Below are 72,089 nucleotides of genomic sequence, written 5' to 3' on the forward strand. Positions count from 1 at the left end.
AGTATCAGCAGTTGTTTGAAGAGAAAAGTAGTCAGTTTGAGTAAAAACTTGTACCTCTCTAGATGAAATGTCTGAATTGATGTTGATTGTTGTCATTTGAAATGATTGAATTACAACTTGAAAAACTTGATTTAGAAAATGAAACTAGAAATTTAAATCATTTTAGATTTTTGGAAAAAAATTTCTAAGTATTTAAAAAATGAAACTAGAACGATCTAAATTAGATCGTTTTAGAATCTTAAAAAATTTTCTAAGTGATGAAGAAGAAAGAAGAAAGAAAAAAATGAAATGTTCTAAAAGGAATCGTTTTGAGGAATTGTAAAAAAGAGTTAGAACGATCTAAATTTAGATCGTTTTAACAATTTTGGGTGAAAAATTTCTAAATATGAAAACTTTGAAAATTTGGGCAAAGTAACACAATGATTTGGAAGTTTTTGAGCAAAACCAATCTCAAGGAGATCAGTTACCCAAGGAAGTGTGTGATTCCCAATCACAACAACTTCAGAATCACGATCCACACACCACACAATTCACACAAAATTACACAAGCTAGAACGATCTAAATTAGATCGTTTTAACTTCAAAATGGCCTAAAAACTAGAACGATCTAAAAGAGATCGTTTTAGTTCCTCCAACAGAGATCGTTTTGGTATACCTGCACATACAAACATAACAGACACAATAGTCGGTTTTTGATACAAAATTGATCAATTCTCACTCAATTTTGAGAATTAGGATTTGATCCAAACATCAAAATGCTCAGAAAATGATCGCGCACAACCCTAAAAACAATTCCATATCTCAAATCAACTTAAGTGTGAAAATCAAATTTTGATCAAATTTTCTAAAGATTTGATTTTTAATCAAAACTTTGAATTTGATTTTGAAACTTAACAGGATGTTTTGAAATATGATTTGGAATGTATTTGTGAACAAAAACTTGAAAATTGAACAGAAATTGAATGTCAGTTGTTGAAGAACAGAAATGGCGGCAAAAATTTCTTTGAACACGAAGAAGAAGAAATTGAATAAAAAATTCAACGAATCTGTATTGAATTTGTTCTGGATCGTCAACAGATTGTTGTTCTGCTCTGATACCACATGTAATATAGCAGAAATCGTTCGTGTTCGGGTGCGGAAGTAAGGTGTATAACAATGGTGGAAGTGTGTGTGTTAGTGTGTGTATTGAGAGAGACGACCTGAGTGTGTGGAAAGCTTGGGAAATATTTTTATCAAAATGTGACTAAAGGTTACAAAGGTTAAGGCTTGAGGGGTATTTATACTCTAAGTAAATACATAAGCTCTCCCTCAACCTTATATTACATATACAAAATAACAAAGATAAGGAAATACAACTAAGCACTATTTTGAATTTCTAACATAAGTATATTGTGTTATCTAAATTTCAATAAATATATTTTGGTAAGTATAATTTAAAAAAAAATATTGTAATGTGTCTCTTACTCTACTTTCATATACGGTTTATACACCATTGGGAATGTTGGCTTCCTTAACGGAGAAAAAGTAACACCGTTATCGCAGGGCCAAAAAGTGTCAAGTTTAGGGGTCTTTTTTAGTAATTTTTCACTTTAAGGACGAAAAGTGCAAAACATAACAAGTTCAGGGACGAAAAATATAATTTTCTTGGAATAAAATAATGTATGTGCAATGTATGTAATTGAGCTTAGCTATGTGTTTTAGTGTGTGTTAATGGAGTTCGTGTGTGTGTAAGTGTTTGCAATATGCCAAGAGAGAAAGTGTGTGAGTTGAAAGATTGGATTGCATGAAATGTGTTAAGGTTACAATATTAAGCTATGGAGGGGGCTTTATATACTTCTATACAATTTACACTAGTCCCCCTTCCATACTTATGAGAAATACAAACAAACACAAAGTATTATAAACATACAAATCAACTACTAGAAGTTATATTTCTAACAATCTCCCCCTTAGTAGTGATTTGTCAAAATGTATCCGAGAGTCAACAGTCTTTATGCTCGAGTATTTGGTCTGTTTTCGTTTGGATGCCAGAACCAGTTGTCACCTTCAGGTTTATCTTCGGGGACCACCATGTTTGCTTCATAGTCTCTAGGAGGAATGTTATGTGGTCCCAAAACATTACTAGGTTCATACTTGATCCAGCATCCTCCCCTTTTTCTATCAACATACTTGGACTTCTTAACATTCTTTTCTTCCCTTATCATTTTAATACTCTCTCTGAAACCCAGTCTCTTATCAATCTTGCTAATTACCTTATCAAGTAGAGCTTTCTTTTGATCAGACTCTTCATCTTCAGACAAGCATAACAGCACATTCTTACAAAAATCCAGGGTTCCATCAGAGTAAGAAACAAGGTCGCACATTTTAACAAAGATCTTTTTCTTTCCGCTGTTAAGAAATATTACTCCAAGTGTTGGTTTCTTGATAACATGACCAATATTCAGCCTTTCTATATCTTCTGTGTAAAGACTTTGATCTGGATACGGAACATTAATCTTCCTCTTAACCAACTCAAACCCAATCTAAAAATCTTCCAATGATGCATGTTGAATAACGTTGGACATGTATCTCTTCACGGCATCAAAGGCAATAAGATCTTCACGATACCTTTGAATAGCATTCACATAGTGGTTGTAGAGGAAAATTATGTCATCAACCGGCAAAAGTTTGAAGTGAGCTTCATTGAATCTATATATCAAGCCGTTTTCTCTCTTGACATGAAAACAAGGTATAGAGATGTGAGTCTTTCTAATCAAGATCACTCTGATCAGCACCACAATCCTGAACTTTCTCTGATCTTCAAGGATATTTGGATTGTAGCTATCAGCAAGTTTAAGGAGAGATCTGTATTCTTCAACTTGTTTTGGATTCTTAAACTTGTGCATAGCGGCAAATTCTGGTCTTCCTACTTTGACAACCTTAGTAGCTCCGCAGAAGATCGAAAATGCTCTTTCCTCCAAAAATCTTGACTTGATTGCAGCTTGTTTTGGCTTAATGCAAAGTGCAACCATTCTTGCTTGATCTCTGAGAAAGTACCCCCTATTCACAAAGTTCCATTGTTCTTCAATTAGTTCTGCAGGGAAGTAGTCTGGAAATGGTTCTTCTTCAGATATGATAGCTTCTCTTAAAACTTGTTTAAAGGTTAACTTCTTAAGATCTTGAGAGACAGCTTCAGGAGTTTTTCTTAGCTCATCAAACCCTTCAAAATCATTGAAAGAATATTGCTTCGGAGTTGACACAGATGGAATTGTTGACTCTTCAGTTGCATTTCTGCCTGAAGGACCAATTGTAAAATAGTCAAGATCATCGAATTTTTCAAACACTGGTTCATCAGTAGATCTTTGAGTCTCTACAAATTTCGGAACACTCAACACAATGTTGTCTTTGATTGCTTCTGCGTCTGCCTCTCCTTCAGCAAATTCAATTAAAGCCTCATCTACTATATCTTCATCAAGAATCTCTTCTTCCTCTTCTCCTTCAATCTCTCCCATTCCAAACACGTCTTCTAATCTTTTCCTTATTTCAACCCTATACTCAGCATTCTCAACTTCTTCAATATTCAAACCAAGTTATGTCCACATTTCATTAGATTTAGCTCTACATTTAGCTAATCTTTCCAATTCAGCCCGATCTTCAATTCCTTCTTCTTGTCCACCTTCATTCCTTCCCCCCATCTCTACATCAACACTGGTTTCTTCAACTCTCGCCGAAGTATCATCAACATTAGCTTGACCATCTCCTTAGGTTTCCCCCTCGGGGTGATCATCTGAATCAGGATCATCCCGTCTCGTAGAAACCGAGGCCGGTCGGCAAGACTCTAGAGCAATTAATCTTAGTTCGAAAGCAGCAAGTTTGGCATCATATTCAGCCTTCTGAGTTTGTACTTGATCTTTCAAAGCTTGGACTTGTCGTGCATGCTTAAATTCTCTATCCCTCAACTCCAAAGCATTCAATACTCCCCTATCAATCATGTTAATGCAATCACCTTCAGACCTCAAGATTTGTAATAAATGATTGCATGTGTTGTCTTTTTTTTGTTGGTTAGAAGTTGATGAAGTTTGTTGGGGTGTTTGTGTTGTTTGAAGTTGTTTTTCTAAAGATGGTGGAACCAACCTGGAGGTTGTTGGCACACTTGTGGTGTGACCTAAACTAGCTGAAGCTGTTTCAGGATTTCCTGCAGATCCTTGGGGTAAACCCTCACTAGCAGTTTCAGATTCATTGGCTTCACAACCAAAATCAAGTTGTGTCCTAGACTGTGATAAATCACTGTCCGGGACTTGTTGTTGGGTAACACCATTCACAACACCGAGGTCACTGAGAATGCCCATTAATACAGTCTCAGGTTGATCCTGAGAAACAGCAGTGTCACCTTGGCGTTCATACTGTCTCTCAATCTCGGTTTGAGAACTGTTACCTGCGGCTAAAGCTGGCATGATGTTAGCTAAGGCAGGACTTACAAGCTGTCCTAGAGGGTCACACAAAGTGGGTCCCTCTCTGCTTGTTCCGGCATTAGTACTAAACTGAGCATGCAGGTCCGTGTCCCTAGGAGATCTAGACTCAAGTGTACGAACTGAAGGCGAGAGGTGGGGCTGGTCCTCTCTTATTTCAATACTCTCATCCTCCAAATGAGGAGAGTGTGGTGAGCATGGTTGTTCCCCGTGTATTTGTGAGACTAACTCCTGTTGTGAGGAGTCAGAATGGTTAGGAGAGTTTTCTACATGCAAGAGTAGGGAGCTCTCGACTTCTACCCTAGGGTTGTCATCCCGGATAGACTCATTTGTTTCATTTGTTGGAGGGCAAACGTTTTCTTTACGCCCTTGTCCTAGCCCAAACCACTCAACCTCTCCAGTATTTTCAATTCCTCCCTCATTCCCTCATTGTTCCTCCGGCACAACTTCATCTCCAGTGCCTTGATCCTCAGTATGTACATCCGATATCACACTTGCAATGGTTTGTGTGATATGAACATCATCAAAATCCATCGAGGTACCAAAAGATTGATCAATATTAACTGTACCCGACTCCTCTCCTTACAAACTAAAAGATGAAGCAAAATGTCTCTTATTGTGCTTCATCTTGGTGATTTTTAACACACCAGATTTGGATTTAATCCTTCGAGCTTGCATCTTTAATCTTCTCCCAGGAATTGGAGGAGGAATATTTGATGTTGGTTCAAGAATTGTTGACAATTGCGGTGGAGAAAGAATTGGTGGAATTGGAGAAGAAATAGAAGGAAGTGGTGTAGAAGGTGTTGTTGGAATTGATGGTGTAGATTGTGATGGTGGTGGTGGTGTTGTTTGAGAAGATGTGATATTGGGTGTGATGGGAGATTCAAATGACACTCTTTTTGTTTTTCTCCTTTGTTGCTCAACAGTCCCCTTTCCTTTGTCCCCCCCCCCTTTTTTTTTCCTTTTGTAATCCTAGGACCCTCACTTGGCGACCTATGCATAGTTGGGGTAGGAGTCTGTCGGCTTTCAGACCCCGTAACTGTGTCTAACCACTCTCTATAACTCCTAAGATGGGGACGGTTAGCCGGTACAAGATTAAGCAAAAATGGAGGAATAGGAAATGGTTTAGCAACATCACTCCCTGTACCTCTTAGATTTGACTTATACATCGCAATGACACATTTGAAGTTGTCATCTAAATTGGGAATAATATCGGTGGAATCAAGAACATCTTCAATTATTAGAGTGAAAAATCTGATGTATGGAATGTACTTTCTTTCTTGCCCATCTTTAGCCTTCACTACTTGAGCCATTTTCTCCCAGATGATCTTTGCATAATCACACTCCATATTGTGAGTGACTGCATAGTATAATGACAAAGAATGTTTTGTCATAGCATCAATTCCTTTCTGAGAAGGCATCAAGCATGTATTCAGTACATTGTACATTGTGTGCCACAATGTAGCCACATTCATCCTTTTAAAATCTCTCAATGAAGACAACTCTCCTTCATATCCCAGTGCTTGAATTGCATTCAACATTTCTTCTACTGAAGGTAGTTTTACATATACTTCATATTCAGGGAATCCCAATATAGCTCTGAATTGTTCCAAGTTGAACTTGTACAAGTAAAATTTTCCTTATGATTCCAGAGTATATTGAAAGAAGTCTTCTGATTTCTTTCTCTTATCAGCGTTGATGTACTCAATAGATTCCCACAAATCGAAAACATATTTCTCTGGAACTATAGCACCATTAGTGAGAGCTATGTTCAATGGATGATGATTAAGAATCTCAGTGATGATTGGGAATTTGGATGCAAATGGTATATGTAAAGCTTGATTAGCTTGCATCTTCATTGAGGTGTGCTTCTTCAAACATTGTCATCTTTTTATGATTTTTAAGAAAAGCCTGAAATAAAACCAAATTGACCAACATTGACCAGAAAACAACTTTAGACACCACTCAAAGAAATATACACATTAGAACAACTTGGACACATTATTTTCACAAACACAATGTTTCGTACATATATTAAGTATGAGACAACAATGTTGGTCGGATGGTTTGACATCTTGTGCTTTATGAGGTCGAGAGTTCGAGCCTCTCTCACCCCATTCTTATTTTCTAAGGGAGTTTTGGTGGAATTTAGAAAACCCTAATTCTCTCTCACCTATGGCGATTCTGTTCTTCTTCTTTTTTCCCTGATTTCGATCTTAATTGCCTTGTAGATATGTCCCTCTCACAATCTGCGTTTCCTTTTGGTTATGTGGATTGTTGAAGTGCAGGTCTGGGGTGGTTTAATTTCGTTTTTAGAGTTTTATTTTCTTCTTTTCGTCTGCTCTTCTCCTAGTTTCGACTCTTGTTAATTAGGGAGGTTTTGATCGCGGCTAACGAGATTAGTTCAGCTATATCTATTGAATCTTCTTAATTGATTTAGACTTCGTTGCTGTGGAGCAGGGTTTGGTGTTAGGGTTTTTTGTTTCTTTGGTTGCTGTTCTTCACGTAGTATACCAGAATTGTTTTCTTTCGCTTCTTGTGTCTGCATGGTTTAACGAGTTATGGAGGGATCGAATACTGCTGCTAGAGGCTTTGTCCCTAGTGGTGGATTAGCAAGTAAAGTTAAGAGAATTGATGGTAAAACGATGGCTCCGGTGAGAGGTATCCTGAAAAACCCTAACCCTAAAAAAGGGTCGGGATCCAAGGATGCTAAGAAAGATGACGTAGCTGTGGATGGTAGTGGTCATAGTGGGGACAATAAGGGTGTGACTGGTGGTAAGACCAGTCAGGCTACTTCGGTGCCTTTGGCGAAAACCAATAATGATAGTGTGGGCAATAATGAAGAGGTTGATGAATATGGTTTTGTTAAGGGTATGCCAAGAACAGCTGATGACAAATTAGTACATCAACTAGGTCATGAGGAGGTTTCAAATAAAGATGCTAAGGATGGTCATGCAATGGGGGATCATAGCAAGAAAATGGATGAACTAGTGAGTTCTGAGGTGGATGCTGTTAGTGATTCTAATCAAGGTGCATTTGTTGATGCTAATAAGGGTCAATCTTATGCAGCGAAACTTAAGGTTGGCTCGACTAAACAAGTGGTAAATTTTAGGAAAATTGTGAGTATGGTTACACATGAAGATGTTGATGTGGTGTTGCCAAAAGAATCGGTCCGAATCGTACAAGATAAGTTTGCTAACACCATTGTAGGTTATTTTCTTGGTACAAGGCTTGCATATCCAATTCTAGAATACTTTGTTAAATCAATTTGGGCTAAATTTGGGTTACAAAAGGTAATGATGAATGCAGAGGGATTTTTCTTTTTTAAGTTCTCGGATAAGCAAGGGGTACAAAATGTTCTTGATGGAGGACCATGGGTGATTCGAAATATGCCTTTATTTTTAAAGACCTGGTCTCCTTCAGCGAAATTGAAGAAAGAGGAAATAAAGGAGATAGCAGTGTGGATTAAGATTCATAACGTTCCAATTGCAGCTTATTCGGAAGATGGCCTTAGTATGCTTGCTTCCAAATTAGGTAATCCTAAATTGCTAGACTCTTATACGACTTCTATGTGTACTGGATCATGGGGATGGAGTAGTTATGCTAGAGAACTAATAGAAATTTTAGCTGATAATGAATTTAAAGAGTTATCCATAGCTATTCCTAATTTGGAAAGAGAAGGTTATACAAAGCAAACCATGAAGGTCGAATATGAGTGGAGACCACCTAGATGTGCTCATTGTTGTATCTTTGGTCACCAAAATAATGAATGTCCTGATCAGGTCCGTAATGTTAAGCAAAAAGCCAAGGTGGATGAGGATGGATTTATTGAGGTGACGAATCGGAAAAAAGGGCAAAATAAGGGGGGAATTAATCTGAATAAGCAAAAACCAAGATTTGAGTATCGTCCTATAAACAAACAGAAACCTGTAGTGGATAAACCGAGTACATCAGGAGCAGGGGGGACGGAGAAATTGGTCAGCTTTTTGAACCTGGGGATGGCAAAACTCAAACACAAGATGTTTCTAGAAAACGAGAAAGTAGCTCAGGCTGAGGGGGCAAGCACTCCCGGTAATGCAGGTTTAAATGGGTAGTTTACCTTCCTGGAATATTAGGGGGCTGAACCGCTCGCTAAAACAAAAGGAGGTTCGCCAGGTAGTGTTAGATAATTATCTTAATGTTTGCGCCATTATTGAGTCCCATGTTGATGTCTCTAAGCTGTTTAATGTATGCAAAAAGATATGTCGTTCTTGGGATTGGACCTCTAATGGTTCTTTATGCTCTAAAGGGACGAGAATCATTATTGGCTGGAATGTTGAGGTTGTTGATGTCATGGTTATTTCACAAACTGATCAGGTAATTCATGTACAAGTTATCTTTAAGGAGGATAAAAAGTCTCTTTTTTGCTCGTTTGTGTATACTGATAATAATTATAGGAAAAGAAGAGATTTGTGGCAGAATTTGTGTGTGCATAAAGCTTTTGTTCATCAAAATCCTTGGGTTCTTATGGGGGATTTTAATTCTACGCTTAATTTGGAAGATTGTCTTTATGGCTCTTCCACTATAAGTACTAGTATGAGGGATTTCAAGGATTGTGTTGAACAGCTAGAAGTATTTGATGTGAATAACACTGGATTACACTATACTTGGAGTCAGAAGCCTAAAAACGGAAGTGGGATATTTAAAAAGATTCATCAGGTAATGGGAAATATGAGTTTTATTGATGAATTTCCTGCGGCTTGTGCATTATTTCAACCGTATAGAGTTTCGGACCATTCCCCTTGCATTTTGAAACTTCCCTAAGTTACAAGAAGCCGTCCTAAGCCGTTTAAATTTGCCAATTTACTTGTTCTTAAACCGGGTTTTCATGAAGCTATTAAATGAGGCTGGAACCTACAGGTGGATGGGCATCATATGTTTCAGGTTGTCAAGAGATTGAAAGCTACAAAGTCTCATCTGCGAAGCTTATTACAAAAGCAAGGAAATTTTCATGTCAAAGTAGCTAACCTACGAAGCAAACTAGATGATATCCAGGTTGCTATTGACATTGATCCGACTAATACTTCATTGTTAGAATAGGAACTGGTGTGTCTAAGGGATTTTAAAAAAGCTCAGTTAGATGAAGAAAGGTTTCTCAAACAAAAATCAAAAGTGGAATGGCTAGGAGTTGGTGATTCTAACTCGGCTTTCTTCCATAATTCTGTCAAAAGTAAAAACCATCGAAGTCGGATTGAAATAGTTCGAGATAGTAATGGGATATTGCATGAAGGTGGGGCTGCTCGCAAAGCTTTTGTAATTCATTACGAAAATTTTTTGGGTAAGGCAGGTCATATGCCTCGTTTTCCTTCTCCTGATCTATTTACTAATAAATTGTCGAATAGTAAAGCTACTTTAATGATAAGACCTATTACGAATGATGAGATTAGAAAGGCAATGTTTTCTATTGGTGAAGATAAAGCACCTGGACCGGATGGATACACATCGGCATTTTTTAAAGGTGCGTGGGAGGTGGTTGGTAATGATATTTGTCTTGCATTACAAGAGTTTTTTAGGAATGGAAAGCTGCTTCAACAGGTAAACCATACTTTCATTGCTTTAATCCCTAAAGTCGCTACTCCTGCTTGTGTCACGGATTTTAGGCCAATTTCTTGCTGTAATACTCTTTATAAATGTATAAGTAAGATATTGACTGACAGAATGAAGGATGGACTACATGATCTTGTTAGCATTAATCAATCTGCATTTGTTCCTGGTCGTAGGATCTCTGATAATATCCTACTAACTCAGGAACTTATGCATAATTATCATTGTCAGGTAGGTCCACCTAGATGTGCTTTTAAGATAGACATTCAGAAAGCGTATGACACGGTTGATTGGAGGTTTTTGGAGTCTGTCTTGCATGGATTTGGTTTTCACAGGAGAATGGTTAAGTGGTTAATGGTTTGTGTTTCTTCTGCTTCATTTTTGCTAGCTATTAATGGTAAAATCTATGGTTATTTTAAAGGGCAGCGAGGACTCAGACAGGGAGATCCATTGTCTCCATATCTGTTTACTATTGTTATGGAAGTTCTGACGTTAATCCTTCAGCATTCGACTAACAATATGGCTAGCTTCAGATTCCATAATAAATGTGAGAAGGAAAGAATTATTAATTTGTGTTTTGCAGATGATCTATTTCTATTTGCTAAAGGGGATGTGAATTCAGCTACTACTGTTATGAACGCAATTAATGATTTCAAAGACATGTCAGGATTAGTTCCCAGTATGCCTAAAAGCAAGGCTTTTTTTCTGTAATGTGGCGGACCATGTTAAACAAGCTATACTTACAATTATGCCATTTGAAGAAGAGTCACTTCCGGTTCGATATCTTGGAGTTCCCCTTATCTCAACAAGACTTCTTCATAAAGATTGTGCTATGCTAATTGAAAAGATGGAGATTCGTATTTCCAATTGGAAGAATAAATCTTTATCTTTTGCAGGTCGTTTACAGTTGATAAGGTCAGTTCTTGCTTCGTTCCATGTTTATTGGGCGTCGGTATTTATTTTACCAGCAAGTATCATTAAAGAGCTAGAAAAGAAGATGCGAGCATTTTATGGTGCCAAGGTCCAATGGTAAAAGGCAAAGCTAAAGTCTCTTGGAAATCGATATGCTTACCCAAGAATGAAGGTGGATTAGATATTAAGAGAATTGATGAGGTGAATAAGGCGCTGATGGTATTTCATATTTGGAGTATTTTAACCGACAGGGATTCGTTGTGGGTTAAATGGATTCATTCAAACAGATTGAAAGGAAGGAGCTTTTGGGATGTCAATCAGCCTATAAATTGTTCTTGGGGATGGAGGAAAATATTACAGCTTAGGGAGGCTATTCGGCCATATATATGGTCAAAGATTGGAGATGGAATAAACACTTCTGCTTGGTTCGATAGGTGGTCTAATGAGTGTCCATTAAGTCGGCATGTGTCACCAAGACAGATTAAACAAGCAGGCTTTCAATTAACTTCAAAAGTGGCTGACCTTATTCATGAAGGTAATTGGAATTGGCCAACAGCGTGGCTGGACCTTTTCCCAGTGTTAATAAATGTATCCCCGTTTAATTTACATGATAATCGTAATGATGAACTTGTATGGAAAGATTTGGATGATACTGAACACTTGTACTCTTCAAAGGTGGTATGGAACTCGGTGCGCACAAAGGGGGATGAAGTTGCATGGGCTAAAGCGATTTGGTTCACGCATTGCATCCCCCGACATGCTTTTTTTGATTTGGGTTATTGCAAGGCAAAAGTTGAAAAAGCAAGACAAGATCATTCAATGGAGAACAAGCTATAACTTGTATTGCTGCTCGTTATGCAAGGGCGGCCCTGACTCTCATTCTCATTTGTTTTTTGAATGCCCTTTTTCAAAACAAGTTTGGACAAGAATAAAAGTTATGGCTGAGGTTCCTCACATGTCGAATTCTTGGAGTGATATTTTAAAGTGGCTTACTTTGAAGTCAGCTTCAAGATCAGCGAAAAATGTTATTGGTAGATTATTAGTTGCAGCTACAGCATACTTTATCTGGCAAGAACGAAATAGTAGGCTCTTTACTTCTCACGCAAGGTCTCCGGACAAGATTGTGGAACTCATAGTATCAACTATTCGGTTTAAACTGGTGACGCTCAAGTTTAAAAATACAGTTGTTGTAGATCGTTTGCTGCAAGCTTGGAATATACCACGAGACATTGTGGTCAAGCGCTTGCAGGATGATAATTTTTGATATACAACATTAGTTTTTATTTGTATTTACTAATGGTTGGTCATTTGGATAGCTAAGTTAATTGTTTGCTTTCTGCTTGTTTCATATATGCATGGCATGTCGTGCATATAAACTAGTATGGTATTCCAACCATACTACTTGATTTGTAATGTTTTTTTGGTGATGGAATGCAATTTACAGGGGTATACCCATTAACCAAAAAAGTATGAGACAACAACTGTAGTACACAAAGGCGTTCAATACCTTGTTTCTCGCCCTAATATATATAAGAAAAAATTACAATTTATAGAATCACATAAGTATTGAAAGATAAGATAACAAAGGTTACACAAAGGCATTCAATACCTTGCTTCTTACCCTAATACTCATAAAAACTATAAATTGACCCACATATAACACAATCACATTTATCAAGACATAATAAAGTTGACAAAGACAAGAATTTTTAGACAAGAAAGAAAAAATTGACAAATTTATGTGTTTGCCGAGCATACTGCTCGGCAGATAGCATAAGAAAAATTTTGCCCAGTAACATTACAAGTATGGAAAATGGTTTTGGAACAGATTTTGGGCAACTTGTAAGATTTGCCGAGCAAAAACTTCGGCAGACAGAAGATATGCATTCCAGTGTGAATGTAAATGAAGTTTATGATATGCCAAGCTAATACCTCGGTGTATAGAACAAATAGATTGGACTTCACTTTGAATATATGAAAAATCCTTTGATTACACAACAAGAATGTTGCCAATTGATAAAGATCATTTCAAGGAAAAAAATTGCTTTCAAGTCATTTTGGATAGACTTTAACTGTTTGTCGAGCAAAATGCTCTGCAAATAATATAATTTGAAAAATATGACTTAGAAACTTTTTCAAGGAAATTGTGGTTTGCCGAGCTCATTGCTCTGCAAATGGTTCAAAGAACTTAGAAAAATTTTCATGTAAAATGTATTGTTTGACGAGTTTAGAGCTCTGCAAACAGCTTTATTCAAGAAAAACATGAGAAAATTATTTCAAGAAAATTACATGAAAAAATTCAAGTACAAAGTTCTGCAAATAAGGTATTTTTGAACAAGATTTATATTGAGTTGCCGAGCAAAATGCTCTGCAAATGAGAACTTTGGAAAAAATTTCATGAAAAACTGGAAGTAGTCGAGTTCAAAGCTCTGCACACATTTGAAATCCTTAGAATGGGTTTTGAGAAATCAATGGTTTGTCGAGCAAAAACCTCGGCAAATGGCAATCATGATCATGTTATTTATCCCTTGTGAAAGTTTGAGGGTCAGGTTAAACACTTTTGAAGTATGTTGAGTAAAGAGCTCTGCATATAGTTGAAAAACACTTGAAAGAGATTTATGAAAACACTTGAAAGAGATTTATGAAAACACTTGTTTGCCGAGCAAACATCTCGGCATCCTTTATTAAAGATGGATATTTACAAGCCCAGAAATTATGAAGGTATGAAGATGACCGTTGACACTTGTTAAGTATGTCGAGCTAAAACTTCGGCACTTAGAAAAAATTCAAACCATTTTCCAGAATTTACACAAACCTTCAAAACCCAACCCATAAATTTTAATCTAATGAGAAAGTTAACAGATTAAAAGGATAAACAACACTTATAAAGCCTAAACATGCATCTAAGTTCATCAAACAATACAACAAAACATCACAGAAATCCTAACAAACATGGTCAATTCATATTGACATTTAATCAAACAGTTGGTATTCAAATAAGAAACAAGAATTTCTACCTTTAAGACACGATGATCTGTTGATGAAAAGAAATTAAATGGACTTAGGAACACTCTGAAATCACAACCCACTTAGGAAACAACCCAAAATAAAGATACAAAAGTATGATCTTTTGATGAAGTGATAGGCTTTTTTAAAGAGACAAACAAACAAAATGATTTAAATTTGAAAGGAAATAAATGAGCCCCGCCCATTTCTTTTTCCTTTTAATCATCATGTTCGGGTCATGGGCGTGGGTTGACCCGCGTGTCTACCCAGATTGTGTCTAATGGGCTTTCAAAAACTTGTGGGCTTGGCAAAACAAATTTGGGCTTAAGATCTTTTTGGGTATTTAACAACAAAAAAATTGGGCCTTTTAAAAAAAACTCTTTAAAAAAAATTTATAAAATAAAATGAAAACATAACAACAATAAATTGGGCCTTCTAATTTTGTATTTGGTTTTTCAATTTTAGAACAAACACACAAATAGAAGTAAAATTTATACACAACATAATCAAATAATAAAAACACAAATATTTACATGCATTTGCATACTCCCCCTCGAATTAAGCATATAAGAGAAAAATAAATTTACAAACTCCCCCTAAAATCATGCATTCTACCCTTTTTCTCCCCCTCAAACATTGCATGTAATAACAAGCAAAACACATCAATGTTTGAAACAGAAAATGAACATAGAATACATAGCATGAAAGCAATTAAGTTTGTAAATCAAGCATTCCAAGTTTGGTTTTTAGAAAATTGAACCTTACTTCATCCAGTGGTTTAGTGAAAAGGTTTGGCAACTGGTAGTCAGTGGGGACAAAATAGAGTTCGATGTTACCTTTCTCAACATGATCTTTAATAAAATGGTACCGAACATCTATATGCTTGGTTTTAGTATGGTGAACTGGATTGCTGGATATAGCAATGGTACTCTTAGAGTCACAGTAGATAGGAATTCTCTAAAACTGAAATCCATAGTCAGTTAATTGTGTCTTCATCCAAAGAACTTGTGAACAACAGCTAGCTGCAGCAACATATTCAGCTTCTATAGTAGATGTTGATACACATATCTGCTTATTTGAAGACCAACTAACCAACCTATCCCGTAAAAACTGTACACTTCCCGAAGTGCTCTTTCTATCCAACTTACAACCTGCATGGTCAGCATCCGAGTATGCAACTAATTGAAAGCCGGTATCCTTTGGATACCACAAACCAAGGTTCACAGTGCCTTTAAGGTAACGGAAAATCCATTTTACAGCCTGAAAATGATTTTCTTTGGGATTGGCCTGTTACCTTGCACACATATATTTGGAAAACATAATATCCGGGCGACTGGCAGTCAGATACATGAGTGACCCTATCATACTGCGATATTTCTTTTTATCAAAAGATTTACCATTTATATCCGCATGAACTTTTGTCCGAGTCTCCATGGGTGTTCCAATTAGTTGACAATTTATCATATCAAACTTTTTCAACATGTCAAGGATATATTTATTTTGACAAATAAATGTGCCATTGGACAACTGTTTGACTTAAAGACCAAGGAAAAAGTTTAATTCACCCATCATACTCATTTCAAATTTGTTAATCATCAATGTAGAAAAATTCTTGCAGTACTTAGGGTTAGTCGACCCAAAAATTATATCATCAACAAAAATCTGGATTAAAATGATGTTGAACCCAGATTTCAATTGAACAAGGTAGTATCAATTGAACCTTTGTTGAACCTGGATTTCTAGAGAAAAGCAGTGAGAGCGTCATACCATGCACAAGGAGCTTGTTTCAAACCGTGCAAGGCCTTATCTAACCTGTAGACATAATCCGGATGTGCAGAGTTCACAAAACCTTTTGATTGATCAACATAGACCTTTTCTTTGAGAACTCCGTTCAAAAATGTTGTTTTGACATCCATTTGATATACCATAAAGTTCTTGTAAGCAGCATAGGCAAGAAACATACGTATTGCTTCAATTCGTGCAACTGGGGCAAACGTCTCATCATAATCTATGCCATCTTATTTATAATATCCCTTTGCAACCAAACGTGCTTTTTTTCGTTCAACAACTCCATTTTCATCCTTTTTGTTCTTGAAGATCCACTTGGTTATAATTGGTTCTTTGTTCTTGTTAGGATTCAGAACCAATCTCCACACTTGAAGTCTTTCAAATTGATTGACTTCTTCCTGCATTGCTTTCACCCAATCTGGACTACCGAGTGCTTCATTCATTGTTTTTGGCTCAACTATACTCAGGAAATTCACAAACAAACATTCATTCACGGATGCAGATCTTGTCTGTATTCCTGAATCTGGATTGCCAATTATCTGAGAAATCAGATGAGATCTAGTCCATTTGGTTGAATGAGGAAGAGGTTCTCGTGGATCATTTAATTCTTCAGTATCAATGAACGTTGGAGTATGTTGTGTTGTTACTTGCTCAAATGAAGTTGCAAGTGGTTCAACAAAGTCTTCAGAGTTATAAACTTCAAGATACGTAGCAGGATTTGTCACTTGAGAAATATGAGTATTTGGACCTTGTAACTCAGAAGTGGCAGTATGAAGATGAGATTCAGATGATGGAGAAGATATATCTGAATTGAGTGATGGTCATAACTCATTGTCTCCATTCGGTGCTGAAGAAGTATTCATAGTACTGGAAACTGTATTTGTATCTAAACCGGGTTCAGACACTCTTAGATGATCATAGTAGAATTCTTCAAACAAAATATCCAAATTCTCTGTGGTCGGAGTACTGAATCAAAATTTGACATTTGAAGCGGTTATTGTTGTTGTGGAAGCTTGTGGTCGATTAAGTTCGGGTCTTGAACTGTTTTGTTCAAGAACCATTCCAGAGAGTTCATCAAATCGAACATTCATACTCTCAACTATCTTCTTCGTCCGACGATTGTATACACGATATGCAATTGATTCTCTTGAGTAACCAATAAAGTATGCCTCATCACCTTTCGATTCAAATTTTCCCAAATTGTCTCGATCATTAAGAACATAACAAGCACATCCAAAAATGTGTAACAAGTTCACATTGGGTTTCCTCTTATTGATCACCTCATATGGAGTTTTGTCAAATCTCTTGTTGATAATGGACCTATTCTGAGTAAAACAAGCAGTAGCTACAACTTCAGCCCAAAGATTTGGAGGCAACTTTGAATAGGCAAGCATTGTTCTAGCTGCTTCCACAAGAGTGCGATTTTGCCGTTCAACTACTCCATTTTGTTGAGGTGTTCTTGTGGCTGAAAATTGATGAGTAATGCCTAGCTATTTAAAGAAAGAATCAATCGTTGAATTCTTGAATTCTGTGCCATTGTCGGAACGAACAATTCGAACTGAGGATAGAAGATTGACTTGGGTTTGTTTGATGAAATCAATGACTTCTTTTGGTGCATCACTTTTGGCATGAAGAACGAAAACCCAAGTGTAACGAGAAAAATCATCAACAATCACAAGAATATATCTCTTTCCATGAATGCTTTTAACTTTCATTGGTTCACACAAATCCATATGCAAAAGATGCAAAGCACCTTCGGTACTCAAATGTTTCTTTGGTTTGTGAGATGCCTTCATCATCTTACCAATAGCACAAACCGAACAAACATGTTCACATTCGTACTTGTAGTCAGGAAGACCTTCAACAAGCTGTTTGTCCACTAAAGCATTGATAGTTTGAAAGTTAAGGTGAGACAAACGATGATGGCATAACCAAGAATTTTGTGCAGAGGCTTTTGAGAGAAGGCAAATGTCAGAATCTAGATTTGGAACATTATTCAGATCAATGGTGAACAAGTTATTGTCCTGATGTGCAAAATCGAGCTTTAAATTTATAAACTAAAACTACCCAAAAACTCACTACTACGCACTCACGGGCAGTGGACCCGATCGTTTGGAATATAGTTGAGAGGTAAGTCTGAGTTCGTTCTCAGGACTGTGAAATGATAAGTTGCTTGTAAAATGGGTTGGAAAACAGGTGTTGCTTCGAAATTCCTTTTGACAATTAAATAAATTGGTTTGCAAAATGATTGCATAAATTTAAAAGAACAGTTCAGACAGTATAATTAAAAGTCATCCACCTTGACTTCCCTCGACTTCAAATGTGATTGTATTTAACTAAGGACAAATTCATTAGAATTTAAAGATAGTCGCGACAAGGTTAAGCTACTCACGTGGTACCACCAACCGTGAATAAATTATCGAATCACCTAACGACTAGTCGAATTACCCAAGCCGGTGCCACCAAAACCGAGACAATTCTTCTAACAATCAGTTTTATTGACTATCAAATCATCAATTGAACCAATGTGACAATAACGTGGTACCACCAACCGATATCAATCACGTTGACAAAATTAATCTTTTCTTAAAACGATATTCACTACCATACCATGAACTAGTGATAATTACTTATAGACAAGTAACCGTTTTAAAATCACATACACATTCAACTGGTACCACCAATGAAGAATCATATGCAACCAATATCGAAATTAATTAATGAAAAGAATTAATATTATCAAGATCACAGAACAACGATAATTAAATAAACCCTTTTGAATTAAAAATATTGCAATCACATTATCCGTCTAGTTTCATCAAGGTGGATGATTAAACAGTTAGCCACTCATGATCAATTCACAATAATGAATAAAATAGAAGAGAAACATGATGTACCAATTGTTCGAGAAAATAAAATGCAAGACAATAAGTAGATACGATCTAGATGGGTGCCCGTGAATCATCAACGAATCCGCCTAAGAAATAATCTTGATTGGAGGAAGAAGAACCCTTGTAGAACAGCTCCTAGAAAGATTTTTTGATGGTGATTTTCGACCTAGGGTTTTTCTATTTATACTCCTCCAAAATCTGATGTAGAAACAAGGCAGGTCTGATTCCCCCGTGCACCCACTGCGGCGCAGTGGGGTTAAGACTTCCCTCACTGCGGCGCAGTGAGGTGTTGGTCGACCTTGACTTCGGTTGACTGCGGCGCAGTGGTTCGTGTGATCACCACTGCAGCGCAGTATGAATCCACGGCTTCTTTTCTTCTTAAACAAACTGCGGCGCAGTCCTTCTGTTGCCATCCCCACTGCGGCGCAGTGGGGCAAATCCCAATAAACTCTATGGATCTGGGCTACGGCGCAGTGGGCTAGTGCACCCCCACTGCGGCGCAGTCAAGAGCTTGTACAGAAACAACTTATTTCGGTCTCGATTACTTGCTAAGCTCTGTCGTCTCGTCCACTCAAATCAACTCTCATCAATCTAACGTACTCCCTGGCCAATAATCACCCGAAAATGTACCAAGTGGACGCGTAACCTGTTTAGAGCCTGTAAACACTAACAAACACCATAAACGCGCCAAATGCATACAAAAACAACTTAAAAGATATAGTAAAATGGCCAATAACGATGTGGGTAATGGGTATAAATTAGTCACGTCATGTCCCTTGTTCTAGTGAGAATATCTACCCCTTCCGCGGTTTTAACTTTGCAGTCGTATCTTTTGAAAAGCACTTGAAGATCATTGTCGCAGAATTGTCTAACACTAAAAAGATTGTGACCTAATCCTTCAACATAGGAAACTCTCTTGATAGTAATTGCATTCTTGACAATATCCCCATAACCAAGAATAGGGGCAATATGATCACTTCCAAATCTGACCGTTCCCATAAACTTCTCAACAAAATTAGTGAGTAATGACTTGTTTCCAGTCATGTGACGAGAACATCCCGAGTCAACATACCATACACAAATCAGATATTCCTACAAAGACAAGTTATGAAGTTAGGGTGGACATATACTGGGTCCTTGCCAATGAGAGAGAGATAAAATGCAAACACACATATACATAAACAACACAAACAAGAGCACACAAACACGAATTTATTCAAAGATAACAAACAAGCACACATAATTGTTCAAAGTTGTCATACAAATTAGAAACACAAACAGATTAAACACAAGTTTTGATACAAGTGGGAGTAGTTCTAAATGTATTTGCACTATCTATTGATTTTGATCTACGAACAATCCATACTTGTTTGATTTGATTTGAAATGCCATCAAGCTTGATTTTTGTAGAAGCATGTAAAATTCTATCTTTAGGAATCCATTTACTGCTACTAGTTAAGCACACGTCACCTGAAACTTGAACATTCTTTAAATTAGAAAAAAACAAATTGTCTTTAAGTTCTTCCCAGGTTTCTTCTTGATGGTTTCATTACTTATTTTACCTTTCTTAATATTATTAGGTAACAACCAACCATACTGATCTTTATATTTAGTAATTCATGAGGTTGTGTCACTAACTACCTTCAAAGTGGACTTAGAGGTCGTCTGAGACTTCCTCGGAACACTAGATGTTGTTTGAGTCTTTGGTTGTGTGTTGCCTAATAAGTCATTTTGCACCTTCTTTGAAGTCTGATGTGTATTTTCTAGTCTTAAATTTATGAACACAAAATACCTAGCTACTGACTGCTACACACTTGCGGGTAGTGAACCCGTTCGTATGCAATATAGTTGACTTGGTAAACCGAGGTCAAACACAAGGACTTAATAAGCAATTATTACAATAAAATGATTCGGATTTAAAAGGGGGGTTTTGTGACCGAATTGTCATGTTGCAAAGTTAGTGAAGAAAGTCAGTAATCCCGTAGGATTAATCGCAAAGAGTATTTGATTGATGGAATCTTAACACAGATTTAAAAATGAACACCTACTTGGATCAGCTCACATGCCAATCATCGGGTCTAAATATTACTTGCATTTGTTGAACGACTCAAAAAGTAGACAAGATGAACTCCCGTTATACTTGAAACTTTAACTGCTCAAAACATAATTATTGCTCCCGCACTTAATTTCTACTCTAAACAGTTAAGCATTAAATTCCTGAGTTGATTTTATAATTTAATCTTTTGAAAGTTTTCTCCCGAACTGCTTATTCGCCTAATAAGATCCCTCTATCATAGGCGTTTACACATTCAAAACGAATTTAATTGTCTTTAATCTTTATCGTTCTCCCGAACTCCAACGATTTTAGGTTAATTATAGACCGATTAACCATTTCATAAATCAATTGACAATGACATAGATTTCTCCCGAACTTCTAATTACAATTATCAATCAATTAATATAAAAGTTGAAAACAATATTTAAATCCAAATAAATGTGGGTTTTCGATTAAACATATAAACCTTGTTCAACATTCACAAGCAACATCAATTCGACCCTATGACATGCTTACTACCCAAGCGGGTGCTAAAGATTTAGCTACTCATATTAAAAACACAAGAACAAACAAATAGAGAAGAAATCATATTATACCAAATGAATGAAGATAATCCGGTAGCAATGATGATTACAATCCAAAGCTGAAAATATGTGAAACCCTAATCACTTGTTTGCTCCAAAGTATAAGAAAACTAATAAAATTGTGTTAACAAATCGTCCAAAGTGCAGAACCCTAACTGAATCCATATACCAAATACGCGTGTAACTGCCGTTACTGGACTAACTGGCCGTTACACTTACACTTAACCACTAACGGACATTACCCCAGTAACGGCCGTTACACTCCAGTTAATTTCTAACGGCCGTTAGTTCTCTAACTTCCAGTTACAGGAGAAACCACAAACCACCTCTATAACGGTCGTTACTAAAGTAACGGCAGTTACAACTTCCAGATTTCGTTTTCTTCATCTTTCGCTTGATTTCACCCGAATCCTTCTCCCGTTTCTTCCATAACTCATCAAAATCGACCAATTCATTCGTCTAATCAATTTCCAACCTGAAAACACTCAACACACCTTTAAAGCATCGAAAGTTGGATATAAAACTATCAAAATGACGAATAATTGGTTCTAAAATCGCATGGGAAATGGTATAAAATATGACACATCAAAGTCTTGTGAGGTTTCACTTCTTTGGTGACTTAGTTTCAGTTTTAATTTTAGTAGGTTTTGAGTCACCAGTGGTCTTGACTGCATGAAAAGCTTTTGTGACTTTTGGTCTTGTCTTCTTACCTTGTTGGGTATGTGCTGAAGAGTATGATTTTGGATTCTTCATCTCAGCAAATTCAGGTTTGTTTTCCTTTTTGTCAAAGCTTTTTTCAAACTCAGGATTAAATTTATGATTTCCATTCATAAAATCATTGAACAGCTGAGATTCTGTTTCCAATTTCAAACTCGATTCAGATACATTTGTCAGACATGAACTTTGCTTAAATGATTGTGATGCTTTTTCTTTGTCCAAAAGTGATCGAAGTTTCAATTTTGTCAAAGTTAGTTCCACTTTGACTTTATTTAGTTCCTCAACCACTTTTATTCGTTGATCCTTTTCCTTTTCAAACTTTTTGATTGCATCATTAAATTCATTAAAATAAGTTTGAGTGTCTTCTGAAAACTTAGGAATTGATGTATCAAAATAAATATCAGTTGGATCAATAGAAACATCATCATATTTATCTTGAGCACAGTCAGTTTGAACAGAAACATTCACAACTTCAAGATTAGTTTGTACATATGCATTCAAAATTTCACAGATAGAACAAGTAGACTGATTTGAAGTTTTAATGTTTTCAGAATTGGTTTGCTCAGGTTCATTCATGATTTCACATACAGAGCACCCTGGTTGGTCACAAATTAAGTTATTTGTCTTGGATGGGTTTCTTTTGTTATCACATTGATTTTGAGCCTTCAGATTTTCTATGAGTGCATGTTTTTCATCAAGAGACTTTTTCAAATCATCAATTTCTTTTTCCAAAACACTTTGTGGTATATAAGGTATGACAATTTCAGGTTTTGGAAATGAAGTTGAATCATCCAAAGGTTTTTCCCTAAAACACTCAAGTATTTCAGGAACCTCTACCTCATGATTATCTTTATTGCTTTGACACACAGGGCAAGTTAAAAAATCAAATGACTCATCAATTAATTCATAAATGAAGTAAACATTTGCACCCTTCTTTAGAAAATCATCTGCCTCAACATCACCATGACTTGGTCTCACAAACTGATCAGTCATCCCACTTTTCATATGAGATTCTTTATACAGTGAAGGAATCTCTTTTTGTGCTTTGAGCAAATGTTCTGGATTGACATAACCTAACCCTCAGTTGAATTGAGTTTTTGAATTTCTTGGCCTATTCAAATAGATTTGTTGATAAGTTCGATTTATCTTGTACAACTTTTCTTGATAAAAATCTATTTCAGTTTTGAGTTCCTCGTTTTTCTTTTCAAGTTGTTGATAAAGAGAATCTTCTATACAGCAAACATATTTTAGGTTAGAAATTTGATCTTCCATTTCTTTCAACCCAGGGGTAGACTCATTCAATTTGACATTTAATGACTCTATGTCCTCAACCAAAGCAGTTGCCCGAAGCATCTCATTTGTCTTCTCGACTTCCAATTGTTTCATGATCTTGTTTAATTCAAGAACTTTGGTTTCAAGTTCTTGTTTCTCAAGATGAAGCTTGGAGTTTGGAGTAAAAGTGACTGTAGCCATTTCAGATTTCAAATTGTCAAATTCTTTTTGGAGAAGATCAAACTCAACTTGAAAATTGAGTAAAATTTGGTCTTTTTCTTTTAAATCATTGTTTATTTTTGAAATCTCTTTGTTTTTCTTTTTACCTTCTTGAATAGCTGCTTCACTTTTATCCATGTAAAAACTTAAAAGTTTCTTGGGAATTGTGATTACCTCATCAACCTCTTCAGTAGAATCTGCAGCTTCATCATCTAGTTCCTTTGACTTCTTGATCTTTGTCATTAAGCACACATTTGCTGCCAGTTCATCAGTCTCATCATCAGTGAGATGAAGCCATTTGTCATCTTCAGCTAGAAGTGCAATACCACTTTCTTCTTGCTTTGCCAACATGAGCTTGTACTTGTAGTACTCTGAATTCTTCTGTCGAGGTTTGGTACACTCTGTGGCAATATGACCAGGAATCCCACAATTATAGCATTTTCTCTCCCCATTCTTCTTCTCCAAGACTTTCCTTTCAAACTTTTTCTCACTCTCAAACTTCTTTTCTCCAACTGGTTCCTTGTAGGTCTCAAACTTAGGAATACTTGAATTCTTGGCATATGATGAAACCGAGGAAGACCGAAGTTGATTGTTGGTAGGTTTCTTCTTGAAAAATTTCTTCTTGAAAGCTTTTGTGAAGTAAGCTAACTCTTTATACATCTCAAGATCCCTTTCATCTAGTTCAGGATCACTTACATCACTCACCTCCGAATCAGTTTCAAGTTCAATTCTGCTATTCCTTGAACCTCTTGAAGACTTCTTTTCAACAATAAGAGCCAGTGGATCAGATTGAACAGTTTCCTCTTTCATCTTTTGAGTCTTTAGAACTTGATCAGTATTAGTTTTTCAAACAAAGTGTGAATAGTCAAGTTTCCAAAGTCTGCTTGTTGATTCAGCTGAGTCCCATACACTTGCCACTTTTCTTCAAGATTTTTGATGAACTTGATGTTCAACTCCATGTTTGTTCTTTTGACATCAATTTTTCTCAGTTCATTGATGATATTGCAAAATCTGATGTAGACATCATTGAGAGGTTCTCCTTTTTAATGTCTCATACATGTTTAAAACAGTTGACAATCTTATGGTGTTAGAAACATCAGAACCTTCCATTTGTTTTTCAACTTCATCCCAAATATTCTTTCCAGTTTCATATGAGTTCACATTGCAATATATATCATCTGGAAGTGCTTGATAGAGATAAGCAATGGACATTTGATCAGCTTCAACACGATTTTTCTACTCAGCATTCCAGCTTTCTTCTGGAAGAGGTTCATTGTTCACAGGGTTTTTTGGAATTTCAGAACCATCTTTCAAAGACTTTCTGATGTTCTTTGCATTCTTTTGTCGATCAATCCAATTCAGAAATCTTTTCTTCCATAGAGGGTAAGATCCTCTAAACAACACTGTAGGTCTTCCATCTGAACCTAGAGCCAAAGCCTCTCTTGAAGACATTGTGAAAATTTTAGAAATTAAAAAAAAATGAAATTTTTGAAATTGGATTTCTAAAGAATGCCGAGCTCAGACTTCGGCAAATAGAACAAGATGTTCTTGACAAAATATGTTTTGATAAGAATGCCGATCAAATATCTCGGTATACAAACTAAGTATTTTGATTAATGTCAATTTTAACTAATTACCAAGATTATACTTCGGCAACTAGTACAATCACTAACACAGATCACCAATACTCAACCAAAGTATTCAACTTCATGTGTTTGTCGAGATGATATCTCTGCAAAATGAACAAGTTGTTCCAACACTTAACCAAGAAATCAAATAGGTATAAACTCAATTATTTGCCGAGTTAATAACTCTGCAAATAAAACAATTTCTCCACTCTTTGTTTTATCTTCTGTATACGTACACTTGCCGAGCAAGGAGCTCTGCAAAGAGAACAAAACTAAATCAACAACCTCTGCAAATACTAGAGATCACAAAGCGACAAAATAGTCGATTTGCAATCGTCTTCTTCGTCCAGCAACCCTTTAAATGTCGAGCACACTGAAAATCTCCATTTCCTTCTTCAATTCTGAGAATTAAAGCTCTAAATTTGGACCAAATTGTTCAGAAAAAAAGTGCGAACAAATCCTCAAACAAATTAATCTCTAAAATCAACCAGAATTCAAAGCCACTGATCTATGTTTTTGCCGAGCATAGATGAAATCGAACTTTCTGATGGAATTGAACTCTAATTTTGATACAGAAATGATTATAATCAAAATCCTAGACGATCGGCGAACAAACTTTGAAGAAAAACACAGAGAATTATGTTGTAATCAACTGCAAAGTTATCTCGGCAAATGGATATTAGTATGAACAGCTCAAAAACATCAAAATTAAGAACAAATTCAACTTCAATTTTGATTCTGGATCGTTCAGTTTGACTGATTTTGCTCTGATACCAAATGTAATGTATGTAATTGAGCTTAGCTATGTGTTTTAGTGTGTGTTAATAGAGTTCGTGTGTGTGTAAGTGTGTGCAATATGCCGAGAGAGAAAGTGTGTGAGTTGAAAGATTGGATTGCATGAAATGTGTTAAGGGTACAATATTAAGCTATGGAGGGGGCTTTATATACTTCTATACAATTTACACTAGTCCCCTTTCCATACTTATGAGAAATACAAACAAATACAAAATATTATAAACATACAAATCAACTACTAGAAATTATATTTCTAACAGTATGAAGGAGAGAAAAAAATGAATAGTTGACTTTTGAGCAAATATAAAGGATATTATGAAACGACACGACTCGATTAAGTAAAATTAAGAACTTTTCTTTTTGTGCGGTGCATGAAGATTCTGTGCGGTGCATAGAGATTCCGTGCGGTGCATAAATCAAACAAATTTTGATCAGAAGTTTTCACTTCCAGAAATATGCGGTGCATGGAAATTCTGTACGGTGCATAAATAGACCTGACAGTACCAAAGCCACATTTTGACACTTAAATCAACTTGCAACTCATCCAACTCAAATCCAAACCTCATTAGACCATAATTCAGAGTTTATCTTATATAATACACCATTACAAACATAGTTTGACATCCAAAAACAATTCACATTTACAATCGCCATCAAATGGGTCATTTGCCCAAGTTGACATTTGATCAAAACAACCATACAAGCTTTTGCAAACCCAAAAGACTCACATATGACCAAATTTATTGAAATGTCAAAAACATGATTACCAAAACATCCAAGTGTCAAGAGCCATGATGAGAAGGGATATCTAAGTATCGACCAAAAACACCATTCTTTTAAAATTGGCAATACCTTTAAGTCCTTCAAAAGCAATCTTTTTCTAATCAACTTTCAATCAACAACAGGTTAGTTCCTTCTTCTGGAACCGCCTATAAGAAAAGTGCAACAACTAAAATGTAAGCAAAGACATAGTGAATATACTTGCATACATTTATCTACACGAAGGATGGCAACGCACAAAGGAATATTACATGTAGTCTATGTCATCGTCGTGCCATAGCTACATGCTCACCTTTGCAGTTTAATGCCATACATGGATCCATATAAGCAAAACAACACAATCAATATCACATATTGGGGTTCTTAGGCCACATTCACAAGAGGTTCTTAGGCCTCGTATACAAGGGATTCTTAGGCCCCGTTAATCACATATCAAGAGGTTCTTAGGCCTCATTACACATAATGCCACAAGGGCTTTAACGCCAAATCGATTTCCATACATGAAATGCATCATCATATGAAAATAAACCCAACGTATACATAAAGGCATGCAAATATACTCACCTCCTCCGCGACTTGAACAATAACTCGATATAATGTCAATGCACAAATACAAGCTTCAACCTATAGTCACATTATAATATGCACATAAGCTTACATTCACAATCTAGACTAACTCAACTTAGTCATTCATATCATTCACTAGCCTTCCTAATACAAACCTATCTTATTTGTCATTGAGTTGCTTTCTCATTCAATAATTTCACTACATAGCTCAATCTACCATTTTCATCATCATGAAATCAACTAGTGAAAATCAACATTTCTCACAATTCAAAATTAACAAGTTAACACATTTATTTCTTAGTCAAACTTATGATACAACTCAATGACAAATTAGGTTATACAAGAATTTGAGAGTAATTTATATAAAACTCAATTTCTAGCAAAAAAAAAACCCAAATTGAAAATTCTCATGAACCTTAATTCTCAAGAACAAGCAAAAACTAGGTTATAAAGATTATCACCTCAAGGAATTAGACTTTGAATCACAATTTCTTCTTTCCCCCTTTTCTCCCTTAAATTTGGCCACCACCACCACCATACACAAACCCTAACTTTTCTATTTTGATGATTAAAGATGATTATGATTATGATTATTATTATTATTATTATTATTATTATTATTATTATTATTATTATTATTATCCCTTGATTAAAATGAAACTAAACTTTGATTTGAAAGAAACAAGAAGAAGAAGGTCTGAGAAGCTTGGAATGGGATAATGGAATGTGAGTAATGTTTTAGGAGATGGCTGACACACTATGGGGTTGCCACGCCCCAATTCAAATTTTTGTGGTAAAATACCCACTATCCGCTAAAGTTTCAATTAAATTAACCTCATATCCAAAAATAAAAAACTAGAAAATTTAATTTAATGTAAAAAGTATAAAAATGGGTTAATTTCTTTACCTTAAAAACTTTGGAATGTTACATAATATAGTTATTTTAGGTAGATATAGAATAGATTGGTGGGACATTTGAAAAAATAAGTGTTGAAACTTAAAATGTTGGGCAATGGTTATTTACTTTATATATATATATATATATATATATATATAGGAGAAAGATCAAATAAAAAGGTGTCTTAAGGAGAGAAGGGAGAGAAGGTCTTATGAACCAATCAGAACGTGACATGTGGATTTAAAAAAAAATGCGGTGGCATTTTTGTAAATAAATCAAACTTTTGACAGCCTGGTTCTGGGTCAGCTTGGGTCTGGGTCAGCTTCGGTTATGATCAGCTTGGTCTGTCAGCTTGGTCAGCCTGGAATCTGGGTCAGCTTGGGATCTACATTTGTGTAGATTATGTATAGTTTTGTGTCAAGCTGACCCAACCCAAGCTAACCAAGCTGACCCAACCTGACCCAGACCCCAAGCTGACCCAACCCAACCCCAAGCTGACCCAACCCGACCCCAAGCTGACCCAAAACCCATAATCTACATTTGTGTAGATTGTGTCAAGCTGACCCAACCCAAGCTAACCAAGCTGACCCAACCTGAACCAGACCCCAAGCTGAGTACCCAACCCAACCCCAAGCTGACCCCAACCTGACCAAAACCCATAATCTACATTTGTGTAGATTGTGTCAAGCTAACCTAACCCAACCTGACCCCAAGCTGACCCAAAACCTATAATCTACATTTGTGTAGATTGTGTCAAGCTGACCTAACCCAAGCTAACCAAGCTGACCCAAGCTGACCCATACCCCAAGCTGACCCAACCCAACCCCAAGTTGACCCAACCCCAATCTAACCCAACCTGACCCAACCTGACCCCAAGCTGACCAAACTGATCATGCTGACCAACAAAGCTGATCAGATCCCAAGCTGACCCAGACCAAGCTGACCAACCAAGCTAACCCAGAACCCAAGCTGACCAAAGCAAGCTGAAGCTCACCTACCAAGCTAACCCAGAACCCAGACTGGCCAAGCTTCAAAAAAGTTTGATTTATTTACCAAAATGCCACCGCGCATTTTTTTCCATTTTGACACATGTCGCTGTCTAATTGGCCTATAGGACCTTCTCTCCCTTCTCTCCTTAAGACACCTTCTTCCAGGAACTCTACTATATATATATATATATATATATATATATATACGTGTGACTTTATAATATACTAATATAGATATAGATATACGTGTATAAAAAAGCCTATTTTCTAATACGATTACCAAATGAGAAAACTTATAATAATTGCATGCACTTATTAATTTCTTTACTTAACGCGAACCCAACCGGAAAAAAACCAAAAATTTGTCGGATTTTTACTAATGACGGAATATCATTTAATTTTGCCCAACCTTATATGAAAATCTAGATCCGTCACTAATTATGACACAATAAACATAATGTATCCTAAAACAAGCCCAAATAGATCTCTCGTTTCAAATAATTGATGTTTTAGGAATGACAAAATAAAACAATACGTAGTATAAGCCTTCCTAACTAAAATCTAGAAGAAAAGTTAAATTATTATGCATATGTAGCTAAAAGGGTCTTATTTTATTCTTGTCTGGGAGTCTTTTTATCTAGAAAAAGGGTCTCTTACCTCTTTTGTCAATAAATCTGTACGACTACTCATATCAGATCCTCCCATAAATAGATATATATGTATGACAACAACAATTTGTAAAATCCCAACACACCAGCTGTAATTAGTGCTTCCCAATTAACATATCGATCACTTTCTTAATGGCTTCGATGTTTCCCCAGTGCAATAGGTCTCTAGATAGACGTTCTGACATTTGCAAGCCAAGAGAATTTTCTACGGTTAAACCAGAGCAAGTTAGACGATCTGCAAATTATCAACCATCGATATGGTCTTTTGATTATATTCAATCGCTCTCTAGTAAATACACAGTAGGCACCATTTCCTATTTAGGTTTATATATGATCTATGTATTTTTATATTTATTTTGATAGATACAATAATAAAACATGACAAACTGGACGTATATTGATGCACTTAAACTAATAAATCTACGACCAATTTTTGATAATATTCAAAAATTTAATCCACACAGGACGAAGAATATGCATCAAGAGCAAACAATTTGAAGGAAACGGTGAAGGAGATGATACATAATGCCGGCAAACCATTGGGTACCCTTGAGCTGGTTGATGCATTACAAAGACTTGGAATAGCGTATCATTTTGTTGATGAAATAACTGATGCCATGGAGGTGATTTATGGTGATTACTTCAAAAAGGAAGACAAGTGGAATAAGATGGATATCAACCTTAAAGCGCTTGGTTTTAGACTATTAAGGCAACATGGTTATCATGTTCCTCAAGGTATTATACTAACTTGACCAATGTTAAAAAAAAAAAAAAAAAAAAAAAAAAACAAGTAAATTGGATAACTGTAAGAAAAAGTTATATATGCAATTTTAGAAAAAAAACAATTATTCTCACTTTGTAAACTCTAATTTATAACTTATTTCTTGCTAGTGCCTTCCTAGTTACCTCATAATAAATATAATTTTTGGCTGTTAATTTTTTTTTTTAACTTCTGCTTTCGTTATGAATTAAATTAACAAAAAATGATAAATGGAGGTAACCTTTACGTATTATGTTACGTAGGGTATCTTCAATGATAATATCACAAATTAACTTTTGTATTATAGTATTAGTCCTAGTACCCATCTGATGTACGATACCTATATAAATTGTATCATAAACAAATTCGAATATGCCTCATACATAACTTGTGAGTATGAAATAAATTATAGTTAAAGTAAACCGATTATCGAAGTTAAGTTATAATAAATAATAATGAAAAACATAATCTATTTTTAGTTAAAGTTTTGGAATTACTTTAAAATTTTAAAATAACATCAAAATCGGAAATTGTAATCATAAAAAATTGACGGCAAATAACCTTGTGATTTCAAATCGTAAACTCAATATTTTAAATAATTCTTCTTGTTAACTTATTATAAATAATAGAAGTTGAATAATTGAGAAATAAAAAAAGGGAACCTTATTGAGAAAACGATAAACCAAATAAGGTTATAATGTGTTTTGTAACTATAAGCTTCTAGTTAGAGTTTAATTCTAAGTGTAATAAAGAAATTGAATCTATATAAAATTAATAAAGCTAGTTTATTAAAGTAGATAAATTAAAATGATATGTGTTGCTTAAGGACTACGTCACGTGTAATTTCAACAATATTTCAATTTTGTTTTAGTTTATTGGTATATTAAGTGAAAATTAGAGTAAATCCTTCTCCAATGTTGATAAATATTGTTTATAAAATTAGAGTAAATATTTTAATTTAACCCTTGATTACCAACGATTAAAACTAATTTATTTTATGTTATTATAGTCTCAATCTATTTTCTAGCTATTTGTTAATGGTTTTTATAATTCTTATTCAATTCTTTTTTTGTATATTTTCAAAATAAATCAAAAGATTATTTAGCCTATTTTTATTAACTGAAATATACGAAATTAGAAATGGAATTCGAAAACTAGATGTCTAGGTATGTAAATTGAATTTATCGATTCAAAATGTGACAATAATTAATTATAGATATGCTTCAAGTATATATGTATTAAAGTATTTTGTAAATTAATATTTTTATTAGATTGGTGATGATCTAATGTATATAAACAGTTATATTTAAAAATTTGTAAGCAATTATATATTCATATGAACATGTATAAGCAATCATATATATATATATATATATATAGTAATAATTTTAATTTAAAAGAAGTTCCTAAAGTTTGCTGAAATTTTGGGGGTTTCTAATATAACCTTTCCCATAGAAATAATGTAAATATATAAAAATGATAGTTTGTTTATGTCTCTAGATTCGCATATATATATATATATATATATATATATATATATATATATATCAGAAAAGTGAGTATGAGGTTGTTCCCCATCTAAGCTTAGATGGGGAACTCCTTACATAAAAATATTTTATTATTTGTTTGAATTTAAAACAAATACATGTCTCCCCATGATTTTCTTGATTATAAAAACCAAATGTGAGGGGTTCCCCATCTAAGCTTAGATGGGGACAACCCCATACTCACTTCCCCTTTTATATATATATATATATATATATATATATATATCAAATGATAGTTGATTTAATGTTGATTGTAGTTATTAATAACTTTGAATTAAGTTATTAGGAACCTGATTAAGTATTATACTAGATTTTAGATCCGTGTCTAGCGGATCCAACACTGGACACGGAGTTTACGATATTATTATTATTAGATCTTTATATAAAAGCTTAAAATTTTGAAGATATACGGTTCTAAGTGTTATATTTTTCAAGTTGTGGTATAATAATCATAGGTTCGTCGATGTCATTATTAACTGAGACATATTGATAGAATTGTTTGTCGTAGTCACTACACAAGGCACATGCTATAATAATTTATCTATTATATAATTTTTTGCAACCAGTTGTACTCATAATGTGATATTATTACGAAAGTTAATTAAGAATTAAAATATAAACATACTTGTGATCGTATACTTGACATTCAAGTATATATGTATTTGATCATGATGCGGGCCCATAACACGCATAGGTTTTTTTCCAATAACATGTCCTATGATAATTAGATAACAATTAGGATTATTTTTATATTTTTTGATAACAATTAAGACTTTTGATTTGAATGACAATTATAACTTTAAACATCAATACACAAAACTAATATATAAAAAAGGAGAAAATTATGTACCTTTTTGATTGAGATATATAATGAATCTTGAATGAAGTTCATATTGATTTGGATTTAGTATTCAAGTAACACTCTTGTAATCATGTTTTTTTTTGTGATCGTCCCATGTTTTGAAATTCTTATTATGTTTAGGATAAGGATGTTATATATCGTCATCTGTAATTATGTTTGAGATATGTATCTAGAGTTCAAATTGTGTTTCCATTAAATATTAAACTAAATATTAATATTTGTAATTTATAAAAATTTAATATAATATTTGTTCATAAGTCATTAAGTTTTGAAATAGTTTTTTGCTGACAATATTTCATATGTTGAAATCTTTTTACTTAATTAAATAATTGTAAATAAAAAATTCTCTCAAGTTGATGACTAAATATTAATATAAATTAAGTATCTATGGCTAAAAAGTGGTAATTATTGATGAAAAACAAAAAACTGTAAATTAATGAGAGTTTTTCTATAAATTAATATAAATATTAATATAATAATATATTTGGATAATGATTATTAGGATTTGTAATTTATTGTTAATCTAAATTATGACACAAGCGAGAGTCAATTTGATAAAATTAAACGATTTGATTGGTTAATTAGTCATTAGTTTAACTGTCTTATACTATATATTAAGATTAAGATATAAATTATAAATTAGATTATATGGTTAATATTAATTATATTAATAATAAAATTGTAGTTTTATTATTTTACATTTTTTATTTTTCATAATTAATTTAACTTCAGCTTTTAGATTAGTAAAAAAGTTTTCATCTAAAAAAAGTATTATAAAATTTGAATAAAATATATTTTGTTTCAGAATTATATTGTTTTATTTTCATTTTATTCATATTCTTTAAATTTAGATTAACACTATGTTTTTTTTTTGTATATAATTTAAGTTAAATTTTATTTTTATTCTTTAAATTTCAATTCTTTTTGAATTACATTATATATACAGGAAAATGACTAATTCTTTTAACTAAATAACCTAAAATTTTTCCTAATACTTTAAAAAGGTAACATGTGGTATCCACTAATTCTCTTTCCTAATCTTTCCTCCTGATTGTTCAACATGTTATCATCCAATAGTTAAAAAGATTTTTAAGCTATTTTGTTAAGAAGATTAATCATTTCTTAATATTCAGATTTTAAAATTCCACAATTATAACAACTAAAATAACATGGTCTACGAAAATACCTTTAATGAATATGTTTACAACATTTATCATTTAACTTCTAAAGTAACTAAATTATTTATTTTTTTAACAGTGAGTTAATAATTGGTAATTAGTAGTTTGCATTTGAGACACCACTATGACATCAAATTGGGCAGTATGCGAAACTCGAATCACGCATGTAAACCCAGGACTTTCGACCCCTCCCCCCAAAGAAAAAAATTTAATTAAACTAAAAAATAATTCACTTCTACAAATATAAAAGTGAGATCCGAAACATGGTGGATTTTTTAAAGTCTAAGACTTTATCAATAAGCCACCAACCCATTGACTACATTATTCCCTTTTACATTAAAAACTTACACCTTCCACCATCGTCTTCACCAGTCACCACCATCACACCGGCACCTTTAGGACTAGGTAGTATATATAGATTATACATAATTAATGTTTGTTTTTGTCTTAACTTCGATGGAACAAATTAAAATAAATAATAAGATACAACATAAGTAATAAGATTTAATATCTTACTCGAATGATCGGAGTATTGCCTCCATCTATTAAATAAATGATACAAATATAACTAGGTGGGTCTAAGTCCCGCATTGCGAGAAAAGTTGAAATTCGTTTAAAAGTACTTTAACAATAATAATGTTTGTGTTTTTTATTGTTATGCTCCCGTCAAACTATTTATAAATGCAAAGATACAAACGTTTGAATGTTCGAAACATCGGACATAAAAACTTAACAAAAACAAAATGGGGGTATGAGAATCGCGTTTAAAAGTTTGCAATCCACCATATTAAAAACTAGTGTTCTATTCCGTACAATGGATTGGTACTCTCAAAATATATTAATCAAAGCTAAAAAATTAGAATTCAAATATATTAAATAGATATACTGAAAACTACTTGGAAATTTGCTAATTGAATAGTCATTCTATCGGTCAAAATACTCCTAAAATTTTACGCCTATTCACCATTGACCGAGTCATGTCTGATAGTGCCTTGCAAATAGCAAAAATAAAAACATGGAAATGACTGGTAAGTTCTCTTAGTGTGTTTTTATGTAAACTAATTCTTGATAAAAAAAAAAAAAAAAGAGTCGAACCAAAACCTTACAAAGTCATCTCCTGTTGTGTTAAATCCTAAACATAACGTGGATATTATTTAAAATTGATATCATGATTTTCATAAGATCCGAAGTATATCTGTCACACACAAACTAAAATGAGGATTTGTTCCACCATGCTAAATAATCATAAACTAAAACATTCAACATCATCTCAATATGTAGCATTTTTCCCTAATTGAAAAACAACGGCTAAATAATTACACCATTAATGAGCTAGTTTCAAAACAGATTCAAAATAATCATAGTCGATATATTAAAATAATCATACCCTTACTCATAACAAAATTCGATTTTTTATTTAAAAGTTTATAGAAATATATAATCGTAAATCTTAAGTATACACCATTAATGAGCTACTTTCAAAACGATATCAAAATAATCAAAGTCAATATATTAAAGTAATCAGAAATGTATTCATAGAAAATTTAGACTTTATATCTAAAAGGTTATAGAAAGATATACTCGTAAATCCTAAGAGTTAATATAGGTTACAAATACAAAATTTAATATATAATATTTAGATTAGTTAAGTCATATATCGTAACTTAATCAATACGAAAGCTAAAGAATAAACATACGGAAATTAACTTCATAAAATATTGATTCCAGTTTACCGGTTTTTTTTTTTTAACTTTAGTTAAATAAAAAATTGACAGTTTCTTATATTCTAAAAGTGTAACTATATAATTTGAAAAATACATACCAATTAATCAACAAACACAATCTCAAACGTTTTGATTTTCTTCGGGTTGTTCCACTCCGAAACAGTCCATACACGCACAACACGGAGTCGTAAATGATTGTTAACATATGTTGGCTTAAGATCTTCAAGATAAACTAATGTGGTCATAATTTTTGTTGTTGTAGAAAAAGTCATAACGAAGTTATAATGAACAACAAACTAAATTAAAAGAAATAATAATAAAATTAACATAAGAATTGAATATTAAAAAATAATAATAATGATTAATTATGTGCAAAGTATATAAAAAAAACCATTATGTGCTGAAAAAGATCTCAACCTTAAAAAAGTTACAAATATCTAAGAAATCTCATTGGAATTATCATTATTACTCAACGGCTCATATTCAATTATGGAATATTAATTAAATTAAAGATTTATATCTAGACGTAATAGAATTCAAGGTGTTCTTATATATATATAATATATATATAGGGTGACAATCAAATAAGAACCAACTTAAAATGAGAACAAATGAGAACACTTAAAAACTACATTTTAATGTATTAAAAGTCCATAAAACTGACATAGTGCATAACTAATTATCATTATTTAAGTGTTTAACAACACATGGATCCGTCAAAATTGAAAAAAATCACGTTTTTTGTTGGATGCATCATTTTGATAATATGCATCCAAGATGGATGCACAAAACAAAAAACGTGATTTTTTCGATTTTGAAGGATCAATGTGTTGTTAAGCACTTAAATAATGATAATTAGTTATGCACTATGTTAGTTTTATGGACTTTTAATGCATCAAAATGATGTTTTTAAGTGTTCTCACCATTTTTATTTTAAAAGTGTTCTCACCGAAGTGTTACCCTATATATATATATATATAGGGTAGTTTTTTTATAGTATAGACAATCAAAAAAGTACAAAAGTACAAGGTTATTCCTCCTTCTTTCTTCTTCTCCGCGCGAGACCGCCGCTACCAACCACCACCTTCTTCTCCGGCGACCGCCACACCTCAGGCGACATCTCCGGCAACTTTTCCGCCGAGAATCGGGTTTGTTTTCGGGTGGATACAGTATGGGCATTACCCTCATCCGTTCTAAACTGGTTGTCAAGGGACACACACGGAAATCGTATGGATTGCTACGGTACGGGAGAAGCCCTTGCTGCCGGCGCCGACGCTGTGGTTGGGGTGGTCGGAGATGATGGTGGTGGCGGTGGTTGTCTCGTCGGAGAAGGAGGTGGTCGTTGGCAGCGGTAGTTTCGCTGGAAAAGAAGGAAGAAGAAGGAAGAACCTTATACTTTTTGTACTTTGTTTCAAACTCCTATTTAGGTCATAATACTAAAAGATAAATTAAAAGTTCTCTTTCTTTGATTTTGCAACATATTTAGAGATATTTCTGAACTTTATGGAGAAGATTCAAGAACTGAAGCCACACTTACACGACGATATGGTGGCGATGTTGAACTTGTACGAGGCATCTTATTATTCTTTCGAGGATGAAGACATATTGGACGATGCTAAAGACATAACAACCAAATATCTCAAAGAAAATTTAGAGAATCTTGATGAAAATATGTTATCATTAGTAAATCACGCTTTGGAGGTTCCATTGAATTTGAGTGTAGGAAGGGTGGAAGCACGCTGGTTTATAAAAGTATATGCGAATAGAGGTCACATGAATCCCACGCTGATCGAGCTTGCAAAATTGGATTTTGATATGGTCCAGGCTATCTATATTGAAGATCTAAAACACACATCAAGGTGGCATGCATGTCTTCTTCAATTCATATCTCCAATTCGATCTCCAAACTGTATATTTCGTTGTTAATTACTTGTTAGCCATTAGTCATTTTGGCAAATAACATATGCATATATATCCATGCATGCTATAATCGTATTTATTTTGGATTGAGTTTTGACCGACTCATTCGAGTTGGCCGAGGTTTACCATGTGTTCCCAAGTCTGAGCATGTTGAACGACTGACTTTAGGCCGAGACAAACTGATTCAACTTGTTCACCAACTGAGTCTAAGTAGTTGGCCGAATTAGCCACATCTTACCACAGCTAGTGCAGTAGTGCGTGTAACTTTGTTTGGACCATTTGATATGCTAACCAAGATAGTTAATAACAGGTGGTGGAAAAATACCAAATGGGAGAAGAACCTTAGCTTTGCTCGAGACCGGTTGGTGGAGAGTCTTTTGTGGACTACGGGTATTACTGACAGACCTTGCTTTAGTTTTGCAAGGAGAACACTAACGAAGGTTATCGTCTTGATTACTATTATTGATGACATTTATGACGTGTATGGCACTTTGGATGAGCTTGAGCAATTCAGTGATGCTACCAGAAGGTATAATCATGCATGTTCTCTTCTCTTGGAAAGAAATTGATTAATTTACATATATATATTTCATGAACAATTTCAGTGAGACTTTTCCTGTAATCCTCATGCAGATGGGATATCAATGCAATTAAAGAACTTCCAGATTATATGCAGATATGTTTCCTTGGCTTGTACAACACGATAAACGATATCATTTACAACACACTGACAGACAAAGGCTTACTCATCACCGAGTACCTAAAAGAAGCAGTAAATTCATCATATTCATAAGTCATATATATACTATAAATTATATATATATAAGAACAGTTTTAAAATAAGAATGGTGGGAACATCTTAAAAACATCATTTTGATGCATTAAAAGTCTATAAAACTGACATAGTGCATAACTAATTATCATTATTTAAGTGTTTAACAACACATTGATTCATCAAAATCGAAAAAATCACGTTTTTTTTTTGATGCATCATTTTGATGATTATGCATCCAAGATGGATGCACAAAACAAAAAACATGATTATTTCGATTTTGACGGATGAATGTGTTGTTAAACACTTAAATAAATATAATTAGTTCTGCACTATGTTAGTTTTATGGACTTTTAATGCATCAAAATGATGTTTTCAAGGTGTTCTCACCGTTCTTATTTTAAGAGTGTTCTCACCGGAGTGTTACCCTATATATATATATATATACTAGTGCTAATACCATGTACGGATTTATTATATATATATATTTTGTAAATGATAGCTTTTTGTATGAAAATAAAAAAAAGTAAAAATATATAATATTGACATAATCTAGGCAAGTTAATCTTTAAAAAAGAAAAATTAAAAAATTTAAAGTTAATTTAAATGGTTTAGGTATCATATTAAAGGTTTAGTTATCTAGTGTTATTAAAAAAGGTTTTCATGGTTTAGAAAAGATGTTTTGATAGATTTAAACAATACAAAAAAAAAAAAACTCGATACACAATTATAGATTTAGATTTAACTAAATAAATCCATGTTTATTAAACTCTATCTTGTTGCAATGGATATATATGTACTAGTGTTCAGACCCGTCCAATGGATGGGTAGTCTCAAAATATATTAATCAAATCTAAAAAATTAGAATATTATATATATATATATTTAAAAAAAACTAAGTAATCCTTTACAAACCATAATCAAAATAATTTTTTTTACAACTTTAGTTAAATAGAAAATTTATAGTTTGTTATATCAAACTTAAGACAAACACAAACAACAATTAGACTATAATTACGAAATCTAAAGAAGGAAACATGTGAAACTTAACTCCATATAAATATTGAATTTAATTAACCCATTTTTCTTTAACTTTTGTTAAAAAAAAAAATATAAAACTAAAGAAGTAAACATCTGAAAATTAACTTCATATAAATATTGAATCTAGTTAACCCTTTTTTTTCCAACTTTAGTTAAAAGAGTTTTTTTTTAACATGTGTTGGCTTAGAAGTTTCAAAATGAATTAATGTGGTTTTATTTTTTGTTATTAAAGATGAAGTCATGATTAACCTATAATGGATTACAAAACAATAACATAAGATTTCGTTAAATAATTATAATATAATGATAATGATTATATATATGAACAAAGTAAATAACTAAAAAAAACTTTTGCTCATAGGGTTTTTTTAATGGTCATAGGTTTTTGTTTGAGTTTAGAATATATGAGGGTTTTTTCTAGGTTATATATATATATATATATAGATATAGGATAACACTCCGGTGAGAACACTTTTAAAATAAAAACGGTGAGAAAAAACTTAAAAACATCATTTTGATGCATTAAAAGTCCATAAAACTAACATAGTGCATAACTAATTATCATTATTTAAGTGTTTAACAACACATTGATCCTTTAAATTCGATAAAATCACGTTTTTTGTTTTGTGCATCCATCTTGGATGCATATTATCAAAATGATGCATCCAACAAAAAACGTGATTTTTTTTATTTTGACGGATCCATGTGTTGTTAAACACTTAACTAATGATAATTAGTTATGCACTATGTCAGTTTTATGGACTTTTAATGCATCAAAATGTAGTTTTTTAAGTGTTTTCATTTATTCTCATTTTATGTTGGTTTTCATTTGATTGTCACCCTATATATATATATAACCATTTGTTTATTTGTTAAATAAATATTTAAAAGTACCGAGAAAGATGTAATGAATCACACGACATGACATTTATTATAAGGGAAATGTTATTTGTACCACAAATTTTTATAGATCTACCACAATATACAAACTGTATAGCTGACTATACAAGTTAACATTGCAAAGTTATGGTACATCTATCAAAAAAATGGTACGAATATCACTTCCCTTATTATAATGTTGTAGAAAAAAATAACTCCCAACTTACCGGATACTTACCAAAATTTTTCATCAAACATCAATATATATATATATATATATATTTACAAATTTCCATGTAAATTTTTTTCTTATAATCAATATATTTCACTAAACGATATTATACTTTTATTATATCATCGATATATACAAATCTAAGAATTAAAAATTATTGAGATAATCACTAACTTAGAATGTAGCTCAAAATTAAAGAGTAGATCCTCCTTGCTTTGTACCTGCAATATATTAACCAAAAAAGAAAAAGAGATAAGTACATTCAACAAATACGATAAAAGTTGTAGAAACAATTAAGAGAAAAACTAAATTAACAATAAGTGAAAAAAAAAAGAGACAAACAACGGGAAGCCAGAAAGTAAGCTAACATGAGAAAACGAATAGAATAACTTTTTTTTTTCCATAACTCATTGTGAAAATAAGAAACAGAGAAAAGGATGGAGAGATAGGGTTAGAATGTAGATGAGATTCATGAGAATACATATCGGTCGTAAGTTAATATATTGATTAAATATTTTCCTTAACTCTTCGTAATATATATTCGATTAGAATTAGAACTAAGTTAATATATTGATTAAATATTTTCCTTAACTCTTCCAAATATATATTCGATTAGAATTAGAATAGAATTTGTAATATACTTAATATATTTATAATTATTAAATAAGTATTTAAATATTAGAGAACTAATAAGGAGGGAGGAGTAGCCTCTAGGAGGAAGATTAGGCTACTAAGTGTACCCCTTTTTAGTTATATTATAGATAAATAATATAGTTTTTGGTCCTAAAATTGTGGATTTGTGTTTCTGCTTTTATATCCGACTGAGAGAAATCGAAGAGATATATGTATATATATATAGAAAAAAAGCGAGAGAAAATGAAGGGATATATAAAAAATTAATAAAAATAAAGAATAATTGAGGATTAATTAGGTGGGAGTTTTAAGTTAAAGAAGGGGAATTAGAGGTGTCAAGTGTACTCCTAACCCCCTCTTTTAGTTATATTATTATAGATATTAAAAATAAATGTTATTGATAACATGTTTTTTTTAAGAATATATAAAGTCCTAAATCATGATTACTTTTTTGGAGAAGATTTGATAAGCATACATTTTTTTTTTGATCGACACTTTTTTTTTGGTATTATAATGAGTAACTAACTCCACTTAGATGGGTTAGGCAAGGGTATTTTCTAAATCCACTATGTGGGCCCGGAGGTGAGTTTTTCCCAAGATCTCGGGTTTGAGTCTTAGGTTTCTCATCTCAAGGTATTTTCCATGAGGAGGGGGTTGAAGATCCAGCGATTTATTGGTTAAAATTGTCTCCAGCACGTCTGAATCGAAACTAACTTTACAAAAAAAAAAGAATATATAATGAGTGATAAAAGATATAATTAGAAAATAATTAGGATTTAAATTTGATTTAATTAAGAATATTAAAATGGACACTTTTTGATGGTCCTCGAATGCACTACTTGTGTTTTAATTAACTAACTTGTAATATAAATACTAAATAACAAGAATGAAGATGAGATGAAAAGAACTTTGTTTAGTTATATGTATTTCAAACTAAACGATGAAAACATGGATGGTTGTTTTACAACAACAATAAACAATAAACAGAAAAACTATGTTAAGTTTTTGGACACACAAAAACTTAACAAATTACTTAGAGAATAATGTAAAACTGTGGAACACACCAACCAGTTCTATGGCTAGGTCAAGTGATTCCTTTTATAGGCCAGTTCTATGGCTAGGTCAAGTGATTCCTTTTATAGGCAGATAAGGAATCACATGACTACTCTAGTAGATGTTGACACATGAAGGTTGTCAACTATCTATTGGTGGATCGTTCAGATCTGCAGAGGTCTCTTTCCTTCATCTTGTTTGTTTCCAAAAGCGGTAAGAAAGAGAAACTCCATTGCACCGAAGTAGTACAAGGTCACATGTCTTTATCTTGATCTTTCAACACGTGTCCTTGGGACCATTCTTCTACTCTTCAAATTCCCACTCATATTTGACTTACAAATACTGGATGGTGAGTCATTGAACATATCCTTTAGACTTTGAAGATGGATTGTGCTTGCAAATATCTGAGCTCGCTGATAGCTCGCTGAATGAGCCACTCGCTGAGTCCCTCAGCGAATCCCTGATCCAACAATCTCCCCTTATTCACTGAGGAGACTTAGCTGAATAGAAGTTTTGCAATAACAGATTTTTGACAAGACATCTTTGGTGTAATGCTGATTTTATATATATATGACAAACATGTTACAAGATATCAACATTACAATTTTATAAGCAAACTATTCCCACATGCATTCTTCCTTTGCCTTGATTAATTCAGCATCATTTTGTCTTTCAGGCTTCAGCAGTTCTCTATCAATCAGCTTCACAAACTCTTGATTGTTAGAGGATTTGATGCAGTATTTTCTAATCTTCACCAGAAATGCCGAGGAAGCAATGCCAATTTCGTTTGTTCGAAAGAACAGTTCATGACCATGAACATTGCAGAAACACAATCCTCCCAGTTTTTCATCATACTCTCCATCAACAAAAAGAGTTCTTGATGGCATTTTCAAGTTTAGAAGTGGCTCTTCTTCAATGTTTGCTTTCGGGACAGCTCTGAGGATAGAAGGGAGTTGAGATACTGTATGACCAGCAGCTGTCCTTTTGGTGCCACTTCTTGGTTGCTGAGGAGGATAAGGATGTCTGGCAGAGCTGAGCAATGAATCTTTTACTTTGTACTTTCGTTCTTTGCTTCTAATGTCTTTGATCTGCTCTCCAGCCATCTTGAGTAGAGGATCATATTGTCGTGTCTTCTTATCTGTGATCAGCTTAAAGATCTCGATCCACTCAGTTGGCCCAAGTGTTGAAGGTTTGACATTTTTCAGATTGAACAACTTGGGCATTCCTCTTCTTTGAATACATAAATTCATGCCTTGTTGAGTGAGAGTAGGAGTTACCTTGAGAATTTCTTCTTCTCTTTGCCTGATTTCTCTTGTTTTGAGATAAGCTGCCTGACTCTCCTCCAACGTTTTAGCTTTCTTGGCAAAGAATTGCTCCTTATTCCTCTTGAGAGCAGCCAAACCCAATTTTCTCGTCTCTTCATCAGCGCCTTGTAATTCCTCATTTACAATCTGCTCACTGATGAACTTAGCTGACAGCTCTTCTTCTTTCGTTTTGCTTAGTCTTTCATGTTGAGCTACAACTTCTTCTGGAGACAGATCATTGGAGGCAGTTGTTGATTTTGGAAAGGCTCCAAACATCAATTTTTCTTGTTGACGAGGTTTGAGTGGCTTACTTTGAGAAACCATGATTGCTTTACCTTTTTCAGCAAATCTCTTTTCAAGAGCAGCATGGAACTCAGGAGTTGGTTTGAATGAAGATACATTGATTGGCCTCGCTGACTCAACTTCAGCAGGCTTTGAAACAACTTTAGTTAGGCCAGCTGGCACCTCCTCAGCTGTCTTCTTACCACCTTCTTCATTTGTTCTTTCCCCCTCAACATCAACCTTCTCAGCTTCATCATTTTTCCTTTCCTTTGTTTGCTCCCCCTCAACATTTGCTTCAGTCTCAATACTTTGGGAACCAAGGGGAGCATTTTCAGCATTTTCAGCCTGAATATTGTCAGTTGGGACCTCCCCAGCTGTTTTCTCCCCCTTGGAAGCAGCGGGGGTATCAGCGGCTTCCATTTTTGTTTTGAGGAGGCCCAACATCTCATGCATCATACTTTTCGATTCACCAACTTCTGTTTCTAGTTTGGACGTTCGATCATCAGAAGTGGCAGCAGAGAAAGATTGTGATTTTAGAGAAGAGATTTCTTGGGTGAGAGTGGTTAGAAAATTATCTTGATGCTTGGAAAGAGTAGAAACATTGTGATTTAGTTGATTCAGATGGGCTGTGAATAGAATGTTTGATTGAGAAAGTTGATGAAGTGAAGAAACAAGACCAGGAACTTCAGTGGCCAAGTTAGACTTTAGGAACTCATCCTTTAACTTTTCAAGAGAAGCTGGGATAGAGTTTGAGGTGCTAACCCGTTTCATGTTGGCTTCAAGTAAAGTTTGATTTTGACGAAGAAGGCGCTCATGAGTTAGCTCGCTCGCACGATGAGCCTTCTTGATTCCAAATATGTTGTCCTTAAGTTCAGCTAGCTCATCTTGCAAGATATCATTTCCAGCGACCAACTCCCCAAATTTCGCCCAAGCCCCTAGGTTTAGCTCAACTACCTTGTCAACCAACCATGCATATAAGTATCCATGTCTATTTCCCTGACTTTGGCATACTTGCACCCTTCTTAAAATTTCTTGCAGCTGGTATGTTTCCACATAGTCCAAACCAGGCAAGTTGATAGCAATGAAGGCAGTAGTCGCTTCTTGTGGAGAAGGCAGTTTCAAATTCTTCAGCGACACTGGGTGTTTGCTACAAGGAAGGCCAAAGAAATCAGGATGATGTAGTGGTGGCACTTCCATTATTATTTCATCATCCACCTCCTTAGCTTCAACATATACTGCAGGCTTCATTTTCACAATTTTGCACATCATTACTCTCTTTTGAAGCTCAGCATCATCTAATTTGAGTTCAAACTCTCCAAAGTGACCATCAAGTTCAAATTCAGCAGTGGGCTTTGGAGAGAATCTTGGAGGAGGTGGCATGTCAACTAAAGACTCTGGGACATCATCAAACTGTTTAGGAGAAGAGATAAGCACATATCCCAAGTCTTCATCCAAAAACCCACTCACAACATCTTCCTCACTTTCTTCAGCAGCAGCGAGTGTGATTTCAGCTTCATCATTTAATGGGTCGAACTCGCTGCAAGCTTCTTCATCAGTAAGATTACCAAAAATATATGTCTCGGTCCCTGCAAAAGCAGTTTCCAAGACAGAAGTAGATTGAGGGTTAAGGGAACCTGGTGCCTCAACCTCAGTGTGTTGTTCCACCAAGGTATCATCGGCCGTAGAGGGTGTTGACTCTAGCATCACCTGTGATCTGGCTGCTGTCAACGACTCAGAGGGTATTTGAAAAGAAGAGGGAATATTTATTTGGGGTGGATTTGGACTTAGACCTCTAGTAGGTTGGGGTGACCCAATAGACCAACCTCTCCTACAGAAATTTGAGGTGGTTGCTTGCTGTTCCCATTTAACTCGTCAACAGCCTGTTGGGAGGCTGCTGATGGGGTGGCTTGGGTACTAATGTCCTTGGGCGTAGAGGACTTCTTAACCTTTGGTTTGCCCTTTGAATCACTCCGCTTTCGTTTTGGGACATCAGTGGAGGGTGAAGATTGTAGATTTTTTGTTGGGGACGCTGCCTTAGGAATATTTTTGGTCTTTTTAGAGGCTTTGGAGGTCGCTGGGGGGTTTATCAGCGAACCAGCCTCAGAAGGCATTTCGGCGTCCACAGCGACCGTATCAGCCACTTCATCAGAAAGAAGTGCTACCTCCCAGTCGCTGTCTTTAGGGTATAGAGAAGAATTGAGAGAGAAGAGTACCTCTTTCATATGTGTAGTGAGGCGAGCAACCAAAGGTTCAGCAGGTTGCTTGTAGATATTGTTTCCAACCCTTGCAATTGGAATTGTTGAAGCGTCTGGCAGCGAGTAGGCATCACCGAGAGCTTCCTTGAAGATAACTGAGAATAGCCTAACAAAAGGTACAGTATGTGACCTATTGTTCATGGAGATCTTGTTCTTCATGTCATTGAAGATCAGCAGCCCAAAGTCAACAAACCTCCCTTCTGCAAGCGCATGAATCATGGGCATAGAAGTAGTGGATGCCTGATTATATGACCCAGAATTTCCACCCATACATTGAATTACATGGGTGAAAAGAACTCTCCAGATCCCAGGAAGATTTTGCTTAAGAGGATTGCTGGGGATCGTGGAAGGAGGGTTCTTCAGATTATAGTTGTACCCAATCGATGGCAGCCATGCTTTCCATTCACTTTCAGTAGCAGGCTCCACAAAACCATTTTCATTTGTTTCTTGAGGAAACCCAAGAATTTGGCGAAGGGACGCAGGAGTGATAGTGACAGTTTTCGTCCCTTCTCTAACCGTACCCACAATCGACTGGGTGGACTCATCATAGTTGCATGTCCACCAGAATTCACGAAGAAGATGAACGTATATCTTCTCTGGATCTGCCATTATACAAAGGCTGGCAGGGGAAGCATGGATGAAATCCAACATAGGCTTATATCCTTTAGTACCTTTTGGTACGTCAGACGAGCCGAGATGGTTGTTCGGCTTAACAACCATCTCCGAAGCAGAGAAAGAGATTTTAGAAGATTTTACAATGTTGGAGGATGGAGAGAAAGAAGTGGAGTTTAGATAAGATTTCCGAGTGGCGGCGGAAGCAGATGGAGTTTCAGAAGATGAAGCCATTTTCACTTTTAGTAAAGAGATGAGTGGATACAAGGAACGGAGTATGTAAAGATTAAGATTTAGAAAAGATGAATAATTTTTTGAGAGATTCTGAAAGTTTGGAAAGAAGATGAATAGTTGAAAGAAAGCGTGAAAATGAAAGTATGAGTATAAGATTGTATATATAGGGTGTGGTGAAGAAATGTGATTGGTCAAAAATGAAAAGCAAAAGAGACTTTTTCTCTCTCCTCATTTTCAACATCTACAGTTGCTTAACAACTGTAACCCTATATATATTTATATATAAAACCCTTTGTGAGTAACGTTTTAAAAATTTATTTACAAAATACTTGAGTATGCGCCGTATGCGTCTGACAGAAACAGACCAACAGAGGCATAGTCACAGTCTCAAGTGGACAGATGACGTATTTTGAGTAAAACAAGTGGGTAACTTTTTGTAAACGTGTATAATATGTGGCACAAAAGACTGCCACGTCACCAACATAGTTACATCCGAAATAGTGAGTTTCAGATCCAGTCCTATGTTTTATTTAATATGTTTTATTTTATCTAAATAGAACATGTCTCAGCGAACTTATCGATAAGGACATATTTATATTAGATATCAGCGAGCATATGACACACATATGGCCGCTGAGACACACATATCAGCGAGCATATGACCAATAACCGTTTGCTATTGGACTAGATGGAAACTTTTGGCTTTCCATTGCCTTTATTTTGCTTTTTGCAAGTAAGACAAACTTAAGCTTGTTGACTCCAATCAAGCTTACACATGACATGTAAGTTAGATAGCAGAGTCACCATTCAACATCCCCAACCTGCTGACAAGATCTTTAAATCTCTTTTCATCTAAGGGTTTTGTGAATATGTCAGCGAGTTGATCATCAGTGGGGATGAAATAAATTTCAACATCCCCTTTCATGACGTGGTCACGTATGAAATGATACCTAATGTCTATGTGTTTGGTTTTGGAATGTTGAACAGGATTATGTGTGATAGCAATCGCACTTGTGTTGTTACACATAATGGGAATCTTAGTGTAGTCTAAGTCATAGTCAGCGAGTTGGTGTTTCATCCAGAGGACTTGTGCACAACAACTCGCTGCCGACACATATTCAGCTTCAGCAGTGGAGATGGACACTGTATGCTGTTTCTTACTAGACCAACTAGTTAACCTCCCCCCCTAACAGTTGACATCCTCCACTGGTACTCTTATGATCTAACATGCAGCCAGCATAGTCAGAATCAGAGTAAGCAACAAGGTCGAATTTGGACTCCTTGGGATACCAAAGACCTAGGGTCATGGTACCCTTCAGGTATTTGAAGATTCGCTTAACAGCAAGAAGATGAGATTCTTTAGGAGATGCTTGATATCTTGCACATAAGCAAGTAGCAAACATGATATCAGGACGACTCGCTGTAAGATACATTAGCAAGCCAATCATCCCACGATAGTGAGTGGGGTTCACATGCTTACCATCAGAATCAGCATGGAGATTATTGGGAGGAGACATGGGAGTTGGCTTTGGAGAAATATCAGACATATCAAACTTAGCCAACATGTCTCGAATGTACTTTTCCTGGTTGATAAAAATACCATCAGCGAGCTGACGTATTTGCAATCCAAGAAAGAAAGTTAATTCTCCCATCATACTCATTTCAAAATGAGATGACATAAGGGAGCTAAACTTTTTGCATAGTTTAGTGCTTGAGGATCCAAAGATAATGTCGTCAACATAAATTTGGACATATAATATGTGAGCACCTTTTCAAAAGATGAAAAGAGTGCTGTCAATGGATCCTCGCTGAAAGTTGTTCGAGAGGAGAAATTCAAAGAGGGTGTCGTACCAAGCCCTAGGGGCTTGTTTAAGACCATATAAAGCCTTATTAAGACGAAAGACATGATGTGGCTTGGCTGGATCTTCAAAACCAGGTGGCTGCTCGACATAGACTTCTTCATCGAGTTTTCCATTTAGGAAGGCACTCTTAACATCCATTTGATAGGCCTTGAAGTCTCGATAAGCAGCATGTGCCAAAAACAAGCGTATAGCTTCTAATCTGGCCACTGGAGCAAAGGTTTCATCAAAGTCGACCCCTTCTTCTTGAAGGTAACCTTGTGCAACCAGCCTAGCCTTGTTGCGTATAACAACACCGTCTTCGTCCATTTTATTCCTATATACCCATTTGGTACCAATCGGTTCCTTATCATGTGGCAAGGGAACTAAAAACCAGACGTGCTGTCGTTGAAATTGAGTCAGTTCCTCTTGCATGGCAGCAACCCAAGAGGGGTCAGCCATTGCTTCACCAATATTTTTGGGTGTGATCATTGACAAGAAGTTTACATAAAGACATGTGTTTCTTGTCGCTGATCGAGTGACAATACCCTGCTGAGGATCACCAATGACTTGGTGAGCGGGGTGACTTGTTGTCCACCTAAGTGAAGGAACACTTGAAGAACCTAGTTGAGTATCAGCAGAGGATGGGGTTATAGGGACAGAATGAAGAGGATTGTATGAAGAAAGGTCGATAGTGACAGTGGGTTCAGCGACAGGATGATCAGTTGAGTTATTTGATTGAGTTGAGTTATCATTTATGTTGGAGTCATCAGCAGACTCCATATCCTCAGCATTTGCTGAGGCATCATGAAACTCATTATCAGCGAGATCATCAACATGAACATCCTTAGACAACGATTTATCGTTGGCTGAGGAGGCCTGGATTGATCTCAAAATAGGTTCAACTGGCTCAATTGAGTAAACATGAGCAACAACTTGTTCCTCATCAATACATACTGATGAATCATGAGATGTCTGCTGAAGACATTCAGGTAAGGTACAAGGTGCATCGGAAAATGAGTCAGCTTCCTCATTGGAGGGTTTAGTGAACTCACTGAAAACTTCTTCATATGAGGAGGGTTGTATGTCTTTTAAGGAAGATGAACTTTCATTAAAAGTGACATGAATGGATTCATCTACTTTTTGAAGTCGAACATTAAATACCCTAAAAGCTTTGCTTATAGATGAGTATCCTACAAAATAACCATCATCCGCTTTGGGATCAAACTTACCTAGGTGATCCCTATTATTCAAAATGAATACAGGGCATCCAAACACATGAAAGTATTTGACTTGAGGTTTCTTACCTCTTAAGACTTCATAAGCTGTCTTATTATGTCTTTTGACAATTAGACAGCGATTCTGGGTGTGACAAGCTGTGTTAACAGCCTCAGCCCAAAATTTGTTTGGGAGAGAGGACTCACTGAGCATAGTTCTAGCAGCTTCGATAAGGGTTCTATTCCTTCTTTCAGCGACTCCATTTTGCTCAGGAGTTCTGACAGATGAGAAATTTTGTGAGATCCCTTGATCATCACAAAAAGATTTAAGATTGTGATTTCAAAACTCAGTTCCATGATCACTTCTGAGTTCTTTAACCCTTATGCCATTGAGATTTTCCATTTTCTTAATAAAATTTATAATCTCTTCAGCAACATCACTCTTGGAGTGAAGGAAGATAGTCCAAGTGTATCGTGAATATTCATCCACGATAACTAAGGTGTATTTGCTACCTCTTAGACTTTGAACATTTACTGGACCAAAAAGGTCAATGTGAAGGAGATGAAAGCATCCTTTGACAGAGTTGGCTTGCTTGGTTTTAAAGGAAGCTCTATATCCTTTACCTTTTTCACAAGCACTACAAAGTCTGTCTTTTTCAAAGTAGAGATGAGGAAGACCTCGCACCAAGTTTTTCTTAGCTAGTGAATTTATAGTTTTGAAGTTTACATGCGACATACGCTTGTGCCATAACCAATTTAGTTCAACAGCTGACTTGGCAAAGAAACAAGTCTCACTATCAGTTTTGATAGGAGTGAAGTCAACGAGATATACATCTCGTTTTCTTGGAGCAACCAATACAACTTCCTTGTTGATATTTACAACAGTCCCTTGATGTTTATCAAGAATGACTTTGTAGTCAGCGTCACAAAGTTGACTAATGCTTATAAGATTGTGTTTTAATCCATTCACATAAGCAACTTTGGAGAATTTGATTAACCCATTTGAGAGGAGACCATAATCTTCAGTTTGTCCGGTAGAATTATCACCAACCACTACAGTAGGGCCAGCAGCCTCTACATAGTTATCCAGCAAGGTCTTTGAGCCAGTCATGTGTTTTGAACAGCCACTGTCCAAATACCACACACCTTTTCCAGTGAACCCTGCAAGGATAAGACAGAAGGCTTTAGTTTGGTCCACTTTCAAACTCACTGACAGGAGTGTCAGTAGAATTAATGATGGGTGCATCAGTGGTGGAGGATGACTCAGCGGAAAGAGTTTCCTCAAGAGTGAAATGGTTTCCTAAGTCAGGAAGCATATGAGTTCTATCATTCTCATCAGTGGGCATCATGTTATACCCACTTTCTTGAAGCACCACTGAGTTGCTAACAACGTTGGGAGCACTAAACTCAACCAACATTGCTGGTCGTCCCCACGAATTAGAGATGACATTCTGAGAATGAGGAATCTCAATGCGTTGAGAGGCAATATAGTTAGCAAGATTTGTTTGATGAGACCCCATAGAATTAATGACAGACCCAGAGTCAATGAAGTGTGAGCATTTGTCAGTGAGAGAGGCATAGGCTGAAGTGTGAGCATTTGTTTGCACAACAACTTCAGGGGCATCTCTTGAATTACAGCAATCTGTTGCAATATGTCCTTTCATGCCATAGAGATAGCATTTCCTGTTTGAGGAATTGCTTTGTTGATTGCTAAGAAGGAATTCTTTGAGTTGAGAGGACAAGTCATTGACTTGTTGAGCAAGTTCAACAATTTTTGGGTCTGTAGAGGTTGAAGCCTTGGTCTTTGCTTTGGACTTAGGCTTTGATTTTTGCTTGCGAGAATTCTTGGAGAGAGGAGGGGGACCCAAGAGAGATTTGCCAGTGGGATCATCTAGACGAGAAGTGGAAGAGGAGGCCACTTGTGAGCCTCTTAACACACTCCAAGCTTGTTTTAGATTTGTGTGTTCAGTAGAAGAATTCCTAGAGTGAAGAACTCTACTGGGAGTGGTGGACCTAGAAGATCTATTTGGAGTGGAAGACCTCCTTGCCTGTGAGGGAGATATTCCCCAACAGGAATAGAAGATTGTATCTGCTGGGAGGACAACTGTCCTCTAATGGGAGTAGAGGATCTCACTTGCTGATGGGGCAAGTGTCCCCTTTGTGGTGTCACACTCCTTACTTGTTGCTGAGGAACATTTCCTCGCTGACGAGTGATACTCCTCATTCGTTGCTGAGGAATGTTTCCTCGCTGACGGGTTAAGTTCCTCATTTGTTGCTGAGGAACGCACCCTCGCTGAGGAGTGGTTGATCTGTTGACAAACTGAGGCATTTTACCTCTTTGAGGTATTGGATGTCTCATAATTGATCGAGGTGGAGAAGAATGAGAGGCCTGCTGAAGGACAACCGATTTGACTTGAGATGAGCCTTCATGATGAAACCTAGCATCTCCAAACCTTACACATCTCTCCATGAGGCGTTCATGTTGAGATTCCTCAGCACTTAAGACTTTAGAAGGAAACGAATTAGATGAGATAGACTGAGGTTGCTGTTTAGTATGATCAGCTCGCTGAGGCGTGCTATAGTCATAGGGAGCAGTAACGTTACTTCTTTTGAAAGTCTCAGACCTATTCAAAGTAAGTGGCTGAGGAGCAATGGATTTGTACCCATCACTTGAAATTTCTCCATGAAATGTTTCATTTGGAGAATATTGAATTTTGCCTTCGTGTGGCATCATGCCAACAATAGGCAAATGGGAGAACATGTTATTAGAGGATGAGGATGAGCTAACAACTTTAGCTTCAGATGAGTTTGAAGGGTCGCTGGAGAGAGATGTGGAGGATCCAGCGTCCATTTCAGTGTGGTAATCATTTCCTTTAACGAAATACCACTTTTTCATTTCCTCAGAAGAAGTGATGCCAGATGGAGGAATTGAGATTCCAGGTTTCACATCATCTTTAAACATGTCAGCGATGCAGGCAGCAGATTCAAAATCTCCACCTATCACTGCCTGAACTTGTGCAGGGACTTGTTCTTTAAGACATTGATGGTGAAACTTAGAAGCTTTTGACCAAGAGGTCACAATCTTCTTGAGATTGAGGACTTCAAGCTTGAGTTTTTCATTCTCAAGCTGAAGCTTTTGAGTCAGCAACTCATGTGACTGAAGTTCAACATGAACATTCTTTAGTCTGTTGAGTTTATCAGCTTTTTCACTCAATTCAGAACTTACTGAAAGGAGTTTTGAGTTAGCTTCAGCACGCAGAGTTTCTACGAACTGAAGATCGCATGACAAGGATTCAAGAATTTTGGTTTTGTCCTCATCAGCAGATGAAAGAAAGAGTATGTACCTTTTTGACAGTGACGTTGACCCACTGACGTGTTGAGACTTGGTCTTTCGTCAGCGCATCACTATCAGCCAGAGCCATGAGACACATGGTGTCAACATACATCATCAGAGTCATCTGAATCAACCCAATCATGCTCTTCAGCGACCAGACCTTTGCCTGGTATTTTGGCTTCTTCAGTTTCAGCCATTTTGGCTTTGAGCTGATAATACTTGTTCCTGTATTCATCAGCAGAATTAGAAGAGTTAGATTTTGGAGCAGCAGGAGTTGGGATAGAAACCCTGCATTCCTTTTGATAGTGGCCTTTTCTGCCACATTTCCAGCATTCATCCTGTGATTTATCCACAGGAAGCTTATATGGAGCAACCGACTTACGGTTGTTCCATTTCCTGGAGTACTTCTTTCCAGCGATTAAAGCAAATTCAACAAAATCACTGAGCATTTCTTGTTTCTCTTCAGCATCAAGCTCTTCAACAAGAGCTTGAAAGGATGCTGGAAGAGAAGAGGTGTTGGCACCATCATTGGGATAGATGGGCTCAGTAGAGATGAGAGCAAGAGGGTCAGATAAAGGGTTTGCAGAAGTGCTGGTTGCAGAAGAGGAGCTAGCATGTCTCCTGGATTCTGCAGAGGCTCTAATGTTTTGAGCCAGGGCTTTCTCTTCAAATTGAAGAGTGCCAAACAACTCCTCAAGATCCAGTTCTTGAATCTTTTTGGTGGTACGGAGGATTTGTCTTAGATTCTGCCATTTGAGAGGAAGAGAATCGATGAACTTATGGCATACCTCAAAATTGTCATGGGTAATGACAACATTAGTCATGTCATTGAGCAACCCTTTGAATCGGGTATATGTGCCCTCGAGACTTTCATCAGGAAGAGAAAAGAAATTTTCATAAGCACGTTTGAGGTCAATTTTCTTGGTTTTAATCAAGTCAGCTGACCCTTCATAAGTGCTTACTAGTCTTTCCCAAACTTCTTTTGAAGTGGGGAATTTAATGACTAGTTTCATCACCTCAGTGGGAAGGGTGGTGATGATCATGTTTTTCAATCTTGAGTCAAGATTGACAAGCTTTCGCTCTTCTTCAGTCCACTGCACTTCAGGCTTAACTAGATCTGTCACAATTTCAGGAGCATCAGGTGTGACACCTGGTGTCCTTTGAATATACGTAGGACTGTAAGGACCTTCATTTAAGATGGTCATAAGATATGGTTCTACACCCACTATGTGTAGTAACATTCGTTCCTTCCATGAGCCAAAGTCTTTTGGCTCAAACTTTGGAGGAATAGAGACGTAACTGAAGTCACGCGTGTTAACCAAAGTGGGTACAGACGACATCTTTTAAACAGAAAAATCAAGATTTAATTTAAAGAAAGAAAAGATATAATGTAAACACAAGAGGCAAACAGATCTTGTTCCAATAATTTAGGAACGGTGGCTCTGATACCACTTGATGGTCCTCGAATGCACTAGTTGTGTTTTAATTAACTAACTTGTAATATAAATACTAAATAACAAGAATGAAGATGAGATGAAAAGAACTTTGTTTAGTTATATGTATTTCAAACTAAACGATGAAAACATGGATGATTGTTTTACAACAACAATAAACAATAAACAGAAAAACTATGTTAAGTTTTTGGACACACAAAAACTTAACAAATTACTTAGAGAATAATGTAAAACTGTGGAATACACCAACCAGTTCTATGGCTAGGTCAAGTGATTCCTTTTATAGGCAGATAAGGAATCACATGACTACTCTAGTAGATGTTGACACATGAAGGTTGTCAACTATCTATTGGTGGATCGTTCAGATCTGCAGAGGTCTCTTTCCTTCATCTTGTTTGTTTCCAAAAGCGGTAAGAAAGAGAAACTCCATTGCACCGAAGTAGTACAAGGTCACATGTCTTTATCTTGATCTTTCAACATGTGTCATTGGGACCATTCTTCTACTCTTCAAATTCCTGCTCATATTTGACTTACAAATACTGGACGGTGAGTCATTGAACATATCCTTTAGACTTTGAAGATGGATTGTGCTTGCAGATATCTGAGCTCGCTGATGAGCCACTCGCTGAGTCCCTCAGCGAGTCCCTGATCCAACACTTTTCACTCAAGTAATACGTCATTTGTCGTTTAAACAATACCACAATCTTGTTTTACTTTATTGGTAGATATACAACTTCCTTTTTTGAGAACCATTTTTTTTATGAGAACCATGAGAACTCTTAAAATATATATTTGTTCACATGTTTCTTTTGTTCATTCACATGTGAAATGATATAAAAAATGTATGTTGTAGAAGAAGCTTTTGTAAGAAAACTTCAAAATAGCTTTTTATGAACTTGTGAATGAATTTGTTCACGTTTTTTGAAAAAAAATATTTCCTGCAACATATATTTTTATAACGTTTCATATGTGAATGAACAAAAAAAAAACAGTGATCCAATATAAAATCTAAGAGTTCTCACGGTTGTTACAAAATGGGTTCTCAAAATAAGGGTCCTATATATATAATACTATCTTATCAAGCATTTTGTCCTTTTTTCAAATCTCAATTAAGTAATTGAACTACCTAAATTACCCTTCTTCTTTATTCACTAATTTAAACATCTCTACCTAATATACCTATAATACCCTTAGATATCAACCATTCATTTTTCAATCTCTTTAAATCTCAATCATTCATTTTTTTTCTCTGCTCCATAAATCATTTCATTTCTATAGTTAATTTAGAATCTTTTATCTCAAAAACCGTATATCAATAAATTATAAAAATTGTATGGTTGTTCTTAAAATTTCATGCTCTTTCATTAGAGATGTCATTCGATATACTTTTACGAATTTTTAAATCCGATGGCAGAGTCCGTACGGTTAAAGCATTTGGTTATCATACTTTATGACTTGACCTATCACTTTACCATCTTACCGTCGCAACAAGCGGACACTAACTATCGTATATATATACACATATTTCGTTCCAATTAGTTTCAATGTATAGTTTGACGTTAAAAGTTTTTTATTTAAATTTTGACTGTAATTAATAATATGATATTATATTTTACAATTAAAAATCAATTCATTTATATTAGTTTATGGGAAATGCTTAATACAGCCTTATAAAAAAACTTATACCTTCCTTATTATGGGAAATGCTAAAGTCTGCCCCTTGATTTTCATTATAAATATACAAACAATTTATGCACCTTAAACACAGCCCTAAGAACATGTATTTAGCAAACCCCTTCATTTATATATCAAGTATTAAATAACATAAACAAAAATATTTATCAACAAAAACAATTAAATATGGACATATAGTAAGCTACATATAATTTGTTTTCCTTTAAATGTGACTACTGATATTCATGCATGTGATCCAAATTGAAATCTGTATTATATATTTTCTTACGTTACAATGTTAACATTGCAGTGGTTAGGTCTTCTCAACGCATACTTAGTAGAAGCACGGTGGTACCGTGATGGATATATACCAACATTTAAAGAGTACTTGGAAAATGGCCTTATTTCAATATCGTGTCCTTTAGTACTCATGCATCTTATGTTGTCAACGTCAGTTAGTTCGTATGAAGAAATCAAGCGATGCTTGGAAAGATGTGAAACCTTATTTCGCTACTCCTCGATAATCGGCCGACTTTTTGACGACTTAGGGACATCCAGAGTATGTCTTCTTTCTAATGTCTAAACTTAATTCTATAATTTGGCCGACCAATACTCACTGCCCTTATTTGCGGTGACCCAACCTGTAAATTTTATAAGAATATATTACAAGTACTATAACGTTTTATATTTTTTTAAATTTGTCCTACAGTTTATCATGTAATAATAATAGTTATATATATTAATCGATAGTTGATAATATTATGTATTTTGAAAGCAGTCATTTATGATTTCTTTCAATCTTCATTTAGTGATAGATGGATTTATATACAAGCTAGAGAGAGACATTGCTTTTCTAAATAAGTAATTAAAATCTCACCGATCAAGTTAATTTGTAGCTAAATTCATTCAAGATATTGCTTATAATCTTGTTTCTTTAGGATGAAATGGCGAGAGGGGATATTGCAAAATCAATCCAGTGTTATATGCATGAGACTGGTGCCACCGAAGAAGAAGCTAGAGCTTATATAAAATCATATGTGATGAAGACTTGGAAGATACTAAACAAAGAACGGCCACGAGCTGGCGATTCTCAATTTTTAAAAGAGTTTTATGACAATACAACAAACCTTGTTAAGATGGCGCAGTTCATGTACAGTGATGGAGATGGTCACGGTCGTCCCGAGGTGGCCGAATCTCGTATAGCTTCACTGTTGCTCAATCCAATCCAAGGCATTTAATATTAAACGAGTATGTGTGGACTTCATATGCAATTATTCAATGCTCTAAATAAAGTTATATAATAAAAGAGATGGGAATTGACTAAGATGGTTTATTATTTATTTGTGCCAATTTTTCTTTGTAGCAAATTAATCTGGAATGTCTATCTTTGTTGCAAACTTTAATTTATACTTTCATTTTTATGAATTTTATTAATCGAGTGGTCCAAAGTTGTTTCTTTATGGGCTATACATTATACATATGGTTCCGTTACTTCTAATCTTTATAGCCATGTGCAATGTTTTGAAATTTGAAAAAACGAGAAGTTATATTCAATACAAAAGTTCACAGTTTAGCAAAAGGATAGTAATAAATCAACCTAATTGGTGTGTCTAAAGATATGCCTAATAGTAAGATGATGACATGTGGAAAAATCAGGAGGCAAGATTAGGAAAGAGAATTAGTGGAATCCACATGTCAAATTCTTAAGGTTTTAGGTTGATTTTTAGGCATATGAGTTAGGTTGATTAATCATTTTCTTTAGCAAAAACACATGTACCTGATGAGAATCCGACACCAAAACCCCATTTGATCGAGGAATCCCCAAGTTGATCAGAGATTAGGACGGATATGGGATATAATTTTATTTCTAGGTGGGGATGAAAATGGGGACGAGGATGAAAACCCATAAATTACTACTACAAGAAAACCATCATTTAGAGACAAACTTAGCGACACACTATTTAAAGACGCTATTTTGAGACGCAAGTAAAGACTCCTTTAGTGTCACCTTAGTTTTGATCGACGCAACTCAAGTCGAAGACCGAGTCGCAAAATGTTTCAAGTTTACAAAGTCGCAAATGTTGTAGCAAATTAAAACGCTATTTTGCGATGTCTTTTGACACATGGCTAACATTGTCGCTAATATTGCGACTTACGGATCCACATCGCTAATGATGTCGATAATTTGCGTCTTCCTATGAACTTGTCCCCAATGGTGTCGCTTGTTTCATGATGTCTTATTTATAATTTGATGTTAAAAAAAATATTTCTATAAACTTTTCATAGCATGTTTTAATAAAAAAAAAATATACAAACTATTCCATTTTCATAAATTAATAAAGAAACATGGCTGCATATTTTAAAGAAAAAAAAGAAAAAAAAAAAGAGAAAGGGGTAAGGGAGTTTCCACAATCTGATCATCATCATCATCAATATGAAAACACGTCGCTTAAAAGATTGTATCCATCGCCTAAATTCTCACAGATCCATAACATCATCATCATCAATAAAATCTCACAGCTTCATTTTCTTTATTAATCGCCGATCCATTTTAAATTCTCACAGATCTACAATCGCAGCTCCATCCAACCACCGCAGCTCCACCACATAATCGCCGATCGCAGCTTCAACTACCGCAGCTCCACCACAATCGCACAATCGATCACGAATCCATTAGCGGTAAAAATACAATTTTTCATTCAGCTCATTTAGTTAATTTGATGATAAGTTTTCTTAATCTCTTAATTATGTGCGTTTATATATATATATATACTTTGTGTGTGTATATACTGCACATATATATGTATGTATGTGTGTATCTAGTATTATTTGATTTTGTTATGGTATTATTTTGTAGTGGATATATCCAGTATGATTTATGATATATCCAGTATTATTTTGTTTGTGTATATATTGCATAGATATATGTATGTAGATATATCCAGTATTCAATACGAGATTCTTGTAATTTGTTACAGTGTTGTATTCTATAGCAGTCGTTAGGTTATAATATGGTACACAATTTTGATGTTTAATAGCAGAAATAATGACTTCTCGTGAGTGGATGTATAGAATGGACACATCCGAGTTTTATGACGGAGTTGAGGAATTTGTTAAACAGGCAGATCGTTTTGTTCGTTCTCTAGGTTATACTGATGGTACAATTAAATGCCCGTGTAAAAGATGTAAAAACTTAAAATGGAAACGTCACGAGGAAACTAAGTATGATATATATAGATATGGATTTCTGCCTAATTATTATGTTTGGAATGTACATGGGGAGCGACGTCCTCAAACGCCCTCTCAATAAGAAATAAGGATAGATCTTAATGAAGGCGTTAGTTTAGCTTGTAACATGGTCATTGATGCTGCTGGCCCAAATTTTCATTTTGAGTCGGAAGCATCAAACTCTGAACCTGTGAGTCATGAAGCAAAAAGGTTTAATGATTTGTTACCCAAGGCAAACGAGCCTTTGTTTGAAGGATGTGAAAAACACTCTACTTTGTCAGCAACATCAAGGATGTTGAATATCAAGGCAGATTATAATATGAGCGAAAGTTGCTATGACCGTATTATGCAAGCATTTAAGGAGTTTATGCCAAACTCCAATCTTTGCTCTAGTTTCTATAAGACTAAGAAGATGGTATCACAACTAGGTTTGGGGTACAAAAAGATAGATATCTTTCCAAATGGATGCATGATATATTATATGGAGGATGAGGGTAGAGAGTGAGTGTTATAGGTGTGGTCATCCTCGGTATAAACCTAATGAACAAAGTCGTGCAAAGTTGAAAAATAAACCTTTTAAATACATGCACTATTTGCCATTAACACCAAGGTTGCAAAGACTTTATATGTGTAAGGATACAGCTGAACACATGACATGGCATCATGAATATCGAAGAGATCCTGGTGTATTGTCACATGACTGTACTTTGTTATTACAAGAAATGAAATGGTTAATATAGATATTAGCTTATATATTGAAATATATTCATACTTTATGAAAGAAAAGGTCCAGCCATACATTATCTTAATTATCTTCTACATCAATGATTTTATACTTATTCAAAAAACATATCTCCGATTACCCGATGGGGATTGATGCGTTTAATTTTTTTGAAAAATGATTTTTAATTAAGAAAGCACTGTTTTAAATTTATAAAAAGTTGTACAAGTAAATACCTTAACAAAACACAAACTAACTAGCAGTGTACCCGATCCCGATCGAAAGTAGATAGTGTTGTGGTAAGTACATAAATGTTCGCAGGGACGCTTGCACTACCTAGCCTAATAATGTGTGTAATTCTAGCGGTCGGGGTTGTCACGATTTCCTATTATACAAACAAAGCTAAATAAAAGTCGCAACCGCTTATACAGCGAGATGCTTCGGTTAAATCTGAAAAGTTGATTTGAAAGCAAATAACAGCAATAAAATTAAAATACTTGTTTGGCATCTCCAATCTCATGGTACGTCCATATTACCTATCTTACCTACTTGCTAGACTGTTGAAAAACTTAATCACAGCTCAGATTTGTTGGTGCATTTTTCTCGGTGACAAGAACATTCTAGATGTGTGATGTATATTTATATATATTCAAGTCTTGTAATTTATCTTGTAATTACCGTTTGTTAATAATATTACCTTAGCATATATTGTTGATCATAGTAGGATCCATTTATGTTTATATGTTTGTTTATTATTTAAGTTTTGCACCTAACTTATCATGAATGTAGATATTACATGTAAAGAGTCATTAAGTTAATATTGTTTCTGCGTTTAACAACAGTTGAAATATTAACTTAATGTACTTCCAAAGGGAAGTTAAGTTAATTGTGTTTCTGCGTATTAACAGCAGCAGAAACATTAACATAATCAATACTTCCAATAGATAATAGAGACAATGTCGTTTCTGCGTATTCACAGTAGAGACATTGTCATAGCTAATGTTATTTCCGCGTATATTTACTGCAAAAGAAAAATTGGCTGAGTTAATGTTAGTTTTGCGTCTTGACTGGAGTTGAAACATTAACTCAAATATTCCTAAGCGTCATTTGAGGGTTCTTGGTGCTGGAACATATATAACTAAATATCATTATTCACGAGTACGCAACAGAAGCAAATAAATCCATGTAATTAAATAATTAACCTTGAAAAAGGATTAAGGAATACCTCTTAATTTAGATGATAAAGTAAAGAAAACTTTAAAATGATTTGAAGTAAATCCCTCTACGATTGCACACTAGACACCTCTTATACTATATGCTAGTACCCCGATCGCAAACCGAACAATCCTTTGTTTCTTTCCCTAAAAGTCGAACCAAACAAAACCCGAAACCCTTTGTTTTTGTGTGTTTCGATCGAACCAAGAAAAGGAGGGAAAAAGAGGAGAGAAACCTATATGTGAATAGAATGAAAAACCCTTGAATTAAGCCCTCTATATATAGGGAATAATTAGGGTTTAATTATCTTGGAAAACAAGTTAAATCAAGGCTTAAAAAGCCCTCGATAGAACCGCCCCCCCATAGGAAAATTAGGGTCCAACACTAATTTCCTATTTTCACATTTAATCATCCTCTTTAATTAATTAAATACAATTAAGCTTTTAACTTATTTAAATTAATTATTTCTTGATCAAACTAATTAATATATTACTTTAATATATTAATTAATAATATTAAGTTACCGTGTCTTTTTGTGTGACCCCGTAGGCTTAAATCATTTTCGGACATACGTTCTTTTTATGTGATCATATACTAACAGCTCCTACTTGAGCTCGTAATTAATGAAGGTAATAACATTGGTTAGCGTCTAGCAACACGCCAATGTTCCCAGAAATATTTAAGTGTAGTTTCTTAAAGTATATTTAAATGGTAGATGCATTTATTATCCATTTGTTCAGATACCGTGTTAAACATGAATATGGATCAATGTCATTTCATGATTTAACTATTCTGTTTCTCATTTCATCACTACTTAAGATTACCAAACATAATCGAGACACATCTGGATTCATTTGGACATGGCCATGTAAACATCTTAAATAGTCCCAATGAGGGGCCCAGTAGTATCATTCTGCAACTACCAGTTGGAGGAACAAATCCTGTATTGACTACACGTGACAGTCATCATACTTCATTACACATTCTGAAAATAGCCCTTTATGTACTCCTTTGTTCAGGAGAGTTAGAACTATATCAAGTAAATGTAATCCATACATGCTGACCTGCTTGTATCTCAAGTCAAAGGATCAATAAAGTAACCATTTACGAATTTCACTTAATAACGCCGATCCATAAAGTGATAAATTCGTTAGTGGGGTAGTCCGATATGCATCATATGGATACCATGTGAGTTTGGTGGGACCAACCATTATATATTCAAAGAATATAACCAATCACTCAGATTTGTCATAGTTTAATTATATCCCCATATAATTAATCAACAATGGTCAATTTAGAATATTTAATTAAATATTCAAGGATTAAACATGCAACTATAGGATACAATTAATATTAAATGAAATCAAACATATCAAGTACTTTATTTCATTATGGAAAATATAAATTGTTTAACATCCCTTATCCAAATACCGAAACAATAGATTTACATGAAATAACTAGCTAATTTAAGTCCTATGCCCTCGGAATGCCTTACAAGCTTGGGCCTAGCCAAAGCGTTTGTTAAAGGATCAGCTAACTTAAAATCTGTGTGAACTTTGAGTAATTTGATCTCTCCTAGTTCGATCTGCTCACAAACATAGTGATATCTTCTAGAATAATGTCTGGCACCTTTCTGAGCTCCAGGCTCGTTGGCAATGATTAATGCACCAGTGTTATCTCAATACATATCAGTGGGTAAGTCACTCGAGGGGATCACGTCAAGCCCGCTAATGAACTTCCTTATTCAGACTGCTTCCATTGTGGCTTCTGAGGCGGCAATGTACTTAGACTCTGTCGCAGACATGGTAACTGTGGTTTGCTTCTTGCTTTTCCAATCCACAGCACCTCCGTTAAGAACGAAGACGAATCCTGACTGAGACTTCGTGTCATCTCTATCAGTTTGAAATCCAGCATCACAGTATTCGGTCACTTTGAGCTCTAAGTCTGGTTTTCCTCCATACACCAAAAACATATCTTTAGTAGCTCGTAGGTACTTTAGAATGTTTTTAACAGTAGTCCAGTGGCTTTTACCTGGATTCTGTTGATATCGGCTAACGATGTTTTGCGCGAACGCCACATCGGGTCTAGTGCATCTAGCAACATACATAATAGATCCCATAGCGGAAGCATAAGGGATTCTTCGCATACGCTCCACCTCATTAGGTGTAGTAGCACCCTGTTTGACTGATTAACTAAGTCCTTCTTGCATAGGTGTAAACCCACGCTTAGAATTCTCCATCTTGATCGCTTCAAGATCTTATAAATATAAGCACTTTGACTTAGTCCAATTAACCGCTTTGATCTATCTCGGTAAATCTTGATTCCAAGAATAAATTCCGCTTCTCCTAAATCTTTCATGGCAAAACACTTTTCAAGATGAGATTTAACATCTTGCAACATTGGAATGTGTTTTCCTATGATCATTATGTCATCAACATATAAGACAAGGAAAGTAACATTACTCCCATTAGCTTTGCGATATACACATGGCTCATCAGGATTTTGAACGAAACCAAACTTTTTGATTTCTTTATCAAACCGCTTGTTCCAACTTCTTGATGCTTGCTTTAGTCCATAAATGGACCTTTGAAGCTTGTATACTTTGTTGGGATGTTTTCTTTTTTTTCTTTTTCTGGATCAATAAAACCTTTAGGTTGATCTATATAGACTTCTTCATCCAAGTAACCATTTAAGAAGGCAGTCTTAACATCCATTTGCCATATCTCAAAGTCATAGTACGCAGCTATGGCTAAGAGAATCCTAAAAGCTCTAATGTCTGCAACTGGAGAAAAGGTCTCGTAATAGTCAACATCGAAACGTTGAGTATAACCTTTCGCTACGAGAAGAGCTTTATAGGTGTGTACATTTCCATCCCTGTCCGTCTTCTTCTTGAAGATCTACTTACACCCAACAGTTTGAGCATTTTGTGGAAGATCAACCAAGCTTCAGACTTAATGGTCTTTCATGGAATTCATTTCCGCCTTCGTAGCTTCAAGCCATTTGTCAGATTCCGGATCTAATAATACAACTATGAAATTTGGAGGCTCATCGAGATCTCCTAAAACGTTTTCTTCTACCATCAGACATAATCTACCAGTAGGACGTCTTGTCCTTTCGAACCTACGAAGTGGAATCGCTTCATCATCATCGACTTGAGGTTCATTACTTTGAACATTCCCCCCCCCCCCAAGTTGATGATTGCTAGGAGCTTTAGAAGGTGACACATCTTCCTCTTAAGTCTCATCAAGTTCTACAACCCTCCCACTGTTCTCTTGAGCTAATTTCTTTTCAAAGAATTCAGCATATCGAGCAACGCGAACAATGTTTTTGACGGGATCATAGAAGTCGTAACCCATCGTTTCTTTAAGGTATCCAACAAAGATGTACTTAGTAGTTCTGGGTTCAAGTTTGTCTAGCGTATCGCGCTTCACAAGTGCCTCACATCCTCAGACTCTTAAGTAAGACAGATTAGGGACATCTCCATGTCATAATTCATATGATGTCTTGTCAACCTTCTTGGTTGGAACCATATTGAGAATGCGTACAACGGTCTCAAGAGCATAATCTCAAAACGAAAATGGGAGATTCGTAAGCTTCATTCATAGATCTCACCATGTCTAGCAAGGTTAGATTTCTCCTTTGAGACACTCCAGTATGTTGAGGAGTGTATGGAGGAGTAAGATGTTGGACAATATCACACGCTTTTAGATAATCCTTAAACTTTTGGCTTAAGTATCACCACCCGATCTGAACGAAGAATCTTGATGGTTTTGCCGAGTTGATTTTCTACTTCATTTTTAACCTCTTTGAATGTTTCAAACACTTCATGTTTATGTTTAAGCAAGTAAACATAACCATAACGACTGAAATCATCCGTAAAAGTTATGAAGTAGCTAGCTCCTTTTCTTGACACAATTCTAAATGGGCCGCAAACATCGGTATGAATGAGTCCAAGAAGATCTTTAGCCCTCTCTGGTTTATGCGGAAAAGGTTTTCTTGTCATTTTGCCGGAAACACATGACTCGCATTTATCAAATGATTCATCATTTAATTGTAAGATCCCTTCGCGTTAAAGTCTTTCAATGCGATTTTGTCAATGTGTGCAAGACGACAGTACCAAAGATAGGTAGAGTCCAAGTTAGTCTTGGCTCTTTTGCTAACATTATACATTGAATTATCATTTAGTGAATCACAACCACGCATATCAATTTCATAAATACCATTATTATCAGTATCATCAAAATAATGAACATTATTTTTAGAATCTGAAATACTATTATCATTAAAAACATTAATGAATCCGTTGTTTTATAAAAATGAAACTGAAATTACACCTCTAGTAATAGATGGTGCATAATGACAATTGTCTAAAACAATAATTAAACCGGAAGAAAGAACTAAATGATATTCTCCAATAGCTTCAACAGGTGCTGGTAGACCATTGCCCATGAACAGCTGCAAAGCTCCGGGCTTCAGCTTCCTCCTTTTCCTAAGTGCCTGTAATTCATTACAGATATGAGTTCTGCAGCCAGTGTCATGAACCCATGATTTACGCTTAGTAAAGGAAAATAATTCAATAGTGAAGATACCTGAAGTACTAGCATCGCTAGCTTGCTTCTTCTTCACATTCAACTCGGCAAGGTATTTAGGACAATTCCTCTTCCAATGTCCCACTTCATCACAGTGAAAACAAGTTTGGTCCCTAGCCTGTGTATCCTTTTTCGCTGGAGGCATTTTCCTGCCCTTAGCTCTTGGTTGTTTTCCTTTCTGGACTCTCCCCCCCCCCCTTGATTGCGAGAACTTGGGGTGTAGAAGATTTCTTTGGAAGCTTCTTTTCATACTCATTTATCATAGCATGAAGTTCAGCAATGGTTTTATTTTCATACTTAGAAAATTTCTAATTTATAATGAATTTCCTAGGGCGATCACTAGTTCTCAAGCGCTCAAATCTCAACATGCAATATCTATCTTGATAGTAAGGACTAACCATATTATCATCATATCAAGCAATCACTAGTTCTCAATAGTTAAATCTTAGAGCATCATAACTATCTCATAATTAGGCACAACTATATAGTCATTACATCATGTGCGCACTAGTCCTTATATGGCTCAACCTTAGGGCGCAATAATTATCTCAATAGTAAGGCATGACTACATAATCATCACAATATTCACACGCTAGTTTCTAATAGCTCAAACTTAGAGAGTAAGGGCTCTTATATCCATATTTCAAATAGTCCAAACTTAGAGAGTAAAAGCTCTTATATCCATATCATCCATAGAGTTTCATATTAACTCGTCATACCTATATCCCATTTTAGTTCATTCATAAATAATCAATCTTATTGTCTTACAATTTAAACAAGTCATGCCTCAACAGCCAAAAACCATGAGCTAGTGACATGCCACCCTCATGGTCACTCGCTAGAATCTATAAAAAACATTAACTAGAAATCTGATGAAAGAAAAACAACTCCTAAGTATCTTCTAAGCACAGGGACTTTGGAAGCTGCCAATTAACCAGTATATCTTCAAGCCGATCCTTCTTCTTGAATCTGAACAATAATAGCTTAAGCCGCACAGTCACGAAGATTAGCTGTATCATTTGTTGCGAATACCTCTTCTTTTGGTGAAATAAACGTAAGTTTCGTTCTTGCCACACAAAAAAAGATGTCGCAGCTAACACTAATTTAACTATGATGCATTCAGCTTTCTTGCTTTTAGCCAACTGCATTATATGAGCCATAATATTATTCCAATGGGTCGAGCAATGATGAATCTGGACCTTGTCGCATAGACCTTTCCAGATATCAAAAGCAAAAGGACATTCAAAGAATAGATGTTCGTGGGAGTCAGATTGTAACTCACACAATGAGCATAGTAGAGGTGTAGACGTACTCGAATGAATATCCCAAGGCTGTAGCATGTCTTGAGTTTTCAACCTTCATTTCATAATCAACCATAAGTGAAACGCATGTTTTGGCGACACTACATGGTACCAAGAAACTGCCACATCCCTAGTCCGTATAGTATTCCATACATTGGCGACAGAAAAATCCTGCCGAGTTGAGTCAAGATTAGGAATCTGAATAATATCATTCCATTCGGCAGGTCTCAGGTCGTCACCAGCTACAAGCTCCGCTACATTGGTCTTAATATTGAAACCTGAATAAGAAATAGAATGAGTAGACAAATGGTTAGAAAGAGGGCTCAACTCGCACCAATTATCGAACCAAGCAGAGGCCGTTCCACCATTTCCAAGTTGATACCAGAAATACTTCCGAATCAATGGCCTAATCCGAAGGATTTTCCTCCAACTCCAAGTCATAACGCCACGATATGGGATTTCCCAGAAATTCTGCTCTTTAATCTTATACATATGCATCCAACGAACCCAAAGAGACTCCTTTCTAGCAAGTAAATTCCACACATGAGCAGTTAGTAACGCCACATTGAAATCATATAATCTGCGAATACCTAAACCTCCTTCAGCCTTCGGTAAACATACTACTTCCCAAGCCACTTTCGACTTCCCATTTTGAGCATCTCCTTTGGACCAAAGGAACTTTCTCATAACTTGTTCAATCTCTAGAATCACGGCTGAAGGCAACATGAACATTGTACTCCAATACACACGCATAGATGATAACACAGATTGAATCAATTGAAGTTGACCTGCGAATGATAGAAATTTGTTCTTCCAATCCAAGACTTTATTTTCACCCGTTCAACAAGCTCATGGCAGTCCCTGTAAATCAAACGGGTAGACACTAGAGGAACACCTAAGTACTTCACCGGTAATGTTCCTTCCTCAAACGGTAGTACCCCCAAAATAGCTAGTTTAACATTGTTCAAGACGTTACAAAAATAAGTTGTGCTCTTAGGAATACTTGGTGCTAAACCCGACATTTCCTTGAATTCTTCCAATGCTTCCATTAAAACTCTAGCAGAACCTACATCACCATGAAGAAAAACGAGCAGGTCATCCACAAAACACAAGTTGACAACATCCAACTTGTCACATTTGGGGAGATACACGAAATCATTGCTCTCCCTAATCCTTCGCTTAAGAATCAAAGTAAGAATCTCCATTACAAGTGTAAACAAATACGGAGATAACGGATCACCTTGCCTCAAGACCCGTTTACCATGAAAAAATCCATGCAAAGATCCGTTGACACTAATAGAAAATGACATAGTGGCAACGCACGTGATAATCCAAGGAACCATTTTTGGATGAAAACCAAACTCAATTAGTATTTTCTTCATAAATCTCCAATCAACCGTGTCGTATGCTTTTTGAATATCTATCTTGAATGCACATTGCACATTATAATTTTCACATTGCACATTTCAACTTTCACATTGCACATTATAAACTGTCACATTGCAATCAAATCATGTTCAAATTCACATGTTATAGCATATAACATTATGCATCAACGAATATCTTTCAATCTTAGGTTCATTTCAACTCTAATGTGCATATGGAGGAATCCTACTAGACTAGCATAATCCTTACATAAAGCAAATCTCAAATCATTATATATGCTTAGGTGAATGTCTAAATACAACACGTATGCTCATAAAAACGGATTTAATAAAGATTTTTTTTGAAACGGAATCCTTTTGAACATAAGTCCAAGTGGCCGTTTGATTTTTACATGGTTCTCTCATAATTAAACGTAGATTCATGACTTTACGTTTATTAGTCCTACCATGTAAAGCTCAAATTAACCCGCTTAACCTTATGCTCGACTCGACTATAAAAATTCGTTTTGAAAAGCGGCTATAGTTTTGGAAATTCCCGGAGGAACTCCAATGTTCTCCATAACCTTAGGCTCTGATACCATTTTCAGTAACACCCCAACTAAGGCGGAATGATGAAATATACAGAAAGTCGAGTATTCAAAACAAAGGATTATAAATAACATTCGTCATACCTTTATTTGATAAAAAGAATTTACAAATGTACAAGCATGTGAACCAATTTCCAAGTACAAATGCGTCCACCATACTTGGATACTAAGTTCACGAAACAAATAACAAGCACATGAAATAGTATACTACAATGATCAAGGCGGATTTCATTGCCCATCACAAGGTTTGATCTTAGACTCCAAAGTGCAATGCAAACAATCATGATGCATATAATTCCTCAAAACTTATGCTAATTCCTAAAAAGCATGAAGAAAAAGTGTCAACTACGAAAACGTAGTTGGTGGGTGCATAGGTTTTTAAGTAAATCTCATTGCATAACCATTTTAAACACTTAGGAAACATGTTATTAAATATTAACATACCCAAACCATGTGTCCGGCAGAATTCTCATCTCCAAATATCAAGTTTTCCCAATACCATAATGTCATTTCAAAGTGTGGGAATCCATGGTAAATTACAAAGTTGTCATTTGTCAAATCATCACGAGAGAAAAATATATCAAACGATTAATCATATATCACATCAAAACCATTCGGTCATCAAGATTTCAATATCGCCAATTTTAACAACTTTCAATATTCCATATAGGGTCCAATGCCCAAACCACATGTTCATTCCTTAATAACCAAAGTATGTCCCAAATCTGTCATTAGTAACATTCACATTGATATTTTAGATGAGTTTAGCTTTGCCACTACTAAGACCCTTTCACGTCACAAACCAACATAATATATCCCATTGATATAACCATAAAGAACATGTTGTCAATCACGTGCGTTAACCATAATTGGGTCGTGCCATGGAGACGACCAATAATAAAAAAGTAGATTAGAGCACCCCTAGGTTGGCAGCCATTGAGGGCGGCCACGTAGGCGGCCAATCAACATGTCACCATCTTCGTGAGTGAGGGGACGAATCCTAGTTGCGCAACTCTCTAACTACAGGCCTCAATGAGTTAATAGTAATGTAGCGAGGACTACACTTTGACAATACTCAAACTCATCATATAACATAGATCATATTGAATATAAAACATATATTCCTTATCATAAACATCCTTTCAAAATATCATTTCATAATAGAAAACAATTTTATTTATCATGCTTTTCACCCTGAAAGTAAAACATATAAAAGAGTTTGAAAGGGGGTTATGACTCACCTTGATATGCCGCATATTATATTCACCTATCCAAAATGGGTACTTCCCATCAATTGCTCCATCATATATCCGTCACGTTTCTCAATCATATTTCAAAGCCATCACTTATAAATGCCAGTTTCATTATGTTGTTATCAATTTTGGAATCCAAGTGTATTGCTAATATTCGCATCATTTTGGTTGTAGAGATTGATGGTGTAAAGGTTACTTTCATTATATATGTAGTTATAAGTTGTTAGAATTTCGGTAATTTGGCTTCATTTGTGGTTTCGTTTGGCATCTTAGGTTATCATATGCTAATATTAAGTTATATTATCCTTATTTATCATTTGATGTGTAACCAATTTTAGTGTAAATTACCTTTCAAGGTATCAATTTATATTATAATTAACTTAGTTGTTTCCGTTTATCCACTTAATTTTTGTTTCACGTTACCTAATTATACTTAGCTTTTATCTCCATACTTCATGATAATATTACGATTTACTCGGGCCTTAGAAGATCACTTAATTGTTATGGGCCACAATCGTTGGGCTTACAAGTCATGGGCTTCCAAGTGTTTTGGGCTTAAGTTTGTTATTGAGCTTAACCTTATTTGGGTATATGTTTGATGGGTTATATTGGTTGTTGGCCCAGGCGGGGCTACTGATTTATGGTTTTATGGGTTGGTTACTTGGGCGGGGTTAGCCCATTATGGTTCTTAGTTCATTACATAGCCCATTATACCTTTTTTAAGATTACTTACAAATTTTCTGTTTTATACTTTATTTTTATGAAATGTTGGCTACTATTTTGGGGTGAAGACGAATTATTTGGACCGTTATGATTTTTATACAGACTTATTTGTAGCTAGTATTTTTGTGAATTTTTACTAAATTTTTAGACATTGTTTACTACCTCTAAAAATTACCAAACCAAAACTAGTCAGAATGGTAACTTCTGCGCGACCCAATATGTTTTATAAAAGTTCCTCATGATGAAAACCTTAGAAAATACCTCAAATTTTATTTTAAGTTAAGAACCCACAAAAATAACTTTTCACCAAGTTTAAGCTTCTGAAGCTCAGTATTTTGAAAATTAAAAATCGTCAAAATCTACTGATTTCCAGACCAAAATCCAAGTTTTGCGACCTTAACTTCAAAAATACGTTTCACTGACTTTTACCTTGAAATATGACCTGAGACCAGTCCCATTTAAAAGACAACTCTTTGAACAT

General features: G+C 35.2%; 1 protein-coding gene across 1 annotated transcript; it reads left to right on the forward strand.

The window, feature by feature from the left end:
- Positions 1–29,886: 29,886 nt before the first annotated feature.
- On the forward strand, positions 29,887–58,050 carry LOC122607996 (R-linalool synthase QH1, chloroplastic-like). The gene is made up of 7 exons (XM_043781079.1): positions 29,887–30,101; positions 30,266–30,536; positions 37,359–37,731; positions 38,103–38,321; positions 38,426–38,564; positions 56,917–57,165; positions 57,545–58,050. Exons 1-7 carry the CDS (start codon positions 29,934–29,936, stop codon positions 57,842–57,844), a joined length of 1,719 nt encoding a protein of 572 aa, XP_043637014.1. The 5' UTR covers positions 29,887–29,933; the 3' UTR covers positions 57,845–58,050.
- The last annotated feature ends 14,039 nt before the right edge of the window (positions 58,051–72,089 follow it).

The sequence above is a fragment of the Erigeron canadensis genome, chromosome 1 (genome assembly GCF_010389155.1).
Source record: "Erigeron canadensis isolate Cc75 chromosome 1, C_canadensis_v1, whole genome shotgun sequence".
NCBI classification, from domain to species: Eukaryota; Viridiplantae; Streptophyta; class Magnoliopsida; order Asterales; family Asteraceae; genus Erigeron; species Erigeron canadensis.

Coding starts and splice junctions, on each gene's coding strand:
- LOC122607996 (XM_043781079.1), top strand. CDS start 29,934: ATGGCTTCGATGTTTCCCCAGTGCAATAGGTCTCTAGATAGACGTTCT. Junction 38,322..38,425: donor TTCAGTGATGCTACCAGAAG/GTATAATCATGC, acceptor ATCCTCATGCAG/ATGGGATATCAATGCAATTA. Junction 57,166..57,544: donor ACGACTTAGGGACATCCAGA/GTATGTCTTCTT, acceptor TTGTTTCTTTAG/GATGAAATGGCGAGAGGGGA.